The 72,089-nt window shown below is 40.7% G+C and overlaps 1 protein-coding gene across 4 annotated transcripts; it reads right to left on the bottom strand.

Annotated features, from left to right (window-relative positions):
• Positions 1–16,166: 16,166 nt before the first annotated feature.
• PCDH10 (protocadherin 10) lies at positions 16,167–52,367 on the bottom strand. Of its 4 annotated transcripts, none has more exons than XM_068942071.1 (6): positions 49,655–52,367; positions 47,926–47,984; positions 47,246–47,352; positions 38,529–38,834; positions 23,258–23,332; positions 16,167–21,132 (listed from the first exon to the last, which is right to left on the bottom strand). In XM_068942071.1, the coding sequence occupies exons 1-5, from the start codon at positions 52,259–52,261 to the stop codon at positions 23,298–23,300; spliced, it is 3,114 nt and encodes a 1,037-aa protein (XP_068798172.1). In that variant the 5' UTR covers positions 52,262–52,367; the 3' UTR covers positions 16,167–21,132; positions 23,258–23,297. The 4 variants fall into 4 exon arrangements, with proteins under 4 accessions (XP_068798172.1, XP_068798171.1, XP_068798175.1 ...); XM_068942070.1 differs by having other exon boundaries at positions 16,167–21,107; XM_068942072.1 differs by having other exon boundaries at positions 21,044–21,566.
• Positions 52,368–72,089: the final 19,722 nt, after the last annotated feature.

Raw genomic sequence — 72,089 nt, 5'->3', positions numbered from 1 at the left:
AGCACTCACAACCATTATTGTTGGGCACTATCATGCCCAAAACAAGTTTAAAATATAGTCTCAAAAATCACAAGATGGAAAAGGGTTATAATTATTCAATAACCTATTGAATCTTCCAATAGCATTTTAAAGTATATCTGAGCTCCTAAACAGAGCAGGAAAAGATGTATGTTTTAGGCAAAAAGATAATATTAGGAAAAAATGACTTTATCCCTAGCATGATTAAACAAGTTTTCACTAAGTTTCACATTAAAAAAAAAGACTTTATAAGCAGCAGTTGTATTTTATGCAACAAAAATAACCAAGTACTATAAAATCAGCAGTAGGAAATGTAATTGCTTTCAAATTAGGTGAGGTTACTTTGATCAGACAAGTTCAGCAAGTTCAGAAACCTTACCCCTCTATGAATTAAATTGCCTACAGGTTTCTCCTTTCTGAATTTGTTATTTTTTTAAGCTAAAGAAATATAACAAGACTTTTACGCATCAGAAGGAGACACCAACAAAATTATACATCAAGCAGTAAATGGTCAAGCATCTGTAACTCTGAAACTTCAAAGTTTGCATCTTTATCATTCAAAGAGATTATCATCTGCCTCTTTTCTCCCCAGTTCAAATTTCTACTCCATTACTACTCACAAGGACAGAGCCCAGGTTGAAAGAAAGCCCAGAACCATACTGAGCCTGTTTCTCGAGCTCAGCAAGGCTTACAGGAGTAAAGCCTGTTGCCTTTGAAGAAATGGCATAAAAAGATGAGGCTTTATGGACTCAAATAGTGTTCTGTTACAATGCTTTAATACTTTTTTTTTTTTTTTTTTGCAAAATAGCACATAAGTAGGGGAAAAAAATTAAAATCACATCCTGTGGCTGATCAGATTAAAGAAACTGTTTTGGGGGGGGGGGGGGGGAAGGAGGCTCCCCTCCCACCACTCACATCTTTAGAGGGAGAGAAGGGGTCCCTCCAGCCCCAGTTACTAGCGCAGCGGCTTTCCACACTTTCCCAAATTGAACAGACATCAGACAACCCCCTCTGGGGGCTCTTCAAAGTCTTTTTCATCACTGGTGTAGTCGGGCCAGCCAGCAGCTCCCTGCCAAGCAAGCTCTTCACCCCTGAACTGAAGCTCTCACAACCCAGCGGCTTCAGCCCGTTCACCACGGCCCTCCCAGTCCAGGTGCGCTAGCAAATGAGCAGTTTCTCCATCGCTTTTCCTTTCCAATGAAAGTACAACCTGACTAGGAGCACACCAGCCTGCCAGGACACTGTAAACAGTTTCTCCTCCCTGTCCAGCCACAACACAACTTGCCTGATCAGCAAATCATTTGTCAATCAGCTTGACCCTGTTACTCCAGACACTATGACTTAAACTATTCTTTGTATATTTAGCCTCTTACCATTTACAGACTCACTATGTGAACCCATCATGCCAGTTTGTGCAACGGCTGCCTAAATCAGGACTTTCTTTTTCAGATTCCCTATGCAATGCATAAAAAAAGAAAAAAAAGGTAATTTAAGAGCCCAACACCAGATTCACATAGACACTGGCACTCTACTATTCAGGGCATTCATTTCTCTGAACCCAGTTTTTAGTATTATTGTGCTGCATGTACTATGTAAAAAGTCTGCAATGACAATTCAACTAATCACAAACTTTCAAGGGCGTAACATACATAGATACCAGTATGTGCATCATAGTTCAGAGATCTCAACAAATAGGCTGATTAAAAAAAAAAAAAATCAGCTTAGTGTAGTGCCGTGTGAAGGTACAGCTCAGGTCCCAGAGGCAAAACACCGCACCATAGCATTATGTCTAGCCTTACTGGTTGAAAAAACAAGCAAAACAAAAATCCCACTAGTTATGGAGGACTGGACTTGATGCTGGAGACATCTGCACCTCTCTCACCTGAGCCAGCTCAAGGATCTTTTATTCAATCTCCGAGCCACACCAAACACAAAAAAGACATCTAATAATAGTAACTGTTAAGTGCACCTAGCTATCGCATAATCAAATCCTAGCACACACGCATCTTTCTCTCTGTTCATGTATAGCACATTTTCAAGTACTGAAGGGAAATGAGGGTTTTCAGCTGGCCTGGCCATTCAAGTCTTAAATGGGCTAGATCAAAGCAGATTTAAATGGAGGTGGAATGAGAGAGAAGGTAAAAAAAAAAAAAAAAAAAAAAAAGTATTTCCTAAGTTTGTACAAAACCACCACCACTTGACCATTACAGACCAAGTTTCTGGGATTTCATGCCGCACTTAGGCAAAGCAAAGCTCCTCGGGGCGCAGCGGCGCGGCCGGGAAGCTTTCATCAATACGCTCTCTGAACCTTGCCATTATGCCTGCATTACCACCAAAGTAGTTACTTTTTTAGTCGGATCTATTCCATTACTCTAAAAATAGAGACTTGATAAATAACATCAATAAGAAGAGTACAGAGTCTAGTTTCTACCCATCAAAGTAAAAACAAAAAAAAAAGTGCCGAGGTCCCACGAAGCCCCGAGGGGAAACACATCCAGAGCACTTTCCCACGTAGGTAGCTCCAAGCCTATACCACCCCCTTGGCGGCACTATCTCCTTGCTTATGCATTTCTTCCCCCCCCCCCCCGCTGCCCTGGAGGACGGGGTGTTCCCCTCTACACCTTCGCAGCTCCCCGGCATGTCTCGGTCCACAGTGTTTGCGGGCCTCCGCGGGCCACCCGCTCCCCACCAGAGCCCAGACGCCCCCAAAACACGACCCCAGGTGGGGACACCAGCACTGGGAGAAACCCCACATCGCCTCCCCCCAGCCCTCTCAGGCCCCTTCTCACCTCTCCTCGGCGTGACTCCAGTCCTCCCCCCATCCCACCCCCCCAGCTGCCTTTCCCCGCTGCCCAGGTGCAGCGCATCGAAAATCAGCACCTCTTAACCCTTCCCGTGCCAGTCGGCACCCCGCAGCAAAGCGTGGGCTTCGCTGGAGGCCCTGGCTAGCCGAAAGAGAAAAACTAAACAGAGGCTTAAAAAAAAAAGGAGGGGGGGGTCCGTTTCTTTAGACAGCGCATTTTAAACAAAATTGGAATATATATGGACATAATTTAGCTGGCTGCATTAAAACATACCCATGAGAGAACATTTGACATATAAAAGGGCCTGGTGTATTTCCATTCATGGGAAAAATGTCATGGCTTTTCAGTAAAGGATTGGTAACTACTTTTGCAATGTAACTTTTTATGCTTCTAAAGTAATGTCATTTGGAATAGTCGCTTATACCTTTCCCAACTCTTTCTTCCTCCCACTATACTACACCTCAAGCCAGGGCTATGTCAGGAAAACATAATAATAGCTTTCTCTAGGAAACGCAAAACTGAATTGGTCCTCATCTGCTAAGGCCCCATCGAAGACCACAGTGAATTGAAGCATCTGTTGTCATTTAAGCGCATGAGTAGTCTCTCTAAGCAACCAAAATGACATATGAGCTTTAAATTAAGCCGGTGATTTAAAACTTTGCGGTATCAGTCTGCCTCAGCTAAAGTAATAAATAGTGACAAGACACTGATGCAGGCAACAGTGTATAGGGGAGAAAATGTAATTTGCATGTTTCACGGTAACAAATAAACATGAGGAAATGCAGCGTGCCAGCGCGACAAGAAATGGTTAAGACGGAAAACCGAGTTGGCAGCCGCCCACCCGACATGGGCCCTGCATGGGTAGCAATCAGGAGGCTTCCTCCCGGAGGGATCCCGGCTCTCCTGTTGCCTCCCGCCTTTCCCTCCCGTCCCCGAGGCACGGGAAGGGCTGCCGTGGAGGGAAGCGCCGGGCCGGGCCCCTCGGCCACGCCGTCGCCGCCAGCCCTCCCCTGGGGTCTCCCGGCTGCATGGAGGCCCGATGGCTTGTGCTTGTCACGCGCAACTTGGCGCAGGGGCAGGAGAGGGAAACTGGGCCGAAAGGGAGCCAAAACGCCGGCAGGGAGGGATGCTGAGGGGCGGGAGAGTAGTTTTCTGCGATTAAGAAGCTGATACATGTACACAAAACAAAACGCTGGGTGAGAATTTGCTCGTGGGAATAAGCGGCACTAAAACACCCTTTCGATCAGCGTACGTGTGTGTCACGTCACTCATTTATCCCACAACAGGGTCTGTGGTTTTTATCTGATTTTTTTCTTTTAAAGCTGGGACATTAGACATGGGTAGCTCAAACAGTCGCAGCGTCGGGCCGTGCGGTCTTCGACAGACACGCGTTTGCCCTGTCGTGGAGACGTCCGGCCGCGCGATGGGGACGTCGGCAGATCCCGGCCGCAGAAGGCCGCCGGCGGCCAGGTGTCGCCCTCTAGGGAGGAGCACTTAAGCTGTTGTCGCAGTACGTTTCTCTTGTTTCACTTCACATCTACTCACCTTTTGGTATTACAAAGAAAAATATAAACTGATAAGCTATCCCTAGGCAGAGTTTTCACGCTGCCCAAGACGGTCTCTGTGGCTGCAAAGATGCTTCAATAATCTGTCAAAAACTGACATCGCTGTGTAAAGAGCTGTTCGTTTCTATATCTCATTTTAGATTGATGTACGTGCCACTTTTATATCCTTCAGCTCAGTGTAACATTTGCCCTTTCATGTTCTCAGTTTAAAGCCGCTGGGAATCCTAAGCTATTTCAAAGCATAATTATAACAATCTGCATATAAAAGGCTGTATGTCGTACCGAGGGTTCAGTGGAAAAAGAAAACTCTTCGAAATAAGAAAACTAGAAGTAAATCCCACAACTAAGATTCAGTAAAGTTAATACATTTTTCATCTGATGTGAACAGTCTGTGGATTTGCAAAGCCACTGGAAAATTGTCTAAGCCGCTGTACTGAATCAGTCTTTGTAAATGAAAAAAATGTAGCTGTTACAAGGGGCCCACAGCTTCAAAGCACGCTCTCTTCCTTGGTCTGCTGCATAGGTCTTTATCGACCTTAAGGCATGCTGCAAGGCCTATTTGTCTAAGCAAGCTTTGAAGGAGTGGAGAGCCTAAACACGTTTCTTGCTGTAGGCTATTTTGGGCTCTCGAGGAAGGAGCGGTCCACTACACAGCTAGCAACACCACTTGTTTAAGAAGTCAAAGAACAGATACAGAAGAGGACTTGTAAGCAGGTGACTAATTCAGGAGGTCTCCACAATTTTTTTTTCACTATATATTGATTATGCATGGTATAAAATTGTTTTGCTTTGCCTATCATCCTATTCTATAACAAAAATGAGATGTAAAAATTATAGCCACAAATGCTATATATATGGTTCCCAGAAATAAGTTGATTCATAATACTCCTTTTACTGAGCATGCAGATACTCGGTTAACCTCATCAGTATCATAAAAATGGCTAAAAATCATGAGAGTGTTTTTAGTTATAACCTTACTTGTTTTAAGCACTTTGCTTCCAATCTCTATGACAATTAGAAATATTTTTTCTTAATTTAATGTTAAGAGTTACACATATTCACAGGACTTGAAGAATATTATAATAAATTAAAATAGGAATGTCTGCAATGTAATCATGAGTGCTGGTCATACTGAATTTCTGGGATTATGTTTCAGAGGTGGGTTCCCTACCATATAGTTTTTCCTTTGCTCTCTTTCTAACTTTCCATTCCTCTTCCTTCCACGCTTATCGTAATACTCTCTTTCATGCCACTCAATTTTCATTTCTCCTTAAGCTCAGTCTCCTTCATCAGTTTCTCCTTTCTTCTTCATAAATTTAGGCAGCACGTAGGGGTTGTTTTCACAGGAGCATAAAGGCACCGGGAAAGCAACTCCAGCTGAGCTGCTTTTAGTCTCTCCCACCAACTTCTGCAAGCGCAGTCAGCCATTTTGTCCTCTCTAGGTGACGTATTGCACACAAACAAACCTACTTCTATTTTTCCAGGAAGATCCTAAAACACTGGTAACCACTGGTTGGCTGGAAAAAGCCTCCCAAAAAGTCAGACTCGGATTGTTAATAATACCAAAGGTGAGAGAATTTAGATCCTGGATATTTAGAAATGCACAGTTATATGACTTTCTGATAAAGCTAATACTATGAAGAGACAGAAACACAAGATTTCATTTAAAAAATGGCACAGGAGAATAATCAGGACCATCAGGACCCTTAGAAATACTAGAACTGCTTAGGGAGGTCAGCAATAAAACAGAAAACATACAGCTAACATTTTTGGATTTGTAGTCTTTTACTAAAAAAAATGCACATCTGTTAATGTTTATCAGCTCTGTTTATTCTCTCCTTTGAGAAAGATATTGTATTGATTTCTGAACTGTAAGGGAGCTCTTTCAACATGGGTTCACCTCTGATTGTACTTTCCAGTCCAAACAACAGTAGTAAAATGAATAATAATGATTATTTACTTTTAAACAAACTTTAAAACATCCACTCGATTATTGACACTTCCAGTGCGAGCATGCATTGATAAACATGCATTAGAGAAAAAAAAACTGGAAAAAACATTTCAAATGACAACCAAGGATTTCTCAGAAGTTTGTGAAAGGCAGCATTCAGTCCTGATTAAAAGTGGTTTCTTGCTTATTATTTGGAAATGCCATAATTTGCTTCTATTTTAAAATCCTGTATATTTTAGGAAATGAATAACTTCAGGCTTTTAGCATAGAAGCATTGAAGCATATGGTAATCCCAGTCCCAAACAGTAAAATGTGCCTGTCTGTGCCAACTCTTAATTACCAGCTCATTAACACTCAGGTGTCAATTGCTGGTGGCAAAGGCAATACTCGGTTGGCCTGGTTTCTGTCATGCACAATGTAATTAAATTGACCTCCGCAAAAGGAGCCCAGTAGTCGCCTGATACCACTTGGACACCGACTGCCGCACTAATCACAATCGTGTAATTTAGTGAATCACACAGTGTAATGAGGGAAAGGCTCTGGAGAGTACCAAATTGTACTTGCATATGTAATAATGACTTTAAGGACAATTAGAGAAATAATCGCTGCTCTGTTTTCTTCCAGGCTAATAATGAACCGCAGTAACTATTTGAGTTTGCATTGTTGACTTAAAACTTTAGCTGCTCTCTCCTGTTTTAAAATAATGGTTAGCAGCAACTAAAATGTCAAAAAGAAATATTTTAATACTAGTAACAAAGCTCTGTCTTCTTTACTAATGGCCCCACAATGGATTAGTTTTAGATACCAGCTGTCTCCTTAGTAATTGAGAGATCTGTAGCAGGCTGTGTGTTCCAGAAGCTACAGGTGATTAAATATATCTCACTCATCTCCAGAATGGGCCAGGTTGCACTCATCCTCACCTCACTCTGTCCCGCATGCATGAAGTTAATATAAAGGAACCATGGGCTGTGGGTTTTGGGGAGAACATAGGTGTGTCGCTTCTGGATAAGTGGTCTACCTCTACTACTGGTACGTGAGTGGTGTGTGAACAATGTGCATTGACACCATTACTTGCTTCTAGCCAAGTTTTTAAAAATGTGCTCTGAAGTGGACTCTCTACCTTGGAATTTCAGAAGATGGAGGCTCCTAGGCTTGGATTTATTTTACTGAATTTTTGGCACCTAAGTGAAGCATCAAAATTTGGAGCATAGTCCAAGTGCTCCCAAGAGTGCTTGCCCTCTATAGACAAGTAAGCAAGTCAATTGAGTGCTGCTTAAATCTCAGACTCCCCCTGACACTCTTTTCTCTGTCCCTGTTCTGTTTAGCCCTCTAGCACTATATCCCAGTGCTAGATCGGATATAGTGCTAGTGAAATTCAGTGCCTAACTGAACTTCGGTGCCTAAACGTGGCTAGGATGGATCTAGGCTGTAACGTGCAGTCCCAGTTCATACTTGTGAGCTTCCAAAAGTCTAGACGCAGCTTAAATTCAGGATTTTCTCTTCAGGGAGAAATGCTCTGAATGCTCTGAATCCCTAAACAGATCTCTGCATCTTACACGTGTACTGAAATTCTGGGCTTCGTATTTCTTTGGAGAAAAGCTCTAATCTTCAATTTTTTGCATCCCTGCTCCTCTTATGCCAATCTTTAGTCTGTCTTTCCTACATATGTTTTATGGAGTACCATACAGATTAGGTTCCCTCTTCTAACTCTTGGTTATTTTCCCTGTAGTCCTCTATTTGTACAGCTAAAGGCTGCTGCTGACTCTAATGGTTAGATTGTAAGGTCACTATGGGGAGGCCATCTTTTATTTGTATGTTTGTGCATTCACTCGTACAAGCAGCCTCATCTATGAATGGGTCTCCTACATGCTATTTTTTTTACCGATACTGATAGATAATAAGAATCTGAGGACTAAAATCAAGAACAAGTAAGCAAGGTATTTTGTCCTTGTACTGATGCATTATGTTCCTCAGCTAATCTGCACATACTTAGAACACAAAGCAGAATGTGTGGGGACATTGGATTGTGTAAGTTTTTAACACATGGTAAATTTAGCTAAAGATTGAACTTAAAAATTCAAGATTCTGCTATAGGTGTTTTGCATATAATAAAAATCCAGATCTTGGAGACTTTTCTTTTTTGCTGATACCAGTGGGATATCTGAGCATTGGGCATGTGTATGATCATTTCGATTGTCATGGTGAGTGGTTAAAAAAAAAAAAAAGAAAGAAACTAAAGTGCCAAAGAGTGCAAGTCGTCTAATGAATAAGTAGTGAGCTGGGAGAAGAACAAAGATAAGAAAAAAAACTTTATTTCCTTGAGAATGATGTAAACAGATTTGCTGACAAGCTTATGCAAAACATGTAGAAGGAGAAAAATCGTTTCTAGAGATGTTACAAAATCTAAAGAATAGATGAAAGCATTTTGTTGATGATGTGTTTATTAAAGATAGTGAATTCTGGAGAAGTGATCCATCTAACAGAGAGAAAGCAATGCTGTGCAGAAATTAGGAACAAAAGGGAAGGATCCCTCTTGAGGAGTGACAGACCATCAGGGAAAGACACTTTCCAGTGAAGTGCTAACAGATGCAGCAGGTGAAACTCAATGAGTTGAAAGGTACCCAATCTACAAAGAAAAGGAATTTAACTCCTTCATGCATAAGTTCCTACCTGAAAAACAGTGCTCAGCACAGACTGAATAAACATGCAGTTAAGGGAGGAAGACACATTAATGGTACTGTCCCTGTAGACAATTATAAGCTGATCTTATGTTTGTTGAACAAAAAAATTTATACTGAAAAAAAAGAGGATGGAAATACTATATCCACAATTATGGCAGAAAGCAAGCCTGCCTCTCTTTAATGTACTAACGTACTTTTGAAAGACATTGAGTATATCTGGCATGCTTTGACGTAAACAGGAGCTCTCGTTGTTCAGAACTTCTTAAAATTTGGCTTTGGAGACCTGAAGGATTTTCTAGATAAAAAATACGTTAAATAATTCATTTCTTTTTGGTCATAAGGTCTGAAGGAACATTTGCTCAGCCTCAGTGCGGACGTACTGAGGGCTCCATGGATTTGATCTGTTCTCTGAAGCTTTGACTTCCCAGTTCATCCAAAAAGAGTAGCCAAAAAAGTGGCTACATATTGAAGTCAGTGAACTGAGTTCACTGCGCTAGGAGGCAGGTGGCATTATCCCATGAATATCACAGCTGTAACCTTTTGAAGCTCCAAATTTAACATATGCCAGGGCATTCATTTGCTTATTGTTGTAACTATTGTACAACATAACCACAAATAAACCATCCAAATAATAATGCCTGAAAAATTTAAAAGCATTTTTCATCCACTTTTTGAGAGGCAATGCACAAAACAAATTCTGATAGATGTTTTGAGACATGTAAATGTTACTTATTACCCCATATTTCTTTTCCAACATTATGAGTTATTCATTCATCACCACTCCCTTTATATTTCATTTTGTTTTCCTCCCCTAGGAAATCACGCCCTCACCCCTATGCATGTTTTTTCCCTCCTTTACTGACTTTGCCACTCTTTCTTGGCCATGGTGGCCAAAACCTGAGTTGCACAGTCTTGGAGGAATCACTTTCTCCATCACATTTTTGGCAGGCTGTACAAACCCAAGCTTTCGCTAAATGAAGTTAAAAGATCTCTTTAAGTTATGACAGATCCTAGTGATTTAACATACAAATGACAGCCAGAAATCTGCAGGCCACAGTGTCATTTGTTAGGCCACTTTGTCTGTGACCATACATCCTCTAAGGGCAACAAAGAGAAGGATGGCACTGATATAATTCAAGGTGATGAGCAGATGCTTCTACCTTGAATAGGCTTCTTGTGATCTTCCGTATTATTTAAGGATTCAAAGCCTTCTGAGGATTTGCTCTTGTAAGTGCACATTTTCTCCCACTTTAGCTCCTGCATGCTGAGCAGAAGGGCAAGGGGAACGCAACAGGGTTTTCAAATACAAGACCCACCCTGAGAGGTATCTCACCAGCACCAGGATGAGCATTCTCTATCACCCCCTTCCTTCTTCTTCAAAAGCCCCAGGGGAATGCGAATCCTGGGAATAGGACTGGAGCAGGGAGACATCTTAGCCTCTAGCTTGGATGTAGCTGGGATGGCTGCTGTAAAATTGACAAAATGTTGGCATGACCAGCTTACATCAGGAGCTCGGAGTGATTAAATAAAATACTCCTTTCTATATTATTTCCTTCTTTCTTCCACCAAGTTATGAGTTCTGTGCTGTGACCTTTAGAGGGACAGCAGAGAATCTCACTTTTTAATTTAGTCTGCATTCCCTGTTCGTTTATGTGTATTCACTCAACTGTAAAATTGTACATACATAAATGTTTGCTATTCTCTTTACTGGGTCAGTTTATCTTATTTACAATTGCCCCCCAGCAGGGCAAGATGTTCACCTGTAGGAGACTGGAGTAGCCTGGACGAATGCACACTAGTCTTAAGAACCTACTTTTACTTCCCTTAGCTTATGTAGGCTAAACTAGAATTGAGGTAAGATTTTACCTCCACACTAGCAGGTGTGGAAAAAACATTCATATGAATTTAATTGTCATGTGTCTCCCACAATTCCTCCTATAAAATTACTTTTTTGAGACACTGTCAAGCCAATGAAAGTGTCCTTAAAGTAGGGAACACTGGAGAAAGAGGGAGAGGCAGGGTTGTTTTAGCCACGGGATTTTTCTTTGTAAGAGCAAACCGAACGGAAGAAGAAAAAACAGTGACAGTGCATGCCCAGTAAGTGTTCTTGTTTGATTTATTTGAAACAGCTATTATTCTGCAGTCTAAATGTTCTAGCATTTTACAACAACATACCAGCAAGGAGGCCAAACCATCATGACATAAAACCCCATGTCACACTGAAATACTCTTTGTTCCATCCTCTTTGGGGTACCTCCTTTACAACCCAGCCGTGTTGCATCTGGCGCTAGGGCCATCTGCGAGAACAGCTTAGACAAATGCGTACTGGGGACCCCACTGAAACCACCTCCACCAACCTTGTGACACTGGGGCGCCGCGGGGCCGGGGGCTTCCAGCGGCAGCAGGGCTGGGGCGGGAGGGAGTCCCAGGGGAAGCTGGCCAGGGACATTAGTTCCTCTTAGTGCACTCAGGGCCCAGGCACTGGGCCACTACCAGTCCTGTTTTCCTACGTACCTATTTTTATGTTAACTTTGTCATTATATAACCTTGCTGCTATGTCCTCCTTTTGTTTTTCCCTGGAAAAGAAGATACGTGCAAAACTGAATATATTTGATATTACTGATGCCAATTAAAATGCCTTTATTATTGCATCTTCAAAGTAGTTCAAGGGAGTCAGAGAAGATGGGTAGATCCTCTTTTTAAAACCATCAGCGATTCTGTAAGTCACATTCTTATTTTGTTTTTTTCTGTCTTTCTAATTTACAGTGCAGTTACTCAGGCCAGGGAAATAACAAAGAAGTACTGTATCCCCGCATAACCGGTACAGTAATTCTGTTGTCATCAATAGGATGACTTAGGAAAAATTTACCTTCTGGGAATTTATCAAATTGTGCGGAATTTCTGAACTTTTCGACATCTGCCAGGGTAAATACCTCTAAGCCTTTCCCAATAATGCATTCTGTTAGTATCAGACTCTCAGACTGCCCATACCACCATTATGTCTGAGTATTTTCTAGTAATACATTCATCTATATGATTAACATGTCAGATGTGGTTTGTTCTCTTGCCCTCTCCCCTTGGCAAGAGGGCAAACTCTCTAATGGTTATGCCTAGCATCACTCTGTGCGTCATCTACAAATACATACTGAGTAGAAACTTTTGTAAAATACTAAATACTCACTGAACTTGAGAGTGAGCAAATGAGTCTACTTTTAGCCAGTGCTTAGCCGTAAAAGGTGGCACATACTTCTCGTTTCTGCATCAAGAAATGTTTAAGTGCTTTTGGAAAATGGAACAGCAAAATAGGAGACCGTACGCTGTAATTTGTTGTTTAGAAAGTCTTCTAAATTGGAAACAGTTGCAGAAATCATCTCAGGCAGAGACAGACCTGAATACAGAATTCAGATTTCTCTGAATAAATACTCCAAAAGTCATACTGCCCGCTCTGGAAAGCTTAGGTAGCTAGTCTTTAACATCTTGGGGTTTCTGAAGGATCCTATTTTTCAGGTGTTCTGAGAATGCATGTAATGAACAAAAAAACTACCAAAGAAGTGCTGATGGAGGCTTCTTTTTATACCACGTTTTATTGATCATAGCATTTGCCCATGGTGTTGGCCCCTGAGGCCAAATCCTTCTTTTATATGATGGGATCTAAACCCAGTTCTCTTTTCCCAAGCCCCCCCTAATCACCAAATCCAAGAGGATTTAGGCTCTGAGTAGAGAGATGAAGAGCTCTTCATCTCTCCCTTTGAAGCTGGCCCATTTTGCACAGAATAATTACATATTCTTTTGACAGAGAGAGCAAGGGCACCGCATTACATATTGCTCTCTAGACTACTAGTTAGCTCATTAACCTGCATGTGGGGAGATCTCAATATTGTAGCACCCATGTGGTTTTACATTATTTTATATTATAATCACTGTTGTTGTTGTTCTTTCTTATTATTTTGATTTAGGAACTAGGTTCTATTCCCACCTCTGCAATAAACTGCATTATGAAATTTCTCTATTATGCCTTCAATAAAATAAGGATAGTGATACAAGCATCTGTCCTAACACTGGAGTATATTTTGCTTACTAATAAAGGATATAAAGCACACAGAACAACAGTCAATAGAAGATGTAAGTTTGAAATAAATGAACGTCTAGATTCTCCACTGCTAAAGCTTATTTTTTGGAGGAGAACAGTAAGACAAATGTTTGTTTTTGTTTTTCCTGAAGCTTTAGACCTGTGCATATTAGCAGCGAGTTCAGGGAAGCTGTAGATTTCACTCTGCAAATGAAGGATTAAACACCTAACAGGTTTGCATGCAAATGGCGCTTTCCACTTTACTCCAGATAAACTGGAAATCAGGGAAGAATTTTCCCCTGTCCAGTAAAACACCTTGCAGCCTTCCAATATTTTCTGTTACTATATTTTATCCCCTTGTCCCTGAATACTGGAGGTCGGGAAAAGATTTATAGAAAAGGGAAAAAAAGGGAAAAAATAGAAAGGGAAAAAAACCACCTAGTTATGACTGGAACTGTTTTTGGATATGTGGCACCTCTTGGATCAAATTTACAAAATAAAATGACATAAACGTAAGACTGAAACAAGGCAACTTACAATAGGGATTAAAGGAGCAAATTAAAAACCTTTAGTCTTAATGGAAGTTTCCACATGATGAGGGCTGCTTGAACTCCACCTGTAAGTCTAAAGGTTTAAAATAATTTAAAAGTTAAGCTGGTAGATCTATTATTTAACTAGACACAATGACAGAAACACGAAAGCAAACAGCTAGCCTTAACGCTGAAAAGCACGGTGAATTACTGTCCTTTAAAAACTACAATTTTAAGCGGAATGTAATAATACGTCTGGTAAGGAAATCTGTAAATTATAAGTTTTCGCGGTAGGGGCTGGGCTGGAGGTCTGGCTGCCGGGACTGGGTGGCCCCGGCCCGGCGGCGCCGTGGGGAGAGGCTCCCCGATGCGCTGCGGGGAGGCTGTGGCCGGCCCCCGGGAGCTGCTTCCAGCCAAGGACCAAGGGCTGCCCGTCCCGCCCCCACCGGCGTCCCGCGGTGCTGCCTGATGCTGGGGCTGCCCCAGCTGCCCCCGGTGCCCTGCTGCCTTGCAGGGCGATGCGATGGGCCCTGCCCCACAGGGAGCTGCCGACACTGTCCCCGGCGAGCCCCGGCCCCCACAGCCGGCCTTGACAATAGGTTCGAAAGAAAGAATATGGTACCTCACGTGCCACTGCTCCTCAGCTCCGATGATTTGTCTAATTTAAATACGTACATGGAGCGGCAAGGAGCTGCTTTATTTTTTATTTTTAACTCATTTTTCTTTTCCAGAAGCTCAGTGAGGTTTAATGATATCATTACAAGGTATGCTGCGTTTTCTCCCTAGACTATATTAATTAACTATCTTCTACTTCCAGCACTCACTCTCTCTCTCTGTCCTACCTCTTTGTTTACAGTCAGAATATAAATCAAATCAAGCCTCTTACAAAAACTGAATGGCTGTGAGCTCCAAGGGCATCGTTTAGCCTCATCTTCAGAGGTTTGAGCAGGATAGTGTTTGATTGCATTCATTTTTGCAGAAACCATAAGCCACAATAAATATACTGCTCTCATGGTGGAATCTTTCTCTTTCATGATATTTGTGTTCCTGAACAAAGCACTACTGAAGTACCAGTTAATGTCCATCTGTGAGACTAGAAAAAGTAGCCCTCTTCCTTTTTTTCCTCATCATAGCAGAAGACGGACATGTCACTGCTCTTTTGTCAGCAGCCCATGCAGGCTCTGCTCTACGTTATTCTGATACCTATTTGGAAAAGCTCTAGTGATGGAGCTGGAATTACTATGGTTGTAATTAGGATTATATTTTGATATTAGGCTTCACTTGGGTCTTTTTTTTCTATTCTGATCAACTGGGAATAGCCTGTGCCCTGAGGTGCACATGCAGCCCTTCGGAGGATTACTTCTATCCTCTGCTTGTATACTCTGAAGTTAGACCAGAAAAGGTGATTGGAATCATCTTTCAGTCTAGATCTGAAAGGAAATAACATGTGTAGGATCTGTTTTTTTTATCTTCCAAAGTAAACTTTCCAAAACATTCATTACTGTGGTATTTTCTTTGCTTGCTTTGTTCACATTTTCAACCATGGTGAAAGAATATTCTGTTTCAATCGATTTTCAATCCTTTGCTTTTTTAAAAAAGTGTATCTTTTCAGGCCTGCATTTCTGTCCTGGTCTTTTTAGAAAATTTGAACAGAGCTGTAATTTAATTTATTTTGCTATTTTGTCTTAAGATAAGCAGAAGCAAGGCTGTTTGAAACTCACATACAGCCCTGTCCAAATTTCAAAATTTGATTGCACAGCTTGTTAAAAGCAGAGCCAGTGAAATTTCCAATTTTTGGTGTCAAATTATTTTAAGCTGTTCTAGTTTAAAAATGTACGTGTGTAAAGAAAGAAATGAAAACTTCCTTCAGCTCTCCTTCAGATCACTAGGGCTTGGACCTTTGCCTTTAATGGAATTAGGCTCTGATGCATATGAAGCACAGTTCAGTTTTGCAACTGAATGTTTGAATCCAATACTTTTAAAACTTAAGGTTGGTCTGGTTACATTCCCTTCATCATGTTGTCATAAGGCTTTGTTATACAATGTGTTACTCTTCACTGTTACTGCAACCCAAAGATGAGTTATCGAAAATATGCTTTAAAACCGATCATGAGATGAACTTTAATCTTTGAAGTGCTTGTATTCAGAAGCATAATGTTCCATTAATATTTGGGTTTAACTGCATTTTCCATAGTATGTAATTTAAATAAATATTTTAAAATATATTTACCATTTTTGTCTTCAGCTCTTTTCATTCAGAAGTAAATAGTTATTCATTAGTATTCATTAGTAAATATGTTACCTGAATCCTGTTTGCCATTGTTGGGATCTTCTGATTAACTGAAGTGTTTTACATCCAAAGGACATTTTAATCAGTGCTGACACAGAGAACAAAAAAGTTTAGCACAGTATGCTTCATCTTGACTCAGAAAGATTTCCAGCACTCACATTTGTTATATTTTTGACTGGATGCTTCTGAAGTGAAGCATTTGCTTTCTAGAGAACTATACCTACATAGACTTAATTTTTCCTGATGTCTCAGCCAACATACAGTATCATGAACTTTATTAACAAATTCAAAACAATTTCAATTCAAGAAAGCTGTCCAAGTTAGTTCTTGCTCATTTCTTACATATGAGGATATCTACAAAAACAGATGCTCAACAATGAATTTTTAATGGATATGTGTATGTGTATTTGTTTATAGATATGTATCCATTTCATACCAAGACAGATTAGCAGATTAGAGAGAAAATAGAATGAAGGAAATCTTAAATAAGCACTTGAGTTCTGACTGCAGCGATCAGTGCAATGTATTTAACTCACAGTTTCAGAATTTCTCATAGCATAAAACTATAACCAAGTCTTACTGTCTGCCTTTACTTCAAATAGAATAAACAGCTTTCTATTCTGTAGACGCCTCTGATGCCAATGTTTTGCAATCAAATTGCGATGACTAAATGTATATCAAAGATGCTTATTTTGGACCCTAAGTCTTCTTATAAATTTTAATTTAGAAGTCCTCGTGCCACAAAACTCAAGACTTGAACAAGGAACAACGGCAGGATATGACCAGCTTTCTCTGTATAAGACACACAAATATTTAACAGCCTTGCAAAATTGCAATGACAATTTATCAGCCTAGGAAGACTATCTGTTTATCTGCCCTTTACCCTGAGGTACATTAAAAAAGAAAAAAAGTCTACTATGAGTAGGTAAAATTTTGCAAGTCGAATACTGAAACGTGTGTTTGATTTTGGGAGAATGCATGAAGAAAGGATTGAATTCAAACGTTGAATGCAACTCTCCGCTCCACGTTAAGGAAGAAGTCTAACTTTCTAATATCATAAATGTGTTTCTATACTTATGTTTGTGTTTACTGGTAGGAGAGTACTCCTGTAAGAAAAAACTCAGCGGCAACTTACCAGATTTTGAACTATAATTACATACACACACACACATACCCCCCACCCCACATAATGACTACTATGCATGAAGTGTAATCATCACAAATAAGTTGTATTTATCTGTGCACTATCATTCCACTTACTTTTGCAACAATATTGTTGAAAAATTACTACACTTTGTTGAAATCAGCTGAGAATATATTAATGGAACTAGCTCATTTTTTTCTCTCAAGAGGCAGTTTAGTAAAAACCTGTATTAGATAATCAAATTTTACTTCAAGTAGTGAAATTATTAAGTTTTTGACAAATCAGTCTAGAAGAAACTAAAGACAGGTTTTGAAGAAATTGAATAGGCAAGTTGCTTAAAATCCATTGTTTTGTATCTAAACCAGGAATTAAAAAAGAAAAGGTTTATATATCTGACTCCATTTCTTTTTCTTTATAGGATCCTGTCTTCTGTGCTGGAACTCCACTTGACTCCAAAGACAGTTCTTCACACAGGCAGCTTGCCCTGTTATGCTCATAAATTGCAAATCTGTACATTAAGTATTGCTTTCAACACCTAACTGAAGGACAGAACATTCTTAACGCTACAGCAGTGTACAGATAACCTTCTCCAAAACTTGGTATGCCTGCTAGAGAAATTACAGAACAACAGGGCTGGGAGTGACCTCAGCTAGTCCATGCTTTTTCTCTGAGGCAAGTTTAAGTACACTTAAATCATCCCTGACAGGTATTTTTTGAGCTATTCTTTAAAACGTTCAGTGAAGGAAATTCCAGAACCTTCTCAAGAAGCCTATTCCAGCTGATGGTTATAGCTATTTCTCCTTAACATCTAATCTAAATATTTTCTGCTGACTACTTCAGTTTATTTTTGTCCAATATGCAAATCTAGTCCTTAGGTATTTGCATCACACACGCTTAAAGGAAGAGGCTAATACAGAAGGCTAATATTTAAAGGCATTTACATACCCATCACTGCAAGTAGGCACCCAGTAGCAAAATCAAAAACATGTAGGTGCTGAACAAGTCAATTTCAATGGGAGTTGACTGGATATGAAGAGCAGCTTCCCCAATAAAAACATGGAAATAGCCAACAAATTGAACCTCTGTACTGCTAAACATGGTTCTTAGCACTCTTTTTGGGATACAGCAGTTGCATACTCTCTTTTAAGGGGCCCTACAGCTCAGGTCATCAAATGTTACCATACTGAAATAGACAGTGACCTAGGGAAATCACCAAAGTTAAGTTTTTAAACATTTTAAGAGCCCAGGCCATAGTAGTTAAACACTTCCTGTTCCTATTCCTGTTCCTATTGCCTAAACATAGGCAACAGGTTCTGCATCCAATCATTATTCCCTTTGGGACTCTCCCGATGAACTCAGAGGACTTCTGTGTGTACAAAGACCAATGTCTAGATTATTTAACGTAAAAAAAAATGAAATGGACAAGTGTCTATCACATACTGAGTTCATGGAAAAAGTACAATGATGGAAATGAATAACATGGCATGATATGGTTAAGTTTTTCCAAAAATGGCATTCAAACTGTGAAGGCAGTTTCATTAAATAAAAACACTTCAACTGTCTATGAAAAAGAAAAAAAAATTTTTCCTTCCAAAGACTGAAAACAACCCTAATTAACAGTATATGTCTCATAATAATAGGACTTGGAGAAAAAGAAAAAAAAAAAACAGTTCCATGAAGGGCAAGGACTTCCTTGCTTTAAAAGCAGAAACAACAATTTAACAGAGCCTGTTAAACAAAATATACGTCACAGATCTCATTGCTGTTCTTCACAAAACTAACAACGTGTGTAGGTAACTAAAAGTGCCGTTATGTAAAGCTAGAGAAACATTTCACTGTTTTGTTTGCTCAAATCAATAGCTATTGTCTGTGCTTTTTGTTTTGGCTGTTTTACATAATATATACATTTTAAAAATGATCCCAATAAATATTTTGTAGTTATACAAATATGCTAGAAATATGTATTAGAAGTGTGGAACAAGTATATTTTGTTCAGATTAATGAAATTAGCAACTTCAGGGCACGGTCCAGGTAGCTGCTTGTACAAAGAATTCCTGCAAATTCATTAGGAGTCCTGTTTGGATCCAGGACAGTTTCCATACAGATGACTTACATATTTTTATCTAATAGAAACCTTCATTATTAAAAAAATAACAAAAGGAAGAAAAACTTAACTCTATTAGTACATTGCAGTGGCTAAATTCCACCTCTCTCTCACCCCTCATTCATCCTGTGACAGCACTGCTGGGCCTACCAGAATTCCTATATAACAGTGCTATCCAAATTCCACTGCGGTCCATGCGAGGCTTTCTAGTGTCTTTCTTAGTATTGAATCATCCCTAAGCACTGGTTCAAATTTGGCTAGGTATCTGTTGATAACACAGTTTTCTATCATTTGTTTTCAATATTTGACAGATATTATTATACAGTGGGAAAAAAACACAATACAAAAAGAAAAAAAAGAAAAAACATTTTACTAGATTTTTACATTTAGTAGATGGTACTTAAACTCCATGGACATGAAAGTAATTTTAAACTTTACCTTTGAAAGTTTGCCTTTTTCAATATTTCATTAAAAAAAGAAATGCTCTAAGATACCATTTCAGACGATAAGAGTTATCACAGAATGTAAAGATTATATGCAAGGGCTTAATGCTTTTCCCAACAAAGATAGTAGCCAACCTCTTTTTAACTCCAGTGAGAGAAGGGTCAGCTGAGAACGTGCCATGTTCCTAATTTCAAATCTCATTTGTAATAAAAGAGTCAATAGTTTGGCATATACTATGCCTTTGTAATTTGACTTCTATCAATAACTATTCCTAGCCACAAGAGAAGTATTTGTTTAGGCAATATATTTGTATAGTTTCACAAAACTATGCTGAAGAGAGATGTGTGTGTATACATGTCTTTGTGTGTACGTATGCATACTTATGAGTTTGGGATAATTTTCTTAAAATACTTAACTTCACTTACATTATATCTTACATTGCAAAATGTACAGACACCCAGTGTTCTTTTTAACAACATATACAGGTGAGTTTATAGAGCTTTATAAAAGATTTTGTGATTTCAAATTAAAAACCTAGAAATATAATCAAAATAATGGAGAGTGATTTATACTTTTGATAGTACATAGCGCTCATTCTGGTAATATTGACAGTTGCATCTTTGGCATTGAAAATTCATTACAACTTTTAGACAAAATGTTGTTGCTTACAGCCTTTTTTTTTTTTAAAACAAGAAAAACAGGATTGACCAAAATACGAATATTGGGAAGTACTATTAAAGGTTTATTTTACTTTTGTTTTTTAGCAAGGATAGCTTAGGAACCCTGAATTACCTTCTCACTTTAGTGTATGGTGTAGACTGTATGAATCCATTTAAAAATCAACTAAGTTGTACCACATTTTTCGGAAAATTATATATAATATAATATATATATATTTTATATTTATTTAGAAGCTTTGAAATAGTACAGTAAACACTTTGCAACACGGTGTATAAACTACAGAATGTCTTTGATAATTTTGTGAGTCTTCAGATTAACAACCTTTTTATGACCCACAGTGAAAAGAACATGATCACAATCTCTCTTGTAAAGTTGGAATAGTTTGGGGAACACTTGATCACACAAAAATAATATAAAACAGTCAAGTTTAAAACAGTGATATTGCATTTATAATGCACATTTCTTTTATCTGTACGATTGGCTTCTTGTGGTGAATATAAACATCTAAAGGGCTCAGTGACATTTTGGAGCGAGAAAGATATATAGTGCTGTAAACAGGCACACACTGATCAGAGAGGCAAGATCAGTTGCCTCTGAAGTTTCTACAGTTTTACACATTTCAACTCATTTCTCAGGCCTGCTGAGAGCAATTAGGTCCTATTGTTGGCCATGACGTCTCCAACAGCACACAAATCCTTCAGTTACACAGAACTGGATGGCCAAGATAATGAAGTTGAAAGTTGATGCTTTTTGTTGGTCGACTTTTGTGCAAATCATGCTGCTTCAGGTAAGTCCTGTAGAAGTGACTAGCATATCCTTTTCCGTGCTGCAGGAAAGAAAGAAAGATACTTCTGAGAAAAAAAAAAAAATCAGTCTCCAACACTTTATAGGTTTAGTATTTCTTAGAGTGTAGAGAAACAATCAAAACTTGTCACAAAATGTTGCTTAAAACTCCCATTGTAGCAAAGAGTTTAATGTTGATTCACTTTTCAGAGAAAAGTCTTTTTGAGGTTTGACAGTCTGAAAACCAAACTTCACATGCAGTTTTATTATTCTCTCTAACATGTCATGGCAAGTATTCCAGTGTGTGCATATAGAATCAGTATAAAATAGAGCAAGTAGTCAGACTTGGAGGCTCAATATTACCGGAATTTCCAAGCCTATTTTTTCCTGTAGTGCATCTTGTTATTTGAAGCAAGATCTAAAATTCCCCAAAGATTCAGAAGCCGGTTTTCCTTCCCTTTCAAAGTGAACCATTATCCTCATCACCAACTGACCCTTTAGTCTGGTTTGACAGAGAGATGAAAAAATGGTGCATTAGTGCTACAATTCAAATTTCAGCATTTACTGTCTTGCTGGAAATTAACTCATGTTACACAGATGAAGAAGGTCAATGCATTAGCAAAACCCATATCCTAATCCACCAGCTGTGGTAACTATATTACCTCAAGACACTGACTGTTTTAACTGTAATTGGGAGCATAGGTGACAAATGATTTGTACTAGGATTCAGAAAGACCCTAGGTTAAATTCTGATCTCAGTAACACATGAAGGTGAGACAAGGAACTGGATCACTTGCTGAAGTACTATTATTATTGTTGTTGTTTACTGAAGCTGTAATGATAAGATTTTTACCTTAGCTTCAAATCAACTAAATCCCTGCCTGAACCTCAGCATATGGCTGGGCATGAAGTGTTAACACTGAAATAAAAGAAGTCTTCCTAACTTTATAATGAACCCTTCAACAAGCCATTCTCATACACATGTGGATGTTTGCATGCCAACGCACAAACATATCCAATCTCCATTCCATTTAATGTAAATATATACATTAGCCCTACTTGGTGCATATTCAATAGTAAACATATGAAATGTTTCTACTGTAGTACAGGGAAGTTAGATTAATTATAGGAAAATACACTAACAAGGGTGTTTGTTAACACCCTTGCTTGATGTTATTTATATTAAAAATATTAAAATTATTAATATTAAAAATAAAACCACATCTAATATATTAGGTTTTTGATGTTTCAGTTGTTTAGAAAATTACTAACAGATTTAAAAGATTTTTAAAATTTTCAGCAAGATATTTTTACATCTTTTATATAATGTAGTTAAGCTTAATATGATAGCAGAATCTTCCTGATCTTTTGATGCAGTACATGATCACATCAATTATCTTTCCAGATATCTTTTTAAATAATACAAGAAACAGTCATTCAGATAATAATAAGAGCTGTATTTGACCCTTAATAGGGTGCCCAGTGACTAACAATTGCAATTCTCTTGTAAATAAGTACAGTAGTCCAGATTGCTCTCTGCTCTCTGCCACTGAAGAACTCATACTATAGTACAAACATAGTAGGACTTTCAGGGGATAAAACTATACAGTTACAAAACTGTTGCTTTCATGTAGCACTACTTTCCTTCTACTTTTGTCTCACGCTATGCATTTGTGCTATTGACTTGTAATCAAGGTATACAACAAAATCTGTGTATTATTTCTTTCAGATAAAATAGATATTGAGTAACTGGCTGCTTCTAGTCTTTTGAATTAGGCCGTTTTATAGCAATAACTAAGGATTACATATTAGGGTCCAGAACACCTGCAACTTGCACCACCTACAAAAATCCTCGTCCCAAGCTGTAAAATAGCCTCTGCCAATATGCAAAACGCATTAGATTTCAGTGGCAAGTTTTGTCCTCCTTGTTTTTTTTTTTTCCCTCCCTTTTACGTACATAGAAATTTCTGTGCAAAAAAATCTCTCCAAGCCTTTACCAGTATCCCTCTTTTTACAGATGGGGAATATAAATCAGAGAGGTTAAATGGAAAGGAGGATGGACTTATCCTTATAAAACAGGAATAGGTGTCAGAACTCTTGATTTCCTACCCTCTAAGTAAACTTGAACAAGAAATACTAAGCCTCTCTGTGTCACAATTTCTCCATCTGTAAAATGGGAATAATATTGCTTACCTATCTCCTAGAGGTGCAGGAAGGTTTAAGTCACTATTCTTTATAATCCACTTTGAGATCCAGAGATGGAAAGCGCTATAGAAATGGAAGTATCAGAGTCAGTGTAAGAGCTGGAACAAAACCACCATAGTTCCTGGTGCCTAATTCTCCTTTCCGATCACAGCTCTCTTTTTCATCCCTATTTTATTTCCTGTTCCAAATTCTCAAACCAAGTGCACAGGGAAACTTCAAGTCTATGCAAGTATGGGTTTTCATAATGAGCAGTTTCATAATTCTATTATATAATCATACTATTGCACATATATTTTTAATAGTCTTTGAGGTGATCTAGATAATTAAATAACTACCACAAGTATTCCAGTTTCAGTTATTAGGGTACATAATTTATTGCTCCTTCTCCAAAGGCCTTGAACAACGGTTTTGAGTGTTACAATAAGAGCACTTAATGTATAAAATATATAAAGAATTTCAATAAAAACTGGAAATAGAATACAGCAAATATATATTAAGATTCATTTGTCCCTCAGTATACATAACTAAGCCTCCCATTCACAGTGGTGATTCTGTGTAGATTGATGACAAAAGACAGAGGTCAGTGGTATCAGAAAAAGTAATGAAAACACTAACATAAGAAACAGAAAAATAAATTATGCAATAATTAATAAGATGCTAGCTTATGAATCAGAAATAAACTGAAAACAGCGCAAAGCCATTGTCTCTTTAATACATGCACATGCGATAAATCTTCTGCTCACCCTATTTTGAATCAACCTTTTACCTCCAAACTTAAGGTCTGACCTTACAGCCATGAATGCAGTCATATACATTTCCTTTCCTGGCAAACCCTAGAAGTGGGTATAAGATAGCCTGTACTTGAAGACCATCTAATTCTCTGAACAGAAAGGCTCTTCTGCTTTGTACTGCTAGCTCATCTAACTACAACAGAGAGAAGGCCCTGTGCTTCCTTCCTGGGGAACATGGAACCAAAGCAGCAAAAGACAACACATGCTATACCTAAATGAGTATAACTCTTGTTTTTACCCTATACTATGTCTCGGAGCTCCACAAAGTCCCTCGACATTATATCTGCTGTAACAGAATGGCTGCAGTACTCCCCCATGTGCCAGCAATCTGAAGATCCATCAAAACCTCTAGATAATAAACTCTCCCAAGCATGTAGAATGTCAGGCGCACTGTCGCTGTTATAGAAACATTACCAATCCCATTTCATTCAGGAGAAAGAAAAAACTCTTTACCTGAAAAAAGCCTCTTTTAAATCAGAGGGCTATATGCAACAAGTGAATAGGGAAAAAAAAAATCAGTACATAAACTGTCATCTTGCTATTTCAGATCCAAATTCTGTAAGTTAGTGCAAAGATTCAAGTAATATTTGTCTTCATATGGGATTTCAGATACGCTGCTACGCAACCATTCAATTCATTAAAGATTTTTTTTTCTTCCGTGTCCTCTCTAAAAAAATTGTGCATCACAGTGTCATGTTTATGAAGATCAGGTAGTTCCCATGCAACATTGTAACTTACGCAAGATTTACAAAAGGCTGCAATCTCCTTGCATTCCACTCAGAAATAGCCCAGCTATGCAGGCTTTACAGTGAATGCCTTTCACTTGAAGTGAACAATAATTTAAAAAGGAATTAATTATTGCATATATGCCAATGCTGTTTTAAAATTTGCATTATTAATTTTAATTCTCTTCATGTTTTTATGATTTGCTTTATGGTCTACACATTAACCAGAGAAGATGAAATATTGCCCTTATCTAAGTAACATTGGCTTTGACAGGCCAGGAATAGATAATTTAAGTGACCACCAACAGACTGCAAGTTAAGCATTATTGTTTTAACTCAGCCCAATTGATTACAGACCATGATTTAAGTAGTGATAGAAGATACTCTACATGAAATAGCTTGGCTGTTTCAATGCAGCTCTAATTCAGTTATCAACAACCATATTTTTGGAAAGAGGGCAACAAGTGAATGGGAATGCAGAGTAAACGACCATAACGCCCTCACCCTTTGTAGTGGTGTATCCAGGTAAAGGGTGAGATGCTGGGGAATATAGGATAGGGAAGATTACACTGCTGCCACCCTTGTTCTGTGGATAAAAAAGCATTCCAGTCACTGCAGGTGCCAACTCAGTAATTTTCACAATTCATAAAGTATTTTTTTTTAATGTACAATTACTTCAAGAAGTATTGCTAATAATATTTATGAAAACTCCATTAAAGGCATTTGAGACAGTTTTAATAGGAGATTGTCTTATCCAGTCCCACAAACATTGATAAGCAAATATGAAAATGGTATTTTTCTCAGGTATCTTTTCCTCATGAATTAATTTAGGAGGAACTTACTTTTTTTCTTCTTCTTTCCTTTCCTTTCCTTCAAGACTTTGAATTAAGATTTTGGGCTTCATGTCTGTGTACTCAGTAGAGCACACTTTGATAGAAGAGTTTGTGTCCCAAATGCCTGTGTTACATTTTCGAAATTGTATGTGGTTTTGTTAACTCTGCATTATATTAATTAGTTGAAAAAAGGAAGATTGGGATTACTTTTGCACCTCGAAAGAAAAAAAAAAAGAAAAAAAGGCTAATTCACCCTTAATGTCAGTGAGTCTGCCTGTTCCGGCAGCCATTGTATATATGCCTACATATATGTGCACATGCAAAGTAAAAGATTTTGTTGTGTTCACCAAGTGAGTTAGACAAGAATGATGCCACATCCTGTCTGGCCATTGCTGGCATTAGGCAAGATAGAGAAGGCAGGAGAAGCTCCAACATGTATACACACAAGTTCCACCAAGGCAGAATTTGTCCCTAATAAACACATGAAATTCTCTAGGACCTAAATGTTCTTTTTGGCCTCTGCAAAACTCAAAATATAAATATTGTTTCTAAAATAAACCAACAACATTTGGACTGGTATGCACAGTTACCCAATTTCCCCTAAAAATCAAAACAGAATGTGAGCATTTGGTCTTTAGGCTGTGAATAAATAGAGCAGGGCAAAATGCAAAAGTTTAGCAATTGCCACAATGATTTTTTTCTAGAAAACAGACTTGCTTTTATCTAAATAAAAATACAGACCATTAAAATCTCTTCCTTCCTCTGAGAATTCATTTTTACTTCTGGAACAAAGGTGATTATGTCAGCCATCTTTCCTATAACATAAACAACATAACCACGTACATCATCCTTTCCTTTCGTCTTGAATTAAGCACATAATACATTTCCCTGTCCATATTCATTTAAATCAGTCCAAGAGTCACTGATTCCCAAGCAACCCAAAATTTGGCAGTGGTGGACACTGTATTGACCATAAGCTATTGAATACGACAAACTGTGTTACCTTCTCTGTGAAAAGGTAAAAAATGCGTTGCCCTTTGCAAATCTCAAAGTGCAAACTACCATTTTTCAAATCTGAACAGTGTTGAATTCTGTATCAACAACTTATACAGATTTTTCACTCCTCTTTTAAAAAAAGTTTATTGATCAAATTTCTGACTGACACATGTTGCCACTTACATTAGCTTCATTTCAGGATATGAAAATACACGCTCAATAAAATCATTCTTTTATTTTGAAGATGTTGGATGTTGTCATGTTTGGGGCTCAACTGCTTCTGCTAGCTCTTTGAACATATCTTGGTTGGTATTTTCATATGACCCCAAGGGGGCTATGTGGTGCAAATGTTGATACATCACAACAGCCACTGTATAACTGCCAACCTGCAATAATGTTTCTTTGGTGCTATTGAGCACTCTGAGACTTATACTCCACATGACCTTAGATGATCCTCTGAAAAAAAAAATGAATTTCACTTTGTAAGAATAAGTAATCAAGTCCCAATTTATGTAAGCAAACACAGAATCTTTCTGTTTAGGACTTAAACACATGCTAACTTTAAGCAGTGGCTTTAAACAACATGTGCTTTACGATGAACATGTGAGTAAGAGGAATTTTCTTTTGACTCAAGTTGTGGTTGTTTGCTGCCATCAGTGTTCTGTGGCATGTATGAGACTTCTACGTGTATCTGATTTTCTGTACTAAATGCCAACATTTTCTTTCAGTGGCATAGTACGTCAGTTTTGATTTAGCTCTGATTGCCATTACTTACTACAGAAACAATGTTTTCCAGTTACTACTATAGGAAGTGCTAAGCTATATATGATAGAGTAAGACTGTAAGACTTACTAAGCAGAAGCAAGCATGTTCTTCTCTAGGTTATTATAACCCCATTATCCACCTGAAAATACTAAAGATAATACATGACATCACAGATAGAGAATCGCAGAATATGGCTTATTAGAAGTGTTCTTAGAATTATGTATTGTATCAGGACTTGATTAAATCAACTTCTAAATCATTCCTGATGCACATACTGAGCACAGAACATGTCCCCTAACAATATTTCCAAAATCTCCATCAGCAAATTATTCTAATTGCATACCTGTTCCAATAGCAAATTCACACTCTTCCTGTTTCACCTTAAGCTACTAATTTCAGTACTATTCAAGTATTTGATTTTCTTTCTTTCTTATAAGAGTTGCTTATGTGTTTGTATGTAACTATCATTTCTTCTCCTCAAATCTTTTTTTTTCTTCCTCCATTTATTCTTTTTTCAAAATAATTCAACATTTTATTGCACTCTTCTGAAATCTACCAATATATATCTCCTGAAGCTGACAAGCTTGAAAATGAACATGTCAGTTTGAGAACTAACCAGTGCAGAATAGGCTAAATGCTGGATACATTGTGACTTTAAATTTTCAGTGCCTTGGGGAGAAGAGGAGGGATATGAACCAGTGCTCCTAAGTGCTTAAGTTCCCTGTAGAGTGAAGGGAGAAGCAGACATATAAGTCACTGTCTGGTGGCCTTCAGAGGTGCCTAAATTAATCACAGAGTTGGACCTGAAATAATTAAATTTACTTGTCCTTACACTAAGTAACATAGTTTATTGCCATCCAATTTATCTTAGCCCTGATGTTTTTTTTCACTGCATCCTTCTCCCTGTGGAATTATGATCTGGCAGGTATTCTCCCTTTCCTTTTGTGAACATTTTATTCTCCTTTTCTTAAACAAAGTACTTTAATTTGTTTTTCATGAGTAGCATACATTCACATTTCAGATATTCCTTTCCAGTTTATCAATATAATGTTATATTTAAGTGTATCATATAAACTTCTTGTAACCCTTTCAAAACTTCTCCTCTGCAAAAATGTATATTATTAGCTCAAGTTTATATCTGTAAATAAAATGAGCCCATGACAATTCTTTGTCACTTCAGACAACTAGAATGGAATGATTCATGCCCACATTATTAAAATTTCTTAGCTGTATCCAGCCATATATGGGTGCAATATAGCATGGCCATATCTAAACGGCCTTCAAGAATTGGTCCCTGGCTCATATTCTAACAACCACACCATGCCCAGGACTTGTTAGGGAAGAGAGCTAGTTGACAGAGACCAAAGGCATGCCAAAGAGTATAAGAGTACAGAACGTAGTATTCCAGTGCTGGGAAAGATTCTGTTTAGTTTATTAGAAGCAATGTAGCCATATCGAACACAAAACATATGCAAGTATAAAACATGCAGCCCTTGATCTCAAGTAGAACAGGAAAAAAAAATTACTGTTCTTTATTTGTGAGCAAGAATTTTTAGATCTCACTTCCTATTTATACCCACAGCTATGTGCAGCCACGTTAAATTGTCATCTAAATGCCAATTTGAGAATAGATGGATGTCAAATTAAAGCACAATAGATAACTAAAAAAGTCAAAGTGACAAAATTTGACTCCTGACAAGATGAATCCGTAATATCAGCATCTATAAATTCCTTATGAATAAAGAAAGGCTGCACTGAAGTAGTTTCATAATGAATCCTTCTCCTGTGCTGAATGTAACTATGACGCCAGAGGTGAAACGACAAGTCAGAGGACTCAGGTCATTTGCTCATACAGAAGTCTGTCACCTCCACAACTTCTCCAGTGAATCTGCTCCCGCTATTCATCTAGCCTGCATCCATTTTTTTCTAATCCATATTACTCCTGATTTACCTGGCATTTTCACAGGTAAATAACAGCATTTACACATATGAAATAGATTTGCGTGTATGCAAGAAATGCAGATTTTCTCTTGCAACTCATAAATTCACATAATTTTCAAGCAGAATTTAGGAAGCAAGTTCTGAAGATTTGCTTCACCATGTCCACAATACTTTCTTCAACCAATAAAGAGTGTTATCCTATCAAAGAAAGAGATTAAATTATCTTAGCATGGTTTGGATTTTCAGTGAATCCACATTGTTTAGTATTCATCATATTTAGTCCTTCCAACAATTTAGTGGGTACTGAAGTTAAAATTTGTATTTGAATTGCCCGCATCTCTTACTTCCTTTCTGATAAGAAGGTACCAAACGCATCATTTTTCACTCTTCTGACCACCATATCATGTTTCTGAAACAAATTAAATATATTGACAGCTACTTCCCAGCAGCAGTGATCCTGCTGCTAGCATGAAACTCAGTGGCTAGTATACAAATAGAACTGTCTGTAGGCTTGCCAGATAAAGAGCAGCACCAATCTCTATAGTGCATTTGTCTAAACATGGATAGATAAATGCAGTTCTCTTCTTAGTTACTTGTTGCATTCTTTACATGGCTCCCTCTATTTTTCCTCCTTTGTTCAAGGGAAAAATAAGAAGGGAAGCCCTCAAAAATTAAAGTGAGAGAAACGGAAACAAAAATTCAGAGTTACTGTGTGAAACGAAAGAGCTAAAAACAAGAATCATTTCTTCTGCTGCGCAGACCAAGGAGTTCCTAAGATAGAGGCCAGCAGAGAGAAAAAAATCCTTGCGCAAATAGACCCCAGATCAGGCACACATTTGAGTCTCCAGCTCCTGACCGTCTCGGTAAGAAGGTTTGCAATGTAAGAACAGCATTTATTCATAATGAATAGAATTTGCCTATCAAAAATAAATAACTTCAGTGCCTTTCAAATTTAAACATCTCATTGCTTTCTGAAGAGACTGATGTCTGTAAGTGGCTAAATTACTTTTGACGTAGGATTTAATTTTAAGACAAGAAGCGTTTTGGAATTTTAAAATAGCCTAACACAGTAATCTCAAAAATAACTGCTAAAGTTTCAAGTAATCTTTCTGCCACTTTCTTTAATACTCCACTGGTAGGAATCCAGAAGATGCTATTTTATTATTAAAGAAAATTTTCCAGAAACAGGATACTCAGGGTAGACATCAGCATTCTCAAAATTGACATAAATGAATAAATATAGCACCAATTTGAGATAATTAGATACATAAGCCTTCTATGTGTTTCAGTCAGAACTGTGAAATAGACTTCTTCAGCTATTAGGGGGAAAAATAATTTAAATGATATTTTAAAAATAAAATATAATTTTCATTCATGTGAAAGTTACTGAAATTTTTTAACCTTTTCAGTTATTCTCCTCCACTACAGTTGTAAAGAGTGCTGGAGCCCTCCTAGACAAAAGATGCTATGTAAACCTAATAACTGTCACACTTTTTCCATCAGTATTTTGAGTAATGCTGGGTACTATGAGTTCCGTCTAAGGTCACAGTTACACAAAGAGATTCAAGTAAATAATATTTAAATACAGCAGCTAGCACTTCTGACTTAAAATTAAAACAATGTTTATTTCTTCTTTTTATGTTTTTTTCAAAAAATCAACTAAAAATAGCATAATTTATAGGGTTTATTGGACTACAGCCAAGCTATCTTCGTATTTTTATATATCGCCAATTTTGCCTTCTGAATTTATCAATTTCCTTTCTATTATTGCAATAATACTCTAAGTATTTATCCCTTTGAGTGACAGCTGCAAGAGGAATACTTTCAATTGAAGAATGCAACATGAGAGAAAAATACTTCTCAAAAGTTATGCAATAATCATTGAACAGTGAATCATCATGAATGGTTTATTCGAGATCATACAGGACCTACAATAACGAATAAAAATACATCATAGTCTTGCTCTACCCTTATATTTTAATTACTATTACCTGTTTAAGTTTTCTTTTAGTTTTTAGCTTAATTTACCTAATAAAGATAATGCATCTGACCAACAAATTCGAACTATAAGTGAACCTATTGCTCTCTCAGCATTTCAGGTACAGCTATTTCCAAAAACAGGAACGTTCAATCAGATTTTGTAGGAAAGGACAACTACACAGTCAGGTTTCTTAGCGTCAGATGTTGTCTTTCCAACTCAGCCTTCATTTTTGCTGTGCAATTTTCTATGTACAAAGTCATTCTCATTTGTACGGAAACGAGACCTGTACCCTCTTACAGAGGGAAATTTCTGAATTCAAGTTAGCGTTCCACTGTCTAACAGGATATGCAGGATATTCAGCTTTGCGCATCAGATTTAAATTTGAAGGATACAATTATAAGACTATTTGCCAGCACAAAACTACTATTCACAATTGCATAACTTGTTTCTAAAAAAAGGTTTTTACTATGCACATATCACTTGCTTATTCATACGAATAGACATTACATTTCCGTACAACTGTTTTCAATCTATCATTAAACTACTTTCTTTCTTCAGACCCTAAGAATTCTAAGATGTACATGCAACTTATTGCTAACTTGTTTGCTTTTATTTTTATATTTAACTCAACTATGTGTGAAAATCATAAACTGAGTTAAAAAGGATTAATGAAAAGACCAGTCAGCTAGCTCACAGCTCTACCTGACTTAGAAATCAGATGAGCTAATTTCAAAAGCAGAAACGTAGACAGGCCTTTTTTTTTAAAAAAATAATCAAGGACTCTTTCAAAATAACTATTACTTATGTTTATGCAAAAGTAATGCTACAATGTCTATCACAGCTGTGATAGAACCATGTAAATAATTTCCAGAAATGAAATGCAACTAAACAAAAAGAAAATTCTTCTTCTATAATATTAAGTGTACAAAATTGTTATTTTTTTAAAAACTTTCCCCAAATAATATAAAATTCTTGCTTTAAAATGTTTTCAGAAATTTACATTAAATATAAGCTGAAAATGTTTAGTGTTATATACGCTGCCATATAGAAATAGGCCTTTATAATCCTAAATATATTAAAATATCCCTCCATATGCACATTTTCTGAATTCCTTTGAAAAATAATCAAAGGATTGTGAGAGACTTCTTGTCTTGGTATAAAGATGTGGAATATTTTTCTCATCTAGGTCATTTGTTCTAAACTAATTCAGGGGATCAATAATGATCATAAGTTAAACTACTCTTTATGGTAGCTCTGCAGTAGATTACTTGAAATAAATTGATGCTCCGATTCTTAAACATTCAACCGTGCCAAGACTTTTGAAAGCTTTTTCATTTTATTTGTAAACCAAATTGGCTTAGGTATGTCAAGTTGAGGAGGTGCCAAAGATTTTGAAACAGAACCAGAACCTTAGGCTGCATCTATACTTTCAACATTGCCTCGGGGGCTTTGTCCTCAGACCCAATCCCAATCTCCCTGATCGCATGAAGACCTTCATCCTACTGCTGCTGCAGAGCAAGCAAATAGATACCCAGGCTAAGAAATAGAGGGACAGGATGGAGTTCAGCTTACGTTTGAACTCTTTAGCTGATACAGACAAGGCTCATTCAAGCCATTTGCCTCTGCAAACCCATATCTAAGTAGATCTGTCAAAGGTAGTGCAGATGTTTAGCATCCAAGCCACATAAAACAGTTAGCTGAAGAAAAGGATTATTTTTCCATTCAACTTTACCTTGCTTAGATTTTGCTGGCTCTTTGAAGAAGGGACTAGTTTATTTATTCTATATTTATACTATGCCCAACATCATAAAAATCCTGATTCATACATAAAACATGTTGATAGTGCTGGCAATAATCGCCATGATTATATAGTTTCATTAGTGAAGATGTAGCTAAATGCTCACCTGTCTATATGTAGAAGGTGCTGCAGAATTAATGAGGGGGCTACCTTAAAACACAATTGTTATTCCACATTAGCCCCTTGCATGGGTATTGCCATTCTGTGTAGAAAACTAGCTCTTTACGTAGTTTGTTTTAACCTGCTTCCAAGGTAGATTAAGCTACGCCAATGTCATTTTTTAGAAAAAAATAAACATTCCCACATAGAAAGTTAAGGTATTATGACAATATCTGGCTGTTTCCATAAATAACAAATCCTAATCTCTTGCTAGGAAGAAAAAAATTCTACACTAATGTCAATGCATAATTTTTAGGAAAGCTCAAAAATTTTATAAAAGAAATACACATCCAGAATGATCTGCAACTACAACAAAAAAAAAAAAAGAGAGAGAGAGAGAAAGAAAAATCAGAAAAAAGAAAAAGAATGTTAAAGCTGAGTCTTATCATCAGTTGTAGACCGATATAGTATCAAGATAGATTTAAGAGTGCTATTCCCACTGTTATCATCTGAGGGCCTGGTCCAAAGTATTAGGAAAAAAAACAGTATCAGACTGATCAGATATTCACTGTGAAAATTGTCTCTATAATATAACCTACAGAAAGCAGCGCCACAGAATTTGAATCTTGGATTATGGTTTTTTGGTCACTACAGTAAAAATACTTACAAAAGCAGTGGCTAAAGCAACCTCCACTGAGTGACAAACAGTTAGAATCTATTTAAAGAAACAAGAATTGTTCAAAAGCTACGTTTTTTTCTAATCAGTGTTATTTCACTTATTTGCTCCAGTCAAGTTCAGAATCCCTCTTATGTTTTGTGAATATTCAAGTCACCACAAAAATCAATTTCTTAACTATTTACAAAAAGTCAACATCCAAATCACACGGATGAATAAGAAGAAAAAGAGTGTAAAATATGTAGTTAGAAGAATATGCAAGTTAGAAGAATCCTGAAATCACCCTGTGAGAAAATTATTTTCAAAAATCCTATGATTTAATCAATCCTATGACAACTGTATAATTTTTATTCATAATAAACACTTTAAATGTATATTACAGCATTTAAAAATATTCATTAAAAGATATTATTTGAATATGCAAAGACCTATGCTTGGCAGAGTCTCCTCAGAATAATATACAGCATATGTACATTAATAATTATTAATAATTGACCCAGCGGTTTAGATAAGTAAGGCAAAAATTTGATCACGGGACATTAACCTCTTCAGTTTTGAGGATTTGTATCTTCTTCTACATTATCACACTTTGTAATGTACCTAGAGATGGTTTCATTTATCCATATGCTGACTTGATCTTTAAACAAAGAAAACCTCCAAATCCCTACTATTAAGCTCTTGGTTTCAATCATATCCCATATCCATGAGTTTGATAGGTTAATGTATTATTTTGTCAAATGTATATCACTTTATTAGCTCATGAGCTGGTTGCCCTTCAATTTTTTTGTTGCCTTGGTGCTCTATTGTTATTCAAAATGGGAAATGAAAGTGCCCAGCTTACCTTCTGTGCTTTCATTCACTCTTCTGTTTACTTCATGTCCCTATCACAGCTTCGCTAAACTAATTAGCACTAAGCTTTTTATATGTCTTTGCAGAGAAGTATTTTCAGTGCTTCTGTTGTTATGCTATAAGAAATGAATAGGCTGACTAGAGCAACATGGTGATACGATTTGTGTAATGGCTATTTTTAGTGTATTCCTTTTTTTTTTTTTAATCTGACATTTCTTTTCCTGTTCGTTAACTCTGTACATTGGGGGATACTTTTCAGGCAATAGTTCTGTGGTCTTTTTTTCTTATGAATGCAGGAATTGTTCCAATTCCTCATGATAATATTCATTACCTTCCTAGTTTACCTTTTCTAAGGTTCCCCACTGAATAAGCCCATTGGAACACAGTGCAGGGATCACCAAGCAGGCGCAAACTTAAGCAGATACACTCGCACAGCACAGTAAAAGTTCCACGTAGAGCTGCCAGTTTACATTCATAACTCCCGAACCAGCGGCACTGTTTGAGCTAGTAAGTTCTCCCAGAGACTCCACTGTGTTGATGCTGCTTTGTGGCTTTCAATTCCAGAGTGAGCTAGCTCAGAAGCAGACTGGGTTTTCAGGAACGTACTTCACTAAACAGTATGGATCTAAATAGTCTATTATAGATTTGATTGAGCTAAATAGTTTTATTTCATCTGCAAATACTACCCCTTTGTTTTCATTTTCTTTTCTAGATAATTGATGTTCTAAACTCTCTTGGTCTTCACATAGGATGAGAGGGAACTGCTTCTGCTAAGATGCTACATTTATCCTTATGATTTTTTCTGTCTCAGACACTCAGAATCTAGTAATGCTTTACCTTGTGACAACACTTGCTTACGTTAGTAGCTTCAAAGGCTTTTCTGACAGTTCAAATAATATTGATTAATTCTCATCCGCTCTATCAGAATCGTAACAGACTGAAGATCTATCTGTTCAATTTTCCAGCACAGATGCCAGCTAGCATGTTTCTAAAACCTTTTAGTGAGAATTTTAAGCCTTGTACTAAAGTTTCTCAGTAGGCTCTAAAAGTACAACGATAAACACTTCTGACATTCTTTGGTCACTAGCTTTTCTTCAAAAACAAAAATTACTGAAACACATGGTCCACTGACTTTGTCCTATTTGGTTTTGCCAGTTATTTAAAAAAAATCCTCCTTTGTCACTTAGTCTCTCATACTTATAGAAGGTTACCTGGCATGGGCAGCTTTCTAGAAATCTTTCTTTCCTGCACACTCTCATCTCTCTCCTTGGTGAGACCAATGCACAGGAACTACTTAGCCTCTCTGCAATGCCCTTGTCTTCACTAATTGCAGCTCAAGAGACGCACCAATTCTCCTGGGCTTACTACATCTGATATCTTAAAAATTGTCTATATTTATTCTCATGCCTTTGGTTATTTGCGCTAAGTTGTCCCTCTCATCTTTCTTCATTTCCATCCTGAAGTCTACCCGCTAGATCTTATACTCTTTTCTGATTGTTGTACTTAACAATCTTTCTCTCTCTCTCTCTCTTTTTTAATAAAGACCTGTCAAGATCAAATAGCTTTTGCATCCTGCAATATATTTTTTCTTTATCGCTGTTTTCTTCTTCACACAGCAGCTTTCATACATGCTCGAATTTTTCTCATACAACATTTCTGCTAAATATGAAGGTTCAGTTTTGTTATTTTTTGAATCACTTATAAAAAATTCTTTTTCTACTGACATACTATTTTTGATAAGATCTTTTTTGCTAAGATGTTGAATTTAATTTTATTACAGTTGCTCAACTCAGTGGCTCAACTCAGTGGCTCAACAAAAGTCCCTTCCTGAGTCCCCTTTCTCTTATGTATTCCTCTTGCCCTGTTCACTGAATACATTATTAATAAGGAATTTTTACTCATTACTACAAATATTGTGTTTATTTTCTTTTCCTTGTCCCTGTTACTCACTATACAATTTTAATCTAAAATTTTACTAAAAGAAGTATCAAGTAAGAGAAAATAGAAGAAAGAAATATTACCCTTGGTTTTGTGGTAGTTTTAGCTTTCAGGTTCAAAGAAATAAAACAAAACTAAATCTAGATTCTCAAGTGCAGATTACATAATACCACTCATTGATATCATTTTGTCTACTGCCAATGTTTTTCCTCTAGTATTTTATGCTCTTAGACCAGAAAAATATAAAATATGGACCAATGTGTAAAGAGATTGTTCAACAACACTATTAGCTAAAAAAAATTTAAGACCCCTAAACTGCAAATAAAACAAATGTGTGTTTCTTTGTTATTTGAAATAAAACTGCCAGGCCTGGAACAAAATAACAGAACTACTACAATGGTAGCTCTAGACACCAGAGATAATCATCTTTGTAATGTACATACTGAATCAGAACATTCTTGTGATTAGCCCAATGCTCGGGAACTCAGAATTTTTAATTGAAGTTATAAAGATGAAATTAATACTGCTAGATTATGAGTTAGTACCAGAAAATATTTCTAAGGGGTGAATGATAGGAAATCAGTTAAGGAAAGACAGAGCCATGAGCCATTAAGACCTAGATAACCGAAATTTCACGTTGGTCTTTAGAGTTTGACCAAATGATTGACATCTGACATTTTAGCCTACACAAAGTATAGCTAGTTTTTGTTTTGTCTTGTTTTCTAAAAGAATGGCTCCCACATCTCAAAAGTGCTGTTAAAATTTACAAGCTTTCAGTAAACCAAATCTAAAGATTTGCAAGACTGCCCCTCTGAAGGACTGAAATACCTGGACAGAGCTAATTAAGAAGAGAGGAAACGAGAGAGGTCTGTGCTGAAAATGATCTTTCACAAACACAACTGAAAATCCCCTTTCTTAACAACTAAATGCTTTGGAATTAAAAATAAATAAATAAATACCACCCACACGGATTCATTTCTTTTCCTTATCTTCTGTCCTAAGAGACTATTCTTGTTTTAGGAAGGGTCAGTATTGCAACGTTAATGTCCTTGGCTTATTTGGATGAAATAAGCACCATATACCCTTGAAGTCAAGGAGATCAAGGTCTCTCAGAAAATACAGAAGGCTAGTAAGTAGAATGAAAAACTTATTAGCTCAAAGTATTACTCAAGGATTCTACATCTGTCTCAGAATCCAAAATGAATTATGAAGGTCTTTTTGAGATCTGTCACACACTTTCATGCCACCCAGCCACCATCAAAAGGTGGGGCTAAAGAGGTAAGATTTCAGAACAAGACAGAAGGCCCTGAGTAGCACTGACAACAGTCAATACTATGCAGGCTGAAAGATGATCAGGCTAAGGCAAAAAGTTTCTTCTTCCTTCCAAATTCTTAATGTTAACTTTGTAAATAGTTACTTTAATAGAACACACATACTGATTATTCATGAGATACTACTCAGTAACATAAAGAAGCTTCTAAAACCATTGAAAGAGAACGTTTTCTTGACTTAATTTTATTCTTAAAACTGTTAGTCTGGCAATGTCTATGTTTACACTGTCTATTAAAAGCAAACTTTGAAAATAACTCAGCTTCAGAAAAAAAAACTGAACAAATCCTCCCCACCCAACACTATCAGCTGATGCTGTTTTACTGACAATCACGTCACACTAACAAGAATCAAGGTCTTGTCTTTTTTAAAAGCACTGCATAATGCCTTCTTCACTGGTGCCTGAATACAAGGGAAGCCATTTTCCGCATTGCTTCTAACATTGTGTCTGTATTATTCCTGCTATGAATAGCAGAAAGAGCTAACTTTTATTCCTGCAAAGGGAAGACTTTCATATAGCCTTTTGAATAGTACTTACTCAAATATGGTGGTTTGTAAGGCGCTCGTGTATTAGACAGCAGTCCATCCAACTCCTTCCTCTCCAGAGTGCTGTGAAGGGCCTTCTCTTTGCCGAAGGTAGAGAAGGACCTTTCTGCCCCAGGCTGGGCTTCTGGTGTTTCAAACACTTCAGTGTCTGGAACAGAGTCCATGCCAGGTACGTGCAGATTGCTGCGGTAATCCGCAGCTTGGCGTCCATCAGACGGAACGAAGGAAGGCATCCAGCACCGATCTGAGTGGCCCAGTGCTTTACATTCCTCCGTGCAATTGGAGAAGAGATCCATGCCTGCAAGCATGAGAAAAAAAGAAACTACAGATATATGCTTCAGCATCATAAACAGCTGCTGAGAGATAAGAAAGATCATGCTGAGAGAAAAGAGAAGTAGGAAGAGAAATCTCCTAAGAACTTTTTCCACTACCTTCATCTCCTCAACAAAAAATCTGATTGTCCAGTCTTCGTAATTCAATGACAACATTTAATAAGCACATATTAATGCCTGAATGTCATACAAAAAAAAAAAAAAAATCACTACAAGAAGGATATTGATGATTCTATCACATAAAATCTCTTGCAGATCTTACTGTTTAGACTCCATTCAAATAAGGATTGATTCAACTTGCACATGATGGCTGTGGTTCAGCAGTTGAAAATAATTGTTTAAGATCCTGAAGGAACTGGTTTTTAAACATATCTCTGACCAAAGAAACGAAATGTCCTGATGGAGGAATCGCAGATTTCATTCATGAAAATGAAACATTAGGTTTTCCTATAAAGGAACTATCTGTGCATACATTATTACGCAGATATGGCCTACTGCTATTAACAGTAAGTCATATAAAGTAGAAAAACAGCTTTTAAATGATCAAGATGACTTAATAAATTAATCTTTTCATCATTCTTTCAGAGACAGTTTTCATTGCTACCGCAGCAGTCCTTGCCATCATCAAGCCATCCAAATAATGAGATAGAATCCTATAGTAAATTACTGTAATTAGTGGTACAAAGGTAGCTGGAAGTCTGATGTAACGTGGCTGTGGATACTATTGACAAAATTGTTAATACTTCCCCTATATCAGCACACACTTGCTCCTGCCAACACAAAACCGTTTGCTTACAAATCCTTTAATGCTATTAAGATTTCAAATGACAAGCAATATTCCCATTGACGACCTTCAGACTGGCGTTACAATGGAGTATTTCCTGACTTTGATTCACTAAATCATTGGATTAGGCTTGAGAGAAATGGTGTATGAAATCTTTGGCATAGAGTAAAACAAATACTAACATCCCCAAGCTGATATTCAACAATATATATAAGAGCAGAAAAGTACAGAAAAATCCTTTTCTTGTATTTGTGAAGAGAACTGGATGACTTAGAATAGGTGTATGTGAAAACTGAATTAAATCTGTCACAACTATTGCATTCACAAGCATTGCATTAGAATTACAAAAAAGCCACAACTTGCAAGAGAAATAGAAAAAAAAATTCAGTATCTGTAGTAAGATTCATGTAATGTAGCTTATTCACCAGCCAGCTCTGTAAAGAACTTGAGTTGCTTGATCTCCAGTGTGAGGATTACTATCAAGAATTCTACCACTGTTCTGAATCATAATTTGATTTATGTTAGTAATATTTATGTGTCATCTCACACTACAGAAAACAATCTCTTCAGCAAGCAGGAATCTCTCTGAGTTATCAAGTACTTACGAACTGAAGGCAATCACTTAGGCAAATAGAAAAGGCAAAAAATGAAGAAAAAAGGCTTTTTCTCTCAGATTAATCTCACTTTATAATGACTTTTTAATTTTAGATTAAATGATATACAATGCTAGGTCCAGTTTCGATTATAACCTTGCATTGATAATTGGTATTCAGAAGTCTAGAAATAAATTACCGATCAGTGAACTGTTGAAGAAGGCAAACGTGAACTGCAGATATGATGAAGGAATCAGATGAAGAACGGCATGCAAGACATACCAATTGTACAGTTTTAAATTCCATGATAGTAGTATCTATCACTGAAAGATCAAATGCTGAAAAGAAAGGTTTACATGCAGGCATCCAATAAATGAATATGTAGCAATACCTATAAAATGGTGTGTGCATGTGTCATATGTATAAAACTGTTTGAATAAAAATGTCTCTTATGCAAAAAAGACATTTTATAACTCAAGCCTTTTTGCCATTCAGAAGATTTAAGTGACAGTTAACACAAAACAACTTCTTCACTTTCAAGATTTCCTAGCAAAGTTGCATGTAAACAAGCCTTATTTTTAATAGGAAAATGATTACAGTTACATTTCACTAACAGTGTTTCAATGACCATGTTCATTTAACATTTCTTGAACTTGAAAAAGAGCAGGGGAAAGACGGAAAAACTTGTGGATAAATATTAAATTGTATTCTTTTGTCAGTGGAGAAGGATAATGTAAGATATTTATTCAAGGATAAACCCATTTTTTTCTTCAAGGATTTTTATTTCCCCTGGAAAATTACCCTCTGTTTTACTATTTTGGTTTCACATCAGCTGCTAAACTGCAAAATGTCTCTATCCAAATATTATTTTTTTAGTTCCCTTCTGAATTCTGTTTGTCTACTGCAGTGCACTGAATGGAATTATATAACAGCTTATTATAAAAGAGATGTTATAGCCACCATAAATCAGGATTTTGCATAAACAAAGTAATGAAAGTAGAAGATATAAAATGTAAGCTTGTATGACAGACTTCTTCCCTCCTTGAAGAACAGGGGAACTTCTAAAAGATAAAAAAACTGAAGTGTAATATCCACTGCTGGAACACAGAGCTAGCATGTGCACGCCTGTTTAGGATTAGAACAGAATGTTCAGAGAGGACTAGGCTGGATTTTACTCCGACTTGAATCAAGCACAACATTCCTTAAGAGTTTAATGGGTGCAGAATCAAGCCCTCGGCCTTAGTATCTTGAGAGAAAAATAAATTCAAATTATCACTCTGACTTTGAAATCCCTGGGCGCTTATGTATATTTTCAGTGACTACGATACAGATGTGGGCAATTCTCCCTCACCTTTTTACTGTGGGGGATAGTATATCATTCTGTTTTTAATTCCAAAAAATGGAAAAAAGCTATTTTCTATTTTCCAAAAAGGAAGGATATATTATGGCAAAGGAAGTCAGACATCCAGCGCAGGACTCCTTCATACGCCAAAAATCATATTCTTGATTTATAACAGAAGAAAGGTTCAGCAGTATAACACTTCCATCTCATCTCCCTCATAAATCTGGTTATATATATAGTCTTTCTGAATTAAACTATCCATCATAATTGCAAATCTACATTAAAGAAAAATGCTTTATATTTTTCATTTAGTTACCATATTAGACCTTACATGCAGAAAAACCGAGATTTTAAAGGTGACTCTGAATCACGAATTTCCAATGTCCTTCTCAGATACAAATAGATAGTATAGAATACTGAAGTGCTGAAAAATGATAAGTGCTGCACTATTCAAACGCGGCATACATATAAAAGCTCATGGCAAAGGCCATCAGTTCATTACTAATCGCGCTTCATTCAAGTCTTACGACTACATAGGGCAGTCAGAAACATGACCTTGCAAATTTTGAAGGAAAACAAGCCCTTGCTCCCCCTCACCAACGAAAAACTAGGAGTTAAATATTAGATTTTATATCTATATCTGAATTTCCTGAATTCAAGTGCTTTGAACAAGATACTTAAGTGTTGCATTTCTAAACCATATTCCTAATTTGTTTCCTTTTCATAATTCAAAAGGAGAAAAATCGAAATTTCTATGTGCATGAATTCTAATTGATTTGAAAGACTATTCAGATCAAAGAGAAAATTAAGCCTAAAATAATTTTTAAATAACTCATTCTTTCTTAATTTAATTATGGGAGAAGAGCCATACACCGAGACTTAGACTAATGAGTGAACATGTTCCAATATATTACTGAATAAATAATGTAATAAATAGCACTAATACAAGTAAAATGTTGACAAAATATTTCCATAGTATTGTTACTGAGAGTTTTTTTTTCCCAAAATGTGCCATTTTCTTCCTAACTTTGGCTTTTATTTAGAATTAAATGACACTTGCCGTTTCTCCTGTGATAGCTTTCTAATGGTTTAGATGGGAGACGAATGTGACTTAGGGAACCAGGACTCCTGCTCAGAGTTCCGTTACCAGATCAACCATCCATTTGGTTAAATTACCTATGAGCTAGTTACTCATTTCCCTGTGATTCATGTTTTCTGCCTACAAATGAGGATAATGATTTTCACCTCCTTTGCAGAATACTGTATCTACTGAAGAAAATGGACTTCCTATGAAACAGTTACTACCACTCCTTCTTACTAAGTAATTGCTGTGCTGCCTTGGATAAAGCTGACTTCATCTGCATGAGAACATGAATAAAGACTTAAACATCTTCGATATTCAGCTCTTCCAAATCTTAATTTCAAAGCCCTATCTGGACCATTGAGATGTGAACATTATTAAGCATGCAGCCTAAGGAAAGGAAAAAAAAAAAACGCTCAGCTAGAGTCAAAGGACTCTTCTAAGCCATTTTTATGTTCACTCTCATTTTACCCAAGATAGACTCTTAGCACAAGTGATCTTCAAAACAGGATTTGGCTGTCACTCTGCATAGGCTCGGAAGGAATACTGGTTTTCTGTCCCTTCATCACTAAAATTTCTCTTTTGACTTCTCAGATTTTTCTTCTCATGAACACTGAAATATCATGGCATACATCTCAGCAGTAATGCAAGCTAACCCTCTTGCTTTTGGCTACAGCTGTTCTGAAAAGGTGCGAAGCAATGTTTCAGCCTGTGCCTTCATGAGAGACCCCTTCAACTCCCTTCATAAAGCCCACTAGAGAGAGGAAGTCCAATTTTAGATCTTAGCCTATAACGGATGCATACTGCCCAGTATTGCGCTGAGTAGGTTGCAATATAGGTTGATGCATTTTACAGTACATACATTACAGTACATTTATTTATCTTCACGTTAGATATTCCCTCCTCAAGTGTATCTGAGTGATCACGCCAATTCAGTGAAAAGAGTGAAATAAAGATAATATTGTAAAGAACTCTGCATGTCTGGAGTGAAAAAGCAGAGTAACTAGTGACCGACCACACAAAATAAGTTGACAGCACGAGTCCAAATCTTAAAGGACCGGTGTCTAATCCTGTGATTTAAATATATACACATGCAGAGTATTAACTGGCACCCAAGTTGGCAATTTCAGAAGAGAGGCCAAGAATTTAATCAACCATGGGAAATAAACTAACCTCCTGCTTAGAAATGACTTCTACAGAACATGATTAAAATACAGCGTGTTAATGATAGGTAGTAGTGTTGTATTAGTTGCATTTGTTCTACAACAGCAACAAAAGTAATAGCTTTTGTCTCCACAATTTTCAGACGGAGAAGAGCACTAGAAAGCGGGGCACCAGTCTGGGATTTGAGAAACCCCTTCCTCCTCTGTTTGTCGAAAACTTCTCGCATGACCTCAGGAAAGTCATTTTCCAGAAAGTTCAGGTTCCTACCCCAGCCAATGAAATGCCTAGTCAATCTATAAAAATTAAGCTCCTGAGTGCTTTTGAAATCCCACAACTTGCCATTCTCCATCAAATGTAGACGACAGTCCTTTTGCAGTTCACGAATATTAAGGGAGGTATGTAGGTAGATAACCAAGAGGAATTCTGGTGCCACCTTAATAGGAACAATATGAACCACTTACATGCAAGCATTCAGTACATGCAAGCACTTTTCAAGCCATGATTAAATCACTGTTAAGAAAGTATATTCTGTAAAAAGGGAACCAGATTCTTATTTCAAAACATAACAATGCATTTTATGGTAGTTACAACAGGTCAGCTCAGACTTCTTCCTAAATGGTTGCACAGGATAAATCTATGACACAGTAATAGATTTTCATCCTGTATGTTTTTCTTCCATACTAGTAATTCATCACGACTTTGACAGTCAGCTTGACTAACAATGGACTACTGTAGAATAGCTGCTTGTATGCCATAGGACTATTTGCTGGTGAGAAGAAGAGAAGTCATGCACAGAACAGTGAAAAAATGTTTTGCAAGCAGAACACGTTGCTGATGAAAATTGGTGAGGGGTAAGTTTCATTCTGCAACGTGAATTGTCTACTAAATATTTCCGGAAACAAATACAATGCTCTTGAAAACAAGTATGATGCTGCATGGTGTCAGGTAAAATCTTGAAAAAAACAGTTCAGCATTCTGCCCTGCTATCAACCAGAATGTTTTCCTTTAATTTAGATAGAATTGATTACAGAACATCAAAACAATTGAAAAATTAAGAAGGCACTCCCTCAGACGTTTCCTCTAGCCATTCAAGACCAAACAAGACTTACTCTCATCTTTTCACAGAATTTATCACCACATACTAATAGCAAGAGTGAAGTTTTTATAACAAAAATCACTGTCTTGTCATCACTGAGGTCAAAGGGCACATTGTTTGCTCTGTGACAGTAGGATTCAGCCCCAAAATTACTGGAAAAATGTACTATATGTATCCTGAAAATTGGAGTGCTTTCTTTAGAGATTTCTATCTAATTATTCATTTAAAACTAGCATTTAAAAAATTGTTCATGCAAATTATTCTTAAAGCACTGCAACAATATATTAATTTGGAAGACCTGTGCGTTTGAGGTTTCAGTTCAAACTGTTAATTATGAGAAGACCAATTCTAACTGTTAGCTTTCATTAACTCATACGTAATTTCCATTTAAGATACAGAAGTCCATAAATCACATGAGATTCTTTAATGATTTGAAATTATTTTAAAAGTATGGACTAGATATTTTCCTAATGTAATAAAACAGAAATAATAAAGAATTTACCCAGATAAAAACTAATGTTAAGTCTGAGAATAGTTCCAATGTTCATATCTGAGATGGACTACTTTTAAAATGCAGAGAAAGAATAAAGAGGAGAAACATAACAATAACAACACTGGATGCTTCTAAAATAAAATAGATTTCAGTTGATGTGCAACTGTATGATTATATTCCCACCATCAGCCCCTTCTGCAGATGTTTATTCTTTTCTCTCCTGTTTGGTTATTATGGTTCATTATGTTGAGGGACTAAACTGATTGAAATGTTCACTGAGATGACTGCTGCAGTAAAATGCGTAAAAGAAAAAAAAACATAATGCAGGCAGGGCAGGAGGAGAGGGAGCTTTTTATAACTCAGTAGCACTGATTGCTGCATCAGAAACAGTGCAAAAGAATGGGCGGGGGGAGGCTAAATACACGGTTTTTTAAGACAACAATAAATCATACGCCATATATAGGCCAAAAATGAAAGAGGCTCTGTGTTCAGATGTAAACTTCTGGCAAGACCTGGTTTGTTGTCAGGTTCCCAGACACAAAATAGACACTCTGTTCACTTAGCATGAAGCCCTGCAAGAAGCAGGGAGCTCCGGAGACTCTTGGCTCTTCTCGAGTCTCATTAGGTCTGCATATTAATGACTTGCAGCAATATAAAGGGGCCCTGTAGCAGACTCCTTTTCCCCTGGCGCCTGGGTTTCCCACCGTTAAGGGGACAGTGACTATAGCAGCAAGAAAATAGAGGCTGTTAACAGAGCAAGTGGGTGAGACAGCACTCAAGTAAAGATGGGATGGGAAAAGATGGGATCAGGAAAAGAAAAGAATGGAGGACTGGAGAAATTCAGGCATCATTTGGTACAATATTCTTGTAGCAAATCCCAGTACATGACAGAGCACAGAAGGAACAAGGGACAAGAAATCACTGTATTGAATCAAGACATACCAATACCAAACCTTTGTACCACACCTACTGTGGTAGGGAAGCACACAAAAGCGTTTCTGGCCAAAATGTAGTGCGAGAGTGATAAGGAGTTGTAATGCACAGACACTAGATAAACGTTCTTTTGAAAAGAAAACTGACAGTAGGAGAGCAAAGACAGCAAGCCACATACATAGGAACAATACTGGAAATTATACGCTTATATATGATCCAAATCATGATAACACCATGATTTTAAAGTAAAGCTTTTAAAGTATCTTTCCTTCGTTATAACTGAAAGAAACGTACTTAAGAATATCTTATGCTCATTAACATGGAGATCACTTATACTATATGTCCCCTTAATTTGAATTAAAAAACAATCCTCAGAAAAATACTAAGGTATTACACATTCAAAGCACCCAATGTGTCTCCACTGATCCCCAGCAAAAATCCTCATAGTCTGGCTGTCATTCAGCTGCTGGGTTCTTTTTTTCCCTTGGGAACTCCCCCCTTCACTTCACACTGCCATGCCAGCCAAAGTCTCCACTGAACAGAGTTGCCTAATGCTTTGAAATCCTGCAGATCTGCTATTGAAAAAAAAAAAAAAAACACACTGTAAAACGTACCAAGAACTTTGTTTTACTGCACAGGAAGTTTTGCACAGCCAATGATGCAGAATAACATACTAAAAATGCCAGAACCAAAAGAATGAAATAAACTCTGTTCCTTGCAAAGGGTTCAGAACCATCTCCTTGCCCAGGTTACCCTAGCAGTAAGCTGACTTAAAACCAACTCTCCACAGAATATGCTCACATTATTTTATGCCACTGTTGTATTATATTCCTCTAGGTGACTGCTCTTTCTTTTAAAGATCTACAACTTACATTCTCTTATCAGACTTACCAGAGGATTGACCTCGATTAGTGGCATCGTGATCACTGTCTCCTTGCTCACTGTCTCCATGACCACTGTCCTTAGAGCTTACTATGTCTGCTTCCTGGAATGCAGAACTAGACACAGAAACATCTTTACATTAGAATAAACATGAAAGAGGAACTCATAAAACATTCTTCTGCCATCCCATGGCCAAACACGGTGCTGCATTCACCCACTCCTGCATGCTGCACTGCTTCTGCCGAGCCAATTTGTCCGTCATAAACAAAACTTTTATTTTCAGACATTAGAAATCCAGCTGAAGCAGGCAGTAGCCATTATTACTCTGCCTCGATTTGATGTAATTGTTTTGAATAATTTGGTAGCATTTACTTAAGCTGGATAGCTAAACTTTCACTCAGAGAGGTCAATATTATCTGGCGGAGGCTACAGAAGGATTCCTAAGTATATTAAACCACATTTTAGACTAATACAAAATGAGATTTTGCTCTCTTGTCAGATGGCTTTGAAACAGGTTCAGAAAAGTCATAATTCCAATTTATTTAGTTGACAGTGTTTTATTTAATGTCTACATACATTCATTTTCCTGTTGCTTTACTACTATTTTACATCTGCAGTAAACACATTTTGGCATCCCATTCACACTTGCTAAAGCACACATTAGCAAAACAAGAGTAAGGAGCTCATACCTGTTTACCCGTCGGGGTCTATCAACTAGATAACTGAGCTCCGCACGCTGATGTTTTGTCTGGAAAAAAGAAAATTTGGAGAAACATTTGAATTCTTGGTATTTTTGTACCCAGCACCCGAAAATACACTAGAGCAGCTCACCAGATTCACTATAAATAGGAGTGTTTAGCAACAACTAGGCCTACACAATCTTTTTCTAGAACTTGAGGGAAAAAATCAAACTATCTACTTTATTCCCACATATGGGAAAGCATCAGGGATTTCTTCTGAGTTCTTTGGGAAGAGATTGTGACACTTTTTTCTCCCTCACAGTGCATGCTGTCAAACATCACAAGGACACCCACAAAAGTCAACAGACCTATTTCTGGAGTTGCATACTACTGACTCAGAAAAACTTGGTGTAATCTGGTGTTCAATCTGTTCTTAACTCCAATGTATAAAATGGAGGAGACAGTATAGTTATTGCACTCCAAGGAAAAAAATACGCTGCGATACCCTCTAGCCCTCAAAAAGGCAAGAGAAGACAGAGTTTTACATACAGTTTCAGGCAGGGTGAACATGACAAGCCACAGTATTAAAAGGTCTTACTGTAGAACTTAAACAGCTTTAGAAAATACCAGTGAAACTACCTCAGTCAGAGCAGACAGTATTCAGGTTTCAGTATTAGACGTAAAGAAAGAATGTTTTTTTTCCTTAGCACGTAAGCACAGAGGTACCGAGAGCATGTACCAGCTAGCACAGTAGAAAATGATTAACAGGGGAGTATTATGAGATAGCCTATGCTTTGGTAGAAATTCTCTACACACTAGATAACACAATACAGACAACATGTTTAACAAGAGGGGACATTAAGTCTCTGCATATAATTTCATGGAAATTCTTTCTTGATGTTTTTCTTTGCGAACTCCGCTTTGGGTTATAAAGAGCTGTTCAGACAGAGTACAGAAAAGTCAATTAATAAAATCTAATTCGCAAATTAATTAAAGTTCCTGCTAACTGTAGAGATTTTCACAGTCCCAGAGGGGGGTTCCCCCAAAGCCTTCTTTTCCCACGCAAAGATGTCAAGAAGAGAAAAAAAAACATAAGACTTAAATTTTCTGCTTCGGAAATGCCTGTGACCATTCTTCATGTCATGTCACGAGCAAAGCAACGCGCTACCCCGCCCCGCAAAGCACAAGCAATACCCTTTGCAGCAAACGGCTGAGGACGCTGCTGGGCTGGGCAAAGGGGGCCGCGCGGGGCCCGCCTCATTCAGATGCGCACGGCGTGAGCGCCGGGCTGCCACGGTTGGCGAGCCGCTGCCGCCCGCTCGCCCGCCGCCCGCCAGGAAAGGGGGCCGGCGGCTCCCAGACGCGGGCGCCCGAGCGGGGGCTGCACCCTGCGCGGCCCGCTGACCTCCGCCTGGGCAGGCGGTTAAAACCCGCGCAAAGAAACGGGAGGGCAGAAAAGCAGTTTGAAAATAAATAAGTAAGGGGGGCGGCGGGGGCGGGGGGGGACACACACGACAGAGGAAGGCAACTGAAGTGCGTTTCCCGCTGGCAGAGGAGGGGCGGCAGCTCGGAGAGCCGGACGCGGGCGGCGAAGCGGGGCTGGGGGAGAGCCCGCCGCGCAGCGGTGCTGCGCCGGGCGGGGCGGGGGGCGGCGGGCAACGGCCGCCTAACGGTCCCCAACGGCCGCCGCGCGTGGCGGCGGCGGCGGCGGGGGGGCGGGGCGCGGCGCGGACCTTACCTCGCTGGACAAAATGCTGCCGTTGGAGATGATGTCGGGCTGCTGGTCGGCGTAGCCGGTCACGATGGCCCCGCAGGGGTTGTGCTCGGTGTCGGTGCTGCGGGAGGGGCTGCAGGGCTTGAGGAACATCAGGTCGGTCTTGGCGGACTCGGGCGTGAGGCAGACCTGGTAGCAGTAGTTCTGGTTGTGGTGGTGGGAGCCGAAGCTGCCCGACTCCTCCACGGGCACTTGCGCCGGGTTGCTGGGCACGTTGGAGCTCTGCACCAGCATGATGTCCGACTTGCTGAGCTTCTTCTTGCGGGCCCGCGCCTGGCGGCTGCAGCAGGGGCAGCAGCAGCAGCAGCCCAGGCAGCAGTCGCTGGCCAGGCAGGTGTAGATGTTGAGCTTCTTCTCCTTCTGGCAGCGCACGGCCAGCACGATCATGGCCAGCAGGAAGATGAAGGACACGGAGCCCAGGGCGATGATGAGGATGAGGGTGAGGTCGAGCGAGGTGTCCCCCCCGGAGCGGCTGGGGCGATGCTCGCCGCCGCCGCCACCGCCGCCGCCCCCCGCGCCCGCCCCCGCGCCCAGGCCGCCGCCGCCGCCGCCGCCGGGCCGCTCGGCCGCGCCGTCCACCAGCACCACCTGGATGGCGGCGGTGGAGGAGAGCGGCGGCTGCCCGTGGTCGCGCACCTCGATGACCAGCTCGTAGGGGCGCTGCGGGTCGCGCTTGGCCGGCACCCGGCGCGCCGTGCGCAGCTCGCCGGTGCGCCAGTCCATGCGGAAGAGGCTGGCCTCGTTGCCGCGGGCGATGCTGTAGGTGAGGCGGGCGTTCTCGCCGTCGTCGGCGTCCACGGCCGCCACGCGGCTCACCAGGTAGCCCTGCTCGGCGCCGCGCGGCAGCACCTCCCGCGCCGGCGTGCCGTTGCGGCCGGGCAGCGGGCTGACGATGGCCGGCGCGTTGTCGTTCTGGTCCACCACGACGATGTTGACGGTGGCGTTGCCGGCCAGCGGCTGCGGCTCCTCGCCGGCGTCGCGGGCCTCCACCTGGAAGCTGAACTCCTTGAGCTGCTCGTAGTCGAAGGAGCGCAGGGCGTAGAGGAAGCCGTTCTCGGAGTTGATGGAGACGTAGGTGAAGACGGACATGCCCTGGATCTGGCTCTCCAGGATGGAGTAGGCGAGCTGGGCGTTGGCGCCCTGGTCCCGGTCGGTGGCGCTGACGGCGTAGATGTAGGCGCCGGGCACGTTGTTCTCGCTCACGTAGACCTGGTAGACGGGCTGGCTGAAGCGCGGCGCGTTGTCGTTCACGTCGCTCACCCGCACCTGGATGGACTTGCTGGTGCTGAGCGGCGGCTCGCCGCGGTCCCGCGCCACCACGGTGAGGGTGTAGGCGTCGCCGCCGGGCTGCTCGCGGTCGAGCGGCCCCTCGGTGACGATGGTGTAGTAGTTCTTGAAGGAGCTCTTGAGGCGGAAGGGCGCGTCGCCCTGCAGCAGCTCGCACTGCACCTGCCCGTTCTCCTCCGAGTCGCGGTCCGAGACGCTGAAGAGGGCCACCACGGTGCCCGGCGCCGCCGCCTCGCTCACCGCCTCCTTCACGGTGGAGAAGCTGATCTCGGGCGCGTTGTCGTTGGCGTCCAGCACCCGCACCAGCACCTTGCAGTGCGCCGGCACGGCGTTGGGCCCCAGGTCCTTGGCTTGCACGTACACCTGGTACACGCTGCTCTCCTCGTAGTCCAGCTCGCCGCTCACCTCCAGCCGCCCCGTGCGCGGCGCGATGCCGAAGAGCTCCCGGGCGCGGGCCGAGATGTGGCTGCTGAAGGAGTAGATGACCTCGCCGTTTTGGCCCTCGTCGGGGTCGGTGGCGTTGAGCTGCAGCACCAGGGTGCCGGGCGGCGAGTTCTCCGGCAGCGACACGGTGTAGACGGGCTGCTCGAAGGCGGGGACGTTGTCGTTGGAGTCCAGCACCCTGATGGTGAGCAGGGCGGTGCCGGTGCGCTGCTGGGGCTGCCCGCCGTCCACCGCGGTCAGCACGTAGCGGTGCACCGCCTGCTGCTCCCGGTCCAGCGGCTTGTCGAGCACCAGCTCGGCGAAGCGGTTGCCGTCGCCCTGCGTCTGCACGTCCAGGGAGAAGTAGCTGTTGGGGGTGATCTCGTAGGTGCGCAGCGAGTTGGTGCCCACGTCGGGGTCGAAGGCGCTCTCCAGGGGGAAGCGGGTGCCCGGCGTGGCGCTCTCCGAGATCTCCACCGTGAGGTCGGGCTCCGGGAAGGAGGGCGGGTTGTCGTTGATGTCCAGCACCTCGATCTCCACCCGGAACAGCTCCAGGGGGTTCTCCAGGAAGACCTCCAGGTGCAGCAGGCAGGAGGGGCTCTGCTTGCAGATCTGCTCCCGGTCGATCTTCTCGTTCACGTAGAGCACCCCGGTCTCCAGGTTGAGATCCAGGTAAGGGCTGCGGGAGTTGGGCACCGTCTGGAAGCGGCGAGCCGAAAGTTTTGTAATGTCCAAGCCCAGGTCCTCGGCGATATTCCCCACGAACGTGCCATGCTCCTGCTCTTCCTGCACGGTGTAATGGAGCTGGCAAAGGGCCCCCTCCACCATCCAGAGCAAGGCAAAGAGGAATAGCACAATCATCTCCAAATGGGGAAAGAGATTCCCCCCTCCCCAACGCCACCTCTTCCTCCTCTTCCAAAAGCCGCCACCACCACCACCACCACCTCCTCCTCCTCCGAAAATACACAGTACAGTGTGTGCGTGTGTGTATGTGTGTGTGCGCGCGCCTGCGAGCGTGCGGATAGAGGGGGATCGGGGGAGGGGGAAGGAGAAGGGGTTTTGATTGGAGGGGGGTGCTAGATATTATTTCTTCTGATTCATGTCAGGATTTTTTTCTCCCCCATCTCCCTCCTTTTTGTTACGAGTATTATTGTTTCACACGCTGACCAAATGAAGAAGACAGGCGTCCCCACTTCATCTGTGATCTTCGAAATAAACGGCCAACTAATAATAGCTATTAGCTGGATGTATCTATAGATACACAGTAGCCCGCTTTTATTTATTCCGAGAGTCTTGGCACTGCACCGCGGCAGCAGCAGTGGCGGCGGAGGCAGCAGCGGCAGCAAATCCCAAGGAGGAAATTTTTATGTTTCGAGATTGTCCTCGGTTTGTCTTCCTGGTGGGAGCTGGAGGGGTAGATGCTGCTGGAAAAGCCGGTGGACATGCCCTCTTCAGATGCGAGAAAAAGGCAGAAAACCGCAAAATTTAAAAAAAAAATTATAACCCGCAAAAATATTTCATATCAAAAAAGACAGAGAACAGCTCTGCTACCCGAAACTTTCATTCCCTGATTTCTCTGGGATTTCCTCCTTTCATTTAAAAGATTTTGGATTTTGTCTCTTCTATTAATATTGTCTTTCATTTTCTTCTTTTATTGCTATTATTACGTTCATCATCATCACTCTGCTTTTTGTGGATGTGCTGATCAGTTTTATGTGTTTTCCTCCCTCGCTGCTTTTGCGTCTAACCCCTCTCTCTCTCTCTCGCTCGCTGTCTGTCTCTGCTCGCTGCTGCTGCTGCCGCCGCTCTCCTCCCGTCCCGGCTCCGGCTGCAGCCCCGGCTCCTCTGATCTCTGCCGGCAGTTTCTGAGCGCGGAGCGCTCGGCTTTTCTGTTTTTGCGCAGCGCTCTGCCCCTGCCAACCAATGAGCTGGCAGCAACGCCCCCAGGGGCGGCACCCGATTGGCCACGGCGCACGTCAAGCAGGCTGCATCACAGAGGAGTGAGCGGCGGGCGGGCGGCTAGCGGCTGGCACCGGGGCCGGGCTGGCGCGCGGCGGCACCACTACCGCTACCACCAGCACCACCAAGAGAGCCGTGCCGTGCCGTGCCGTGCCGTGCAACTGCCGCGGTGCTGCTGGGGGTGTCTGCCCGCCTCCTTCTCTGCCTCGGACGGGGATTACTCCCCCGCCGCCGCAGCTGGGGAGGGAGAGCACCTCTCGTCATCAGCGCGCACGCGGGTAATGATAAACAATCATCTCCTTGGAGAGGGAGTTTCCACCACTACTAACTTTCCTATCCGATACTTGGCACCATAGCGTAACGGACGTTTTTAGAAAAAGCATAAACAAAAGGAAACTTCAGGGTTTTTTTTCCTCTCTTGGGCTGCCTTAGCAAATTAGTTTCTTTGGCTGTGGAGAAAGTGCAGCTTTCCACTAAGCGCCTGTACGTTGTTTCCAGCTGCAGCCAATTCAAAGTATTAAAAGTCTGTGCCAAATTTTCCCCTGATTTACACTCTGAATTTCCACTAGCGTAACAGGTATAAGCCGAAAGGAATAGTGGTCGTATACGCTGTCACTGACTCCTTAGGGCGGCAGAAGGGGGAAGCGCATCGCTGGGAGGGGGGTTAGATAGGAGGCATCAGTAGAAGCACACAGCCATAGATTTGTTTATTTTCAAGTGAAATGCTCTGATACAAAATATCATTGCTTGCTGTATCAGTGTTTTCCACGCTGTCAACGTAGGTAACATTGATAAACGTTCAGCAGCTGTTTTACTACTCTGAGGGTTTAGAGCAGACATTCCTATCAGTCACTGAGACACTGTTTTGCAACTTCTAAACTCGCACACTTCAGTAAGACGCGTTGGAAAGCCTCATGCCTCATACAGCAATAGGACGTTTTCATTCCTCCTTTCCCCTAGACAGTGAAAAGGCAGCTCTGTGCTAAGTAAAGTGAATGCTTCTAAAGTGGCTTCTAACAGCGTCTATAGCACGTCGGGTGCTCGACACGTTTTTAATCAACGCCTTTGAGCGTGCACCCACGCTGGCACTGAAGTTAGGAGGCTTAGAAACGAGGGGTAGATTTTGAGAAAGTTGTTTGTTCACAGATCTAACTCATAGTCATAATAGTATACCATACTATGCTCTGGACTTTTTACAACTGAAGATCTGTGTTTATTACTTTCCAAAACGAGGAGAAAAAAAGAGCAAATACAATGAAATATTCATAACTTTTGCTTTTGTACAAAACGCTATTTTGTTTTTTCTTAAGAACATCACATAGTAGGTAGAAGCAGGTTCTGCTCTAAAGATCAGTGATTGGTGACCCCACCTTTGATCATTCGCTGAACAGCGGCTCCCTTTGGTACATCGCAACAAAATGTATGCCCAGATGCATTTTCTGCTCTAGAAACACAGGACTTGCCATTTCTAAACTCGTTCGTGAACCAAAACCATCTCTGTATTTATGCACGTCCGCATCCGCCTGGCCGCTCCGCCGCTCGCTGCAGCCCGCTCTTGTCCTCTCCCCCCCGCCCGCTGCTTCCCGGGGCACGGGTCCCATCTTTGAGCAGCTAAAACGCCGGGTTGCCAGCCAAAATGGCTAATCCCGCTCCAGCTGCGGTAAATTTGCGAGCGGGCACAGCCAAGCTAAAGCCGCTGCAGCTAAAACGATTTCGGCGTCACGTCTGCGGCCGGGGATGGAGCGGTAGTTTATAAAAGGACCTGTGGATCAATGGAAAGGGGATTACGGCGTATCGGAATATTAATGCCGGCTCGATGCGCCAGCTCCCCCTCCGCCCTCCCGCTCGCTTCCTCTCAGGCGGGGGCTCCGCGCAGGGCTGCCGCGGGGCTGGCGGGGGGGGGGGGCTGCGCGCCCCCGCGGAGGCGGCAGCGGGCGGCGCCGCGCCCGCCCCGTCCCGCCCCGGCGGCGGCGGCCGCAGCGGCGGCCGCACTCGCGGGCGGCGGGCGCCCCCCGGCGGCGGCAGCGGCGCACTGCGCCCGCCCGCCCGGGCGGCGGCGGCACGGCGCGGCCCCCCGCCCGCCCCGCCGGCGGCACCGCGCCGCCCCGGGCTGCCTCAGAGGCGCCGTCCCGCCTGTCCCGCGATCCCGGCCCCTCTCCCGGGGGCAGCACCTCCCTTCCCCCCCCCCCCCCCCGCCGTCCGAGGCGCGCTGCGCTGCATTCATCGCGGGTGAGGCATTGCACGGATTTGTCTCGCCCGGCTGGTTTTGCTCCAGGAGCAGCGCCCGCAGCTCCGCGTTTACCGGGCTGGCGGCCGCAGACGGCTGCGTGGCTGCGGAGCGGCTGCCTCGCAGTCCGGTAGAGCAAACGGCGCTGCCTCGCCGCGGGAGCAGCGGTCACGGCAGAGCAGCAGCTCGGGGAGGGGGCGAGGCAGCAGTGTCACCGCTCGGTGCTCAAGACAGGGAAACGCAACCCTATTTGTAACGTCCTGCTCTTTCCTCTCCTTCCCAGCCATCCCCCGCCGCTGCCCACCCCTCAGCGCTTACAGCAGATCTAAGTAGAGCCGGCGGGTCGATTTCGGTGGGTGTTTTCCAATAAAATGGATTTCGTCAGAAAAGCCTGGCTGCTTCTCTCTTTTGGATTTGGACCGGTAGTTTGTTAGGTTTCCTCTGCATGTGGAGGCGCGATCAGTCACCTTCGCGTGCGCCGCAGCCAAGTTAAAGCCAAGCCGGCAGAGTTGGTGCCCTGCTCGCGCGTTGGTGGAAGGGGCCGGCGCGTTAAGCCGCGGCTAGAGAAGCGGCTGCTCGCCGTGATTTAACATGACTTGAAAGCAGCCTGCCTCTAAATCCTCGTTATCGCCGAGAGCTCCGCGGCGGGCGGTTTTCCAAGCCGCCGAGGAAAGCGGGCGGCGGGTGCGAGGGCGGAGCGGGGCCCGCCGAGCCGGGGGGCGCCGGGGGGGGGCCGTGCCCGGAGGTAAGGGGGCGCCGCCGGCAGCCCCGGTCCGCGGGAAGCGCCACGCGGGGATGCAGAGCTACGGGTATGCACACGCGTGTAGGCGTTGGCGCAGCCAGGAGCCCTCCCCGCCCGCGGGAGCGGGCAGCCGGCCGCCTCCGCGTACCGCGGGAAGGCAGCGCGGGGCTGAGCCCGGCCGGGCCCCGCCGAGGACGGGGCCGGAGCTGTCCCTGCCAGCGGCGGTTTTGCCTCCGCGTTTACCAGGCTGCCACGCGGCTCCATTTTGTTGAAGCGAGGCTTACACACATCCCTGCAGCCTTTCGTTCCCATGCAGGCTCCGCTGTCACGCAGGGCCGGCGTTGTGTTAAACCCGCCGCAGTGAATTAAAAGCGCCGGCGATCTGAGGCAGCCCCCTAATGCAGAATGACAAATTGCACTTAGGCAATACATGAACGAGAAAATGATTTATGGATTTTCACGATGGTCTGAGCAAATGAAGGCGACATGAATTATACATCCTAATGTGCACTATATCACTTTCTAATAATACTGTTTCTGTTCTGATGCTGTACGCCGCTTTCTTCGACAGGGGGTATTGATTAAATAAAAAGTCCAAGGGCTGTCTTTAAGCTGGCCGTGTATCTCTTGCAGGCGCCAACTGAGGTTTATATATTTACTTATTGGTAAAGCAGGGGGCAATCGTCAGACCCCTGACACCGTGGCTCATAGTTTTTCCATCTGTCATCATTTAATTTGGCAGTTGCTTCAGCAAGTGAAGACTAATCTTTCATATCGCTGCATTTTGCTCCATGCTGCGACTTAGAAACGTAAATAGATGACATCAGGTTTGATAAATCCACCAGGCAGACAGGAGTAGCACCTTGGTAAGTCGAACCTTTCCTTCCTGCCAAAATCCTCACATGCCTCCTTGGCATCCCGAATACCGTGACCACCAAAAGGGGCATTTTCGAGCAAGGGGAACATGATAAATAATATTCTTGCTTGGCTAGAACTTCCCCCTCACTTCCATCTACTGAATGTCACTGATTTTCTTAAAGAGAAAAGACTTTGCATTTGACTCATGCACACCAGAAGAGAGAATCAGCACGAAAAAACTGTGAGCACGTGTATGTAAAGGGAGGGAGAGCTGTCAAACAGGGAGGTGGCTTAGCCCCAGATTCAGCCTGCACTGTGGAGGCCCCAAAGCGTAGGGCATCCACTCTCTCACAGTCAAATCCTCTTGCCCTTCATCCCATGAGATAATGATGTAAAATATGAACATTCCCAGTTATTTCAATAGTTCCTAGAGTAAATTATCTCAACAGTAACAAGGGTAAGCAAGACCAGCCCTTCCCTGAATAGCTTCAGAACAGAGCTGGGGAGGCTGGAGGCAGAGGATTATTGTATTCATTTGGGGGCCAATTCAGTGATTATTGGCATGAGGTGAGGAAACACTTCATTTCTCACTACCCACATGGGGCATTTCCATCGTTCAGACACAAAAGGAATCACAGAAGTCAAAGATGCCCAAATGCTGCATTTTGGATTGAACAATGGTGCTTTTAACCTGGACAAATACAGTTTTATAGGGGTAGAAAACTAGTACCAATAGTTTAATACGGTCACCAAACTCATCTGGTTCTATTTTAGATATGAGTCTCGGTCAACCTCTTTACTGTTTGGATGTTAAAAATGTGCTTAGATTTTGGATTTGTTTCCCCCTCCCCTTCCGCTTGGAAAGTCTTAGATTGTCATTAGTTGGTTTAATTTTAATCATCTGGGTTTAAAAACAAAAACAAAACCCACCCAGGTCCTCTTCTGAGAGAATTAATAACAGCTCTTAGTGCAGGAAAGATTACTGGAATCAATGATGTGATTAGGGTTGTAAATAAGAACTAAAAGATGTCGTCATTAGAAAAAGCCTGCTTTGCTAACAGGAAGATGGGTATGTTTTACTCATAGGGCCATAGGCTGAAAATCCTGCTTCAAACATAGGTCGATACAGAACAATTTCAGAAATTAACTAAGGGGCCTGATTAAGGTTATTTGTGTCAGAGGGAAAGGTTCACTGCCACCACTCCCTCAGTGGGTTTCTTTCTTAATTGCCAATGAGGAGACAAAACAGGAAGACTAGACCATTTGGCTAATCAATAACAAAGAGCCTGCCTTCGTATTTGTCTGAGGAGCGCTCCTTGGGTCAGATCAATACTGCAGCCACCAAAGTTCTCGCAGAGGTCACCAGTGATCAAGGCAATTTCTTCTGGCTTTCTAAACACCACCAAAGCCAAGCATCTGCAGCGAGCTTGCAAATGTGAGCAGAATTGGAGATACGGTGTTAATCATCACCCTCATACTTATGGGAGGATTCCAGGTGATAAAAGCAACTCATTGTATTTATGACCCTAGGCAGCTGTTTTAATAAATGAAGATAAAGTATTACTTTGTTATGTCCCCTGTACGGTGCTGGTGATCAAATACGATGGAGCTTCTCCAGAAGGCGCTAGGAGCCTTTCTAAATAAGAATTACAGTGGATGCACTGCAGATAACAACCCTCTAGGGAATTGTTAAGGCCAGTTTATGTCTCCTTTTTCTTGTCCCTTAAACATTAGCACAGATTTCATCAAGACATCTCAAGCAGTAAGAAGCTGCTCAGTGTAAAGAAAGTAGAATGCAGTCCATTGCTGTTATGCCACTTTCTCCAGCTTTCAAGCAAATCCTGTCATAATGTTTATTAAAAAAAAAAAGTAATTCCAGCCTATTTTGATGACAAAATGCTGTATAAAAATACAGATGTGTGCTGTCTTCTCAAGTGACTATGTAATTATAACATCATTGTTCTCACCTTACTCCTTTCCTGTACATTTCTTCACAAAATGCTTTTTAATAAGGCAAATTACTTACATAAGTAGAATTTTCAGAAAGCTCTTTAACTCCATAGTTAGAAAACTGGTACTGCCTCATCTGAGAAGCAAGAGTATTTTCACATTTATCAAGACAGGTATCATCAAGCCGTGATTTTCAGTTTGAATTTCTTTTTTTTACGATATGGTTCAGCCAACTGCACCCACTTCTTTGAACTTATTTGAAATACAGTTGACCTGTATCTGAATTTAACAAATGCTTCTAAGCTTGAATGATTACTAGTGCAAATGAGGACAAAACTGCAGTGGAAAACTCCAGTTGCTTGAGATGCTGTTAAGCTTCTTATTATGCACTCAAAGCCATAGGTAGATGTAGTTACTCATGATAAAGAAAATTGTTTTGTTGATTTTCTTTTCAACAGCAAGTTCAAGCCTTGAACTAAAGCATAGCTTGTTTTGAGGTTCAGCTTGAAAGTAGTAGTTAAAAACATAAAACTTTTATTCTTACAACACCATATGTGCAGTGCTTGACAGAACAAATGGCCCCCCCCAACTCTTTGCTCAGAAGAATTTGCAGCCTTGGGCATGTTTTCCACCTATTTAATCTTCAGCCTAGTTCTATCATATTGCAAGTATACCTACAATATTGCAGGTAACTAGTACGAGCTAGGAAGGGAAAGGAATAAGATGAAAACAATGATGTTATATTTATATAGGCACTTGGGAAGAGAGCACACATCTATATTTTTTATAGTTGTTCTAGATGGAGCTACTTTCATTGCCAGTAGTTCAGACTGCATTTTCCTATTTGAATCTTCCCATGATAAGACAATATACTTTGGTACTTGTTCTCTCCCCCCCACCCCCAACCTTGAATCCGCAAGTATCAGCCTTTCCATAGCATTACTCAAATATTCAAATTGACATGGGTAAGTCCCAGCTGGAAAGTGGCTTAGTTATTTATGAGGCAGTTTTCAAGGAAAATAATGTATTTTTTCCTCTGTAAAAATATTACAACATTCATTTCATAAATTTTACCACCTCCACATTTTGGAAGAGTGACTCTAGCAGATAGAGGTCTCAAGAGGGCTTTTTGCCATTCATTCTCAGGAAGATATACCCAAGTAATAGGTCCTGGAAAAGCATCAGCTTACATGCTCATAGAAACTTGTGATTTGGGTCCTTGAAGGACCTGCATTAGACATATCCTCTCACAACTCCTTCTTAGTGACGAGACAGCATGGCAACAACTAAACAAGTTCATATCTTCCACACAATTGCTGTGTAAGATGAACACCATTCCCCCCAGAATAATCATTTCCAGGGTGTTGCAGGCCCCTGTGAAACTGGATATAAATTCTAACTTGTATTATCCATACACTTAGTATACACACTACTGGTAGGAAAGCAGGAGAAAGAAAAGCATGCACATAGAACATGCATAACAGCAGGAAAAGAAGGTCACAAGAACAAAAGCATAGAGAGATGACTAAAAAAAAGTATAAGTAGAATAAAATAACATAAGAGAAAATGAAAAAAAAGGATTTCAGATATATACACACAGCCTATAGCCACATAAATAAATACCCTGCTGGACTTTTCAGCAGCTTCCTAAAATTCTGCAATCCCACAAAAAAAAGCTGTCTTAGTGCTCCCTCTCACCCTTTTATCAGCAGGCTTCACATGTGCGTGTGGAAAAAGCTCACAACTGCTAGCTATTACTTAATTAGGTAAGGTAGAAGTAGTCTGAGCTATAGATCTCAGTGGTCCACACTCAATTTATTATGCAAGCTGGGACCTGGTGTTGCTACAATTACAGTTTTTCAATTAAAAAATCAAAACAAAAGATTGTCTCAACAGTCGAGTTGCTGTGCCCATGCTAACACTGGGGCTCTCGCAGGGCTGTGCCACCAGCCAGTGCCTCATGCAGCTGCAAGGTTGCTCTTATCAGCAGGATCTTGCAGCTATGAGGGACAGAGATGATATGCCTCACTCAGCAAAACTTTGGAAAAATCATTAACAAAGTATGAAAGTTGCAAAATCGGACCGAATAAATGTTAGATTTAAATGTTAACTGATGCTGCTACTTCAAATGTGCCTGTACTTTATGGTGATCTTGCATTAAAAGATCCTTCTCCATCCCCACAAGTCCTGTGATTTGCTTGTTGGAATGAGGGACTCTAGCATTATCCAATTTTTACTCTGGGACAAGACCTTTTCCAGGAAAGCTTTTGCTGTTTGATCAGTGTACACGATGAACAGCGCTGACGATGCTGGATCAGAGCTGTTCGGTACCTGCAGGACTTCAGCCTCTGTTACAGTATACACTGCATGAGGTAGGCAAAACCAGGAAAGGAAACAATGACCTTACAGTTAAATATGTTGAAAGCCGTTATGTTCCACGTTAACATATGTAACATGTGCCTCAGTTCCTTTTAAGAGGGGGTATAATAGTATTGCCACCTGTATTTTGACATGAATTGATGAATGCGTGTAAAGCACTTTCATATGAGGGGGAGAGCTCAGGAGTACATTTTTATTGAAATTTTGCATGATACACATGCAAGAAGAAGCCAGCAGTCACATGTGACTTTCTCGTAACATGCCCACAACGAGCAGCTGAATCACACCTACTTACTTTAATACTGATGTTTCCTCATTTTTCAGGCTTTACTACGCAAATCCTTTTGAAGTAACACATGCGTATGCAATCATATTCATATGTTTGTATGTAATTACATGTACTGCAATATGTGTGTGTGGAGGATGCAGATGCAATCGAGTCCAGCAGCAGCAATGGCCAATACAAAATTGATCCTGCCTCTCCCGAGAAACAAGGTATTTTCATTCAAAGCAGCTCTAAGCTCAGGAGAGGCTGGTCAACTCCGCTACTCAGGACCGCGATATGCCACCCTCACAGAGCTCGGCACAGGAGCCCCGTGGCCTCCATGGCCGCCCCTCACGGCTGCAAAACACCAGCGTGAGGTCCTGCTACCCTGAAAGGTGAGCGTGCCCGGTCAGGAGTGGCAGCCTTTCTGCACCCCTGCTGCGCTCGGCGCTTGAACAGAGCTGAGAGCTATAGCAGCTGCTGCTTTTAATGGATGGTCTGGCTTATCTTACAGCTGGGGGAGGCAGCAGCTGGATCGCAAAAGCTCCACGTAATGCCCATGCAGAAAGAGGAACTCTACTTATTACAAATAAAAGCAGTGATGCAGCGCACTGCCACAAAATAATCTGTACTGATATACAGTCACGAGAGAAATGTCTGTCCACAGAACGCAGAGAGCTGACTTAAAGAAGTAATCACTTAAGTGGGGAGAAATATAAAACAAGTCCTGTGATAGCTCAGCTTGAGCCACACATGAAAGTAGAGGGATTTTCAGAAAAAGGAGAGAAAAGGAAGATAAGACAGGAAGGACTCACGTTACAGCAAACGTAAAAGGAAAGAATGAGACTTGTAAATGTGATTTAGGATAGAGTGGGAAGTTGATAGAAATCTTGTAGACTTGGATTTTCCTAGCTTTGAAAAACATTCAAGAGTATGCTGACTTCAGAGATTTCCCTGTAACTGGGGGAAACTTGGTGAAAGGGAACTGGTGCTTCCTGTAAAAAGCAGGATGAAGAGCAGAGTGGGAATATTTTCTATGGTCTACTATTGGCATTAACTGTGGGAAGTCTCCCCTGGAAGGACCCATTAGAAGCACTCCTCCGCAGCTCTCCCATGATGCTGTAACGTCAGGCTGTGAGGATTCAGGGAGCGCTTGTGTCCCACAGTTTCCACTGCTCTGTAATCTCTAAAAAGAATTTAAATTTGGTCAGAAACTAGTTTACAACGTTCATTTTACTGGAAAAAAAATGGTTATATACTTTTGACCCTTTGCCATGTTTGGCTCCACACAGAAAGGAGCAAAGGCACTATTAGGAAGGAAGAAACAGCCTTTATGGCATCGCCACAGTGCCAGTTTCTGAATTTCAGAAGGCAAAGACAGGAACACTAAAAAATAATTTTATACATTGATTCTGCAATATAACAATAGGCTTATGAGGTAGTATTCAAGAATATTAACGGAAAATCCTTGACTAGAATTCAGAAGATTTTAGCCTCACCAAAGTCCTTTACCTACAGCAGAGTATATGTAAAACTGATAAGTTTTAATGCACCTTTTTAGGATTTTCAACAAGTAGTAAATATCCTTAGCTACCTTGTGTCGTGGTCTCTGTGGGAAGAGGGAGGATAATACCTGATTGTTATTCTAGTCCAAAAAACCCACAAAAATGTGGCTAGAAAAATATATGTATCTAACCTTTTTTTTTTTTTTTCCTCCCTGCTGAATTGACCTCTCTTGGTAATAATCTGGCTTTGGAAAGTTCCAGAAGTTACTGCTGTAATAAAACAGTTTCCAGAGTTTATGTATTTTTAGGGAAACACAAAAATACCAATTGATATACTACTAAAGTTAAAAGACTGAGGCTTGTACCTTTACTTTGTCAGTGGCGATGATTTAGATCTGCTTTACCTTTCTGCGCCTCAGTCTTTACATATGTATAATTGGGATAATAATATTCCTCCCCTATGAAAAACTTCTTACGATCCATGAATAAAAAGGTCCTATGCAGGAACTGGGCTTCATTCCTATGCATGAGCCTATCTGACAAGGGTTTCTCTGTAAGTGTGCCCACTGAAATGAGACCCGAATAGAAATGTCTACTCTGGGCATCCTAGCAGCAGAAGTTTGGGAGCTTTATTACAAAAACTTGGTATAATTTGGCAGTACGAAAAATTCAGTGTTAGAATGTCAGCGCTACATGAAAAATGCTGTGGTCATGCCCAAAATACAGCCTGATACAAACACGTTCGGCTTGTTCAAAGGTTTTCAAAATATATAGATAAGTTAATTTTGTATTGGCAGGGTTCGTCTGTGGACAAAGAGTATAATTGGATGCTGGATAGGTATCACCTGTCTTGACTTAGAAGTATATGTTCAATATTACTTGATTTGTCTAATTTTTGGAAATGTGATTGTATGATTATCTTGAATAGGATCCAGCTTGTTACTGCTGGATGATCAGATATCAAATATATTATCCGTGTACTCATGTATAAAAGATGATAATCATCTATTAGTGATCTAAAAATCCAAGTCTGAGTTTATTAAAGTACCTATAGATTTAGAATAGAGGTTTCCTCTGTAGCATCTGGTCACCAAATGTAACATTAGGCAATTAAAGTCTTCAGTTTGTGAGAGTGGTAGGAAAAAATCAACAAAATGTTTTAACCTTTCTGTCTGTAAGATGAACACAACTTAGGCATCTGTTCTACTCCCATTTAAATCACTGTTTTTTTGACACTTGAGATGATGAGATTGTGCTTGTAGATAGGTCTTCATTTGACCTGCAGATTTTTTTGTGTTTGTCAGCCATTCTTTAATCATGTTTTGTTTCTCTTCCAGGAACAGTAGGAACTTACTCTTTCTGGCCAGAAATGCACTGCAAAGAGTAGAAGCTTTGCCTGAAATAAGGGATGCTTAGTGTCAAACTAGTATATGCTTTAGTTAAAATGTTTTGGAGTCATATACATTATTTTTGTCATTTGATGCTATGTTCATTTTTCTACCTCCCTCTGTGATATTTATGCATGTACATACAAACATGCATACAAATGGAAGTAAAACTGTCAGTTACAGAAGGCTGACCCTGCATTTACTGAACACATGAAATTCTGAGGAAAAGTCAGTAGGTAGTTGTTACCAGCAGGGAGAACAGAATCGCTAGAAACACTAGAACCAGCAATAGGCAGAAGAAAATTGTGCCACGCCACAGAATGTGAGAAATACATTTTGGTTCAAAATCAGACTGCTGGATAAAATAATAATCAGTTTCACTGGGAATGGTGATACATCTTAGAATAAGGAACCACGCTTCTATGTCTCATTTTATTTTCCTTTCGCTTCCTCAGTCCAAATGAATTGGATTACATTGTGGAGCAAAATGCTGAAAGTTTCCATTTTAAAAACTGCAGAAAGTAAAGTAGATAGAAAGAAAGCATGTTTTTCTTTTTTCTTTTTCTTTTTCATTTATGTATTTATTTATTTTATGGAGGTTATAGGCAGAGTTGTTTTCTTATAGCTGTAAACTCAGCTGTTAGAAGCGGTTATTCTTGTGGAGTCACTATGGACCAGATCCAAAGTTGTCTGAATGAATAGCAAGATTTCCAGTGATTTCACTGTTCTTTTGATCAGGCCCTTAATCTTCTCGGAAGTGCTGGGTTTAATAGGACTATTGTGTGTATGGTGCTGATTGTGTGTAGAGTTTGCTTTTGTGTTTAAACGAGGAGAAGAAGATGGAGATTTACTAACTGGTTATCTGTAAGTATTGTTTTACTTCATTGTCTATTCCCTTTCCAGCTGTTTTTGTATATAAAAAGTTCGAGTAAATCCCCTTTAAAAAGTCTGCCTTTGTATTAAGGTATTTAAAGTTTAATGTCTCTGTGTCACAGAGCTTTCATGAAAGCAGATTTGTCCAGGCATATCCTGTCATAAACATCTGGAAACTGCAGGGCTCAGCTAATGGTGACTGTATGGCAAGAATATAGTTTAACTGGCTAGCTTTGCATCAGGATTAATTTTCCCCCTTCTTTTTTTTTTTTTTTAATCTTCTCAATTCACTTTTTTTTTTTTTTTGTAGCCTGAATATTTATGTCCTATCATGGTTAAATGGTCTTAAATAGCCTTCTGGTTCAGAGGTAGTATAAAACGCATCATCCTGGACTGATACACTGAAAGCTGTATGAAAGCAGATTACATCTCTGCATGGTATTCACTGATGAAGTGTTTGAAGAGCAAAGTTGCTGATCTTTAAAGACAACTTTCTTTAGTGCAAAATATATAGGAAAAGGAGTGTTTCTAGATGAGTCAAAAGCAAAAGCTGCTGCCGAGGTAATAGGCATCATTACTATGTGGGCCAGAAGTTTAATTAAGATTAAGCAAAACAGAAAACTGTAGGAGTCCTATCTGATATAAAGCAGAAGTGAAAGCTCTTAAACTTTTTTTAACGGGTTGGGGAATTTAAGGTTTTTAGGAAAAAAGAAGGGGAAAGAAGGGGACCGTGAATTGTTTCAGTAGTAACAATGGACATGAGGAGAAACTACAGAAAATATCACAAAGGATAATGAAAACATATTTGCAAAAAATCCAGAGGGGAAATTAGGTAAGGAAAGTTCTAGCAATTGAGAAGCAGAGTATGAAGCTGTAATCCCACCACTATGTTTATAGCCCTGTGAATGACCGAGCGAAAACATAACCTTGTTCTCAGAGACGATGATGCTCAGGGGCAACGAGCTGTAATGATGGAGTCACAGTCAAGTTCTCAGATGAAAGTAGAAGGTTTTAGAAAACAATTGTAAGTGTATGACTTAATCGGTAATTCTTGGAGAATTATTACCGCTGACAGTCCAAGAACAGATTAATTGAGAGGATGTGCAGAAATAAAATTATCATCATCCCAGATTTAGCTGCACTTACCTAAAGTGCAGCTTGACTCTTACAATGAAATAGGGCTAGGTGAGTTAGGGTGGAACTAAGTAGAGTCAACCTTCAAGCAGAAACATGAAGCTAAATATAATCCATTGATTGCCTTTCCACATGTCACTAATGCCTACCAGGACAACACAAGAAGAAAGGTTTAGCAGGGGCATAACAAGGTAAGTAGTACAATGGAGGGAGATGCAGACTGAGAGGACCCAGAGAAAGTTGGTTCACTTCAGGACCTAGTCATCTCCCAGAATAACTTCCCCATGATGATTCCCTGCAGGCCTTCCAGCAAAAGGAAGGCCTTAATTACTTCGAAGAGGGAGAAAAATAAAGATGTAAATGAGAAATACATGTGGTTACAGATATGTGCAGGTGTTCGCTGTCAATCCTTTTGTTTACTTTAAAAGTCTTCAACCATATTTGATTCTGAAGGAGTTAAAAAATTGCTTGTGCGCTACTTGGAAGTAATTTTGCTCTCATTTATGTGTGAAGATAAATTGTGATAGTTATGAAACTATTTCATTTTAATTGTGTGTTTTAAGAGGTGTTTAGCATTCAAGGACCATCTAGACTGTAAGTAAGTCCTGGAAAATATATCTTATTGCTCCTTTTATTTCACCTGAGGATCCAACCTGAAAAAGCGGATTACCAAGCTGCAAACAAAGTCTCATTATGTTTTTCAGCTGTGTTATACTTTAATTTTGTTCCAAAGAGGCCTACCTTAAGAGTCCTTGCTTTCTAAGCACATGGACTGCCTTGTCTCTTGCACTGCTAATAAATGCCAAATAGTACTAATTACAGTGTTGATGTGTGGCTCAAATTAAGAACAGCAGGATTACTTTCAAAACTGGAGCAGCTGCAGGTTACTAGGAGCAGAGTCTGTTGAAAAATGTGAGAGGGTAGTGGGTCTTCCCAAGCTGGGGTTAGCCATAAATAAAGTCTTTCAGACCAGAACTGCATGGGCTTATGCCTTTTGAGGTTAATTAGTGCTTACATGGTACCTCTCCTTTCCCCGTCAAATTTTAGTGGAAAAGAACACAGGAAGGAGCCATGTGGAAGTGCAGAAATCACGCAAGTTTGTGCTGTGTCCACTGTGTGGGACCTGTGAGTTGAAGCGTTTATTTACATCCTGAGCCCATGCTGAGACAGGACTTTGGTAGGTGCTAGCCTCTGTCCTCCTCCATTTCACCTGGTATTATTTGAATGGGATTATCAGTATGCTCTGACAAGCTCATTGACCTCAGCACGTGGGGAGCCGGGACCCCAGGCAGCATTTACTGCACATCAGTGCAGATGGCTTAATTGAACCTTTCTGCCCGCATTGCCTCTCTATGGATTGGTGATTTGCTTTAACCCTTTCTCTCTCTCTGTTCCCACTCTTAAAGTGATTGTATTGCAGCTTCACTTCATGCCTGTCCCCTCACTCTGACATACTCATTCCTTTGTGTGTCCTCTCCCTGTTCTTGTTTTACTTCCATATATTTTATTCCTCTTTTATTTATTTTATTTCCTCATATATTTTATTCTCTCTCAAGATGACACGTTCTCTCTTTTCCCTTCTTCCTCCAAAATGTGATTCTGCTACCATTTTATCATATGTACAGGTGACTTTGCTCTGAGCTGGTGTGGGAAATCTGCCTCTCTCTGCTGACTTGACAGATTCTGAAGGGCTACTTCTCTACCTAAACACCTAAACTGAGTGTCTAAAGTTAGCCAAAGGAGAACGTGCCTTGCACCCTCTTATGATACTTCCGTGTGCTGGACCAGACATAATATGTGCCTCAGAGTTAAGAACTGTACATGTTTTAATTATACAGGAGTGTAGTAAAATTGTATTTAACTATTTTAATGTGGAATATTGATTCAGTGTTTAAGCTGAAATGGGTGTATATCAAATTCTTCAGAGGATTCAATATTTAAAATAATTGGTTCAGATAATTTGTTGGATTGTTGGAAAAAAATTGATTCCAAAATATTAATTTGAGACTCTGAAATGAAGTTTTCTTCTGATTTTCACAATTGCAGTCAGTTTCTGCAATTGCAGAATAGTAGAATTCAGTTTAATTCACTATATTCATAGTAGAATTCAGTTTAATTCACTATATTCACATGTTCCTAGTTATTAATTTTAAAATCTAAGGTTTAATGTTATAGTTAGAATTTGAATGAAATGAGTAAGCAAATACAATTTTTTAAACGTATCCTTAGCTTTTCGTGCACCCTGCTGCTGGTGCTTAGATGTCCTATTTAGTGATAGTTAATACAGTGATTCTAATTTTGTCCCTGCTATGTTCATTATTAACCCCAGAAGGTAATGCAAAACTTATTAAACCCAGGACTGGATATTAGTAGTGTGCCTGACTGTGGTATGAAAGAAATGAAGAAAGAGCCTGTAGGTTAAGTGCCTGCTTTGGTAACCACTAATGTATGTGAGTAACATCTTCTCGTGCTGATCGTCTCGGTGAGCTCAAAATTCCTCAGACGGGTGGCTTGCAGAATGGGGCTATAAATCATACCTTTATGGAAAGCTGGAGGGATGTTAATGGGAAGGCTCCCACAAGGCACTATAGAAATTTAATAAGTTATCATGAACAGTATTTTAAAGGCATATATAATTAAATAATGGTACTAGCCAATATTAAAAAGTAAAAAAGAACCAGAAGTTTAGCTTAACCTCCCTCTTAAAAAAAAAAAAAAATTAAAAAAATCTAGAGCAGCCAGCAGCTCACATTAGTTATTGCTCTTCTTTTTGTTAAGAGCACCTCTGATGGTAGTATCAAGGTCAACTGTCCACACAGTCTAGCTGCAGAAGTTTCTGAGCAGGGATCTGAGATTGCACCTGGGCTGGTGGAGGGCTCTTCAGTCTCCCTGTGCTGTTGCTGTGTGGGGCTCCTGTCATCTGCACCCACCTTTCTCTAGTAGCTCAGCTTGCACAACCAGATAACCAAAGTGCCCCCACCACCTGATTTTCATTTACTTAGTTGGCCTGAACTGCAATAGTATCAGCATTTGGGCAGGCAGCTGAGTCATGGAGGCATCTCACACCTGGCTTCCATGCAGGAAGAAATGCTAGGACAAACATAGGCCTGGTTAATGGTGAAGTGAAAATACCATGATGGCCCTGGAGGGTTTCAGCTGTGCCTCGTGTATGTGAACGATGCAGAAGTTTTCTGCTGGAAGACAACAACAAGCCCCTGGCCAAACCTAATGTCAGGCTTGAGGAAGGTGACCTTTTTAAGGCTGCAGGTAAGTACTTATCCCTTCTCTTTCGGGTCAATTTGTTCGGGTATTGTTAGCCTGGGTGCAAAGATGCTCTGCCAGCAGGATATATACAACTTAAAAGTATAAAGCAATTATTTGCTGAACAGCACACACGACTCTGAGGATTTCACAAGCTGTTAGGCTCAGTGCTAGTGTGCTCGCCATTCCTGATACAGCACCTGAGGAGCCTTTGCTGGCCAGGCAGGTATCAGACAGGAGGGCAAAGATCAGCCTCTGTAGCTCCCTGTTGTCCTCTGTGATGTTGCTGGGTTCCTGTCGTTCCCCAGCTCCTGCAGCTCTGGTAACTTAACCAGTTGATTCTTGCTGGCCTGACTGGATTCCCTGGCTTGTTTGTTTTTTTCCCCCCCTCCTTTTTGGACTGTTTACCTTTCTATGTTAGTGTTTTGTTTCTTGAATCCTTGAGCTGCTCGTAATCCCGGCTCAACAACCCCACCTCTGCCAGTAATTTTACCTTTCTTATTTCTCTACCAACTTTCTCCCAGCTCTTTCTCACAACTTAGTCGTTTACTCAGGAGCCTGAGCCAAGGCTGTGCAGCTGCACCGTGTCGGCGTGAGGCCTCAGACGGCTTCTACGCGGGCAACTAAGCTCCTCAGAGGCTGGGGGCTTGCAGCACGGGCGGGATTGCTTCTCTACTGGCCAGCAGCCTGCCATTCGCAAGCGTCCCACTGGCTGGTTGTCTGGATCCTACATCAGCCAGAGGATTACCAGCCTCTGCGAGATGTGCAACCTCACTCGGCCCGGGCCCAGTAATCGGATCGGTGCTTGCTAGCTATCTGTCATTTTGGTCCTCACAGCTGGCCACATAAGTTGAGCAGAAGGTGGAGGAGGAGAAAATAGACCTTTCCAAGGACAAGCCCCAGGGGCTGACACTCACTAAACCTACAGAACTATCACGTGAAGAGCGAGTTTTGTTTCAGTGAGTCTTTTTTTTGTGTTGTTTTCCCCCTGCACTGACAATGCTTCATGAAGGTCAGGGTGAAGCAAGTTCCTTTTTGGTGCAGGCCCCCTCCTGTCCCTGCTTGAACAGGATGGCTGTGGCCTCTCCCCCACCAGGGTGCCAGCAGTGCACGTACACGGCTAACTCTCCAAGGGTCCTTGCAGCCACAGGCAAGACCTCAGTAGGGAGCACAGCTGTTGTAACTGATCTAGCCCTCTCCTACAAAGCGGCTACTGGGAAGGCAGGCCTTGTCTCCGTCTTGGCACTTGCCAAATTAGAATAGCGGGTAAAATATCTCCCTGCTGGACAGCTAAGAAACACCAAGCACAGACTAAAGAGCCTATGTATAGGGAATGGCAAGGTTTTCCGTTCTCCATGCTATCTTCTCTCTCTGTCCCCTTCTTCAAATGTTAAACAGATAGGCTACCTAAATACAGAGATCTTGACCCAGCCACAGCTGTCCTTAACCCTTTACTGACTGTTTTCTGCACTGCTGTGCTGCCCAGGGAACTCCTTCATACACAAATCATGAAAGGGAATTGGCAAATGCCTTTAGCAGAAAGAATCCGATAAACGTGTCAAAATATGGACTCGCTAGAAGAATAGTGTAATAAATAATGAGGAGGCTCACACTCCACAGAATTCAGAGAGTGACCTGATCCATGCATTTCCTCTAGCTGATGGTTTGGATTGATCCATCTGTTTTGTGTTTGCGGCAGATGGCCAAGCAGCAGAAACTGTGGTAGAATTGGCATACAAATTCTTGTGGCAGGTGATGAGGATTATGGGCTTGACCATCAGGAATGCCATGGCAAGTATGCTGCCTGGGGGAGATCAGGGTCTCAGGAACTGGACTGACAACTTTGGAGGGAGATCTTCAGCCTATGGACTGGTCTTACTGTGTTACTGAGCGCTGTTACTATGCACTAAGCAGAGAGAAAACCTTATTGGCTGCCTTCCCAGGTTCCCAACCCCCCCCCCCCCCCAGACTTCAAATTCATGGGTTTTCAGCTGGCGGGAAGTATACCCAGAAAGGCTGGTCTGCAGTTAGAAGGCTCTAGAGGCCTTAGGGGAATGACTTAGCAGAGTCATGGACAGAAGTGCAAAGGAAAGCTAGGGCCAGGCTTTGGGGATATAAGTTGCGTTATACTTTTATTGCAACTTTAGA

The sequence above is a fragment of the Struthio camelus genome, chromosome 4 (genome assembly GCF_040807025.1).
Source record: "Struthio camelus isolate bStrCam1 chromosome 4, bStrCam1.hap1, whole genome shotgun sequence".
Taxonomy (NCBI): Eukaryota; Metazoa; Chordata; class Aves; order Struthioniformes; family Struthionidae; genus Struthio; species Struthio camelus.
This window is presented reverse-complemented; position numbering and strand designations above follow the sequence as displayed.

Bases quoted from the DNA above. Each gene is read 5' to 3' on its own strand.
- PCDH10 (XM_068942071.1), bottom strand. From the start codon at position 52,261: ATGATTGTGCTATTCCTCTTTGCCTTGCTCTGGATGGTGGAGGGGGCC. The intron at 47,985-49,654 runs GTAAGGTCCGCG...TCTTTTTTCCAG, and splicing joins GCAGCATTTTGTCCAGCGAG to ACAAAACATCAGCGTGCGGA. The intron at 38,835-47,245 runs GTAAGTCTGATA...TCATGCTTGCAG, and splicing joins TAATCGAGGTCAATCCTCTG to GCATGGATCTCTTCTCCAAT.